This window comes from Rattus rattus, chromosome 11 (assembly GCF_011064425.1).
Source record: "Rattus rattus isolate New Zealand chromosome 11, Rrattus_CSIRO_v1, whole genome shotgun sequence".
Classification (NCBI taxonomy): Eukaryota; Metazoa; Chordata; class Mammalia; order Rodentia; family Muridae; genus Rattus; species Rattus rattus.
Genome location: NC_046164.1, coordinates 24496661 through 24568749, shown reverse-complemented (window position 1 = coordinate 24568749; position 72089 = coordinate 24496661). Strand labels below are relative to the sequence as shown.

The 72089-nt window shown below is 46.6% G+C and overlaps 1 protein-coding gene across 1 annotated transcript; it reads left to right on the top strand.

Moving 5' to 3' along the window:
• Positions 1 to 34165: 34165 nt before the first annotated feature.
• Bend4 (BEN domain containing 4) lies at positions 34166 to 64974 on the top strand. The gene is given in 8 exon segments (XM_032916796.1): positions 34166 to 34420; positions 34423 to 34668; positions 34671 to 34727; positions 34730 to 34912; positions 43963 to 44526; positions 56080 to 56168; positions 61543 to 61783; positions 63260 to 64974. Coding segments are annotated over 8 exon segments (1794 nt in total). The 5' UTR covers positions 34166 to 34224; the 3' UTR covers positions 63478 to 64974.
• The last annotated feature ends 7115 nt before the right edge of the window (positions 64975 to 72089 follow it).

Below are 72089 nucleotides of genomic sequence, written 5' to 3'. Positions count from 1 at the left end.
ACAGTAAAAAGATGAAGGTCACAAAGGTGGTGGTAGTCACTTCCTAGACACTGGCGTCGTCAGGTGCGGTGACATGTCTTAGTGTCTTAGGGTTTCCATTGCTATGAAGAGACATGACCAAGGTAACTCTTATAAAGGATGACGTTTAAATGGGACTGGCTTACAGTTCCTGCCATTATTGTCATGGCAGGAAGCATGGCAGCATCCAGGCAGCCATGGGGCTGGAGGAGCCTAACGTTCTACATTGTGATCCAAAGGCAGCAGAAGACTGCCATCCCAGACAGCTAGGAAAAAGATCTTTGCCACAATGGGCAGAGCCTGAGCATAGGTGAGGCCTCCAAAGCCCACCCCCCACAGTGATACACTTCCTCTGACAAGGCCACACAGCATAATGGTACCACTCCCTATGGGCCCAGCACATTCAAGCCACCACAGTCAGGGTGACTGTAAATGGCCGTTGGCTAAGGCCTCAAGTCTGAAGGGCAGGCCCCAGCACCTGGTCTTCCCCTACAGGTAGGTGCGACGGCTTTTCTCTGTAGGGGACTCGTTTTTATTTCCTCATGTTTCACATTCATAAGATGCCCTAGGAGATGAGACTATAGGATAAAGAGAGCACAGCTGGACCTGTCAGCCTGACTCTGGGTAAGACTGGCGCCAACAAAGTTGATGTGAGAACTTCCTTGACTACTTTTGCTTCCCACAAAGATGCCTCACTAGGGGTCTTCACGGTTCCGCATGGGATGTAGGCTGTCCAGGTAAGGCTCTATGGAGGGAGTGTTCCATCTGGAGAGACGAGAGGCAGAATGAGGAAGAGACTAGGAAATGCTACATTATGCCATCATTAGGCGCCATACTGTGTAATTCTCGGCAGGTTGTGCGTTGTACAAACCATATTCACAGTGTAGACAGCACGGACTTGGATATTTTTCCTGACAAGTTCCTGCAGATGACAGTTAACCATTTTGTTCAGATCTTCAATATGTTTCAATGAGCATCTAGCAGGCAGAAGTAAAATCACTTGCGGGAAAAAATGGATTTAAAATATCTATATCTGTATCTATATTTATATCTCTATATATGTCAATATATGTCACATAGGCCACTGGTAGTCCTCAGGGTCATGTTGTCATATGTTACCTTTTATAGCATCTCTTGCCACCAATACACGACCTCAGGCAATAAGAAATTCAGACGAAAAAGAAAAGCGTGGGGAGGTTTAGTAAGTACTCTGTGATAGGTTAAGCACACACTGGAATGACACCGAGACAAAATGTTTATCCAGATCACCCAGCTCCGTGATCCCCATGCTTCCCATGCTCCAAACACTGCCTCGCTAAGAGTCTTCAATGGAAGACGCTCCTATGTCCTCTGAGCTTCTACTGCAGCGTACACTCTCCTGGATGCCTTCACACAGGACAGCAGGTGGCTCTTTACCTTGTGCTCAGGATGAGGAAAGAGCCCCGGAGGGGTTCCCCAAGATCACACCGCTTAGGTAGCTAGCGTACTGTCTCTTTCCCCCTTCCTCACTCCACGAATCACCATTAATCCTCCTGGATTCTCATACCCAATTTTTCTAGGCATTAACACAAAACAGTCTCTCTCCTGTCTAGAACATTCTTTGTATACCTTTAGCACGATAATCATCAGAGATCGCTTACAAAGTCAATATGGTAGCCATCATGTGGGAATACATTGGTGTCCCCCAAAACGAATGAAGAACGAGAGTCAAGCGACAGCTTCCTCTCGTTGAATAAACTTCCGAGTTCTTCCTGTTGCCGTGTGTAGTGTTCATTTGGTTGAGTTATGAACTTCACCCTAAAGATTAATTCGGCCCGCTATAAAGAGCATAAGAATTAATATTCAGCCAAGATGTGAATCTTTCTTCATTTTCATTTTAGTGGAAATCAATTTGTTAAACGACTGTTGAATGCCATTTGTTACTTGCTCACTCCCACTTTGCTGCTCGAGTTGAGGTACTTGAAAACATCTGTGTGAACACTTTCCGTCAATACTCCCAGATTTATACCGCCGGCTTACCGTAACTGCTATCTCTGAGAGCATTATGAATTAAGCCCTGCAATGATACTAGATTTTATTGGTCTTACGCAACAGAGAAGAGATCAATTTTTTTTAAAAAACTCACAGTCAGAGTTGTCTCAAGAGTGGGATATAGAAATGACCTCTAGATAGAAACAGAGAACCACACCACCAGAACCCTGGGTGTGGCCTCGATCAGGACTCTCACTAACGATGACAAAGGCCTGGAGGAAATGAGGGAAGAGACGGCCCTCGGCTCCTCATTATTCAGGCCACAGAAGCAAACACAAGACAGAGCAGAGTAGCTCACACCAGGAGACCAAGACGCAAAGACAGACAGAAGAGAGGGGTCCAGAAGATAAGAACTTCTAGGACACCTCTCCCATCTCTGGTGACCTTCTTCCTACTGCTAGATTTGCCTCCTGAAGTTCCCAGGACATTCCACAATAGAATTACCAACCAGGATCCTCTGGCTTTGACCATAAGAGTCTATGGCAGATATTTCATATTCGAAAAAGGTCATAGCCCACCTAACATTACCATGTAGTTTAACTCATTTCTCACAACAGTCACTAGAAGAATACGCCACTGTCTCTAAACCAGATCCTGAACTAACTCTCCAGCCCACTCTGTCCCTCCTGCTTTGATCTCCCTGTCCCCCTTCCCCAGGACTGAAACAACAAAGTTCCATAAATGATTGCCTCAGAGTAGCTTGAACACAGAGATGCATTGTCTCTTGGTCCTGAGGGTTCAGGTTAAAAACAGGGTTCTGAAAAAAAGTCTTCTCCCTGAAGGCATCAGGGTAGTGTCTGGCCCAGGCCTCTTCTCTAGGTTCTGGTGGCTTTCTGGCAATCTTTGGTGATCCTTGGCTTATGGTTACATCATCCCAAGTTCTACCCCTGATTCACATGGTGTTCTCGCTGTTCGTACAAGCATACCTAAATTTCCCCTTTTTATAAGAACACTGATCACAATAGTCTATTTCCTACTCTCATAAGATATCCAAGATATGGTAACTTTACAAAGAAAGTGAGTTTCTTAGCTCACAATTCTGGCAGCTCAAAGGGCTTAGGCAGGTGTTGGTTGAACCCTGGTGAAGCCCTTCCTGGGTGCCTCACCTTCCTGGGTGCCTCACCAGGTACTGAAAGCAAGGTAAGAGCAAACAACGTGGAAGAGACCACACCACAAAACCAACCCAAGGAAACCACTCAGGGCTCAGGCTCACTCTCAAGAAGGCCTAGTGATCCTCTGACGAGCTCCATTCATCCATTTAAGGGCAGCTGCCTCAGCAGACCCCACCTCCTAAGTTCCCACACCTCCCGCACCTCCACAGCTGGAAGTAAACCGATGTCTCAATCCCACTTGGAAGGGAGAAGAAATACCACGATGGGAAGGGGGACGGGGGGAAGGGGAATATGATCAGGTATTGAGCAGCAGAACAGGACTGAAGCCCTGGGGGCCAGCAGAAAGAAGGGAAACAGACAACCTCAGGAGTAGGAGGTGGGGGGACCCTCTAGAATGTACCAGAGACCTGGGAGGTGAAAGACTCTCGGGACTCAAAGGGAGGGGCCTTGCATAAAGTGCCCTACAGTCGGGAGAAGGAACCCGTAGAGTCCACCCCCAGTTGAGGACCAGGACATCAAGTGGAGGGATGGGGTTGCCATCCCACAGTCAAAAACTCTGACCCAGAATTTTTCCTGTCTGAAAAAACTGCAGGGACAAAAATGAAGAAGAGCCTGAGGAAAAGGAGGTCCAGCAACAGGCCCAACTTGGGAGCCAGCTCAAGGGGAGGCCCCAGGGCCTGACACTATCACTAATGCTATACTGTGCTGACAGACAGGAGTCTATCTGGCAAAGCCTTCCTCTGAGAGGCCCAACAAGCAGCTGAAAGAGTCAGATGCTGACACTCACACCCAACAGATGGTCAGAAACCAGGGAGCCCTGTGGTTGAATTAGGGAAAGGCTGGAAGAAGGTGAGAAGGGCATCCCCATAGGAAGACCAGCAGCCTCAGCTAACCTGGATCCTGAGATTTCTCAGACACTGAGCCACCAGCCAGGCAGCAGACACCAGCTGACTGAGGCCTCTGACACATACACAGCTGACGACTGCCTGGTGTGGCCTCAGTGAGAGAAGACACACCTAACCCGGAGAGAATTGAGGCCCCAGGGGATGGGGAGGACAGGTGAGGTAGGGCTGGGGGTGGAGGGTGGGGGAGAGTTATTGGATGAGGAGCAGTCAGAGGGCAGACAGGGAGGGGTATAAAGACTGGACTGAAAAAAAGATTAAAGAACAAAAAATAATGAAAGGAAGGAAGGAAGAAACAAACTTTGGAGGCCACACTTGAGCTATATCCAAACCCTACCTCCCATCTTGTCAGATTTGAAACATTCCCTGTGACATCATGTAACTAAGTTACACTGACAAACTGTTTTCAAAGGTGGTCTCATTCTTCAGTCGAGCCCGTGATCCCTCAACATGTGCCTGTCCTGCCATCTCCCCTCTTCCAAATGAAACTCATGCATCAACAGTGCCTACCCAGACTCGCTCTTCCCTCTCAGAGTCGCAGGAAAGCAGGATTCTCTTGCTCTCCTTCTCAGTCTGTCCTTATTCCCTTTACCCTCTCTGGTGCGGGGCTTAAATCCAGAGCCCCGCGTGTGCTGCGCTAGGTGCCCTGCCAGGTAGGTATACCCCACGTTCCTCAGCCTGGCATCATATGTTCTCAGCAAGGTCCTCAACAATGATTACTTAGCACGTCGTCTTATCTTTCTATTTAGATTTTGCTAAATGTCTCCAAGCCTGTAGGAACTGAATCCATTCCTCCTTCAGAAGGGCTTCCTCCGGTGGTATCGGTTTTCATTGTCTTGAGCCTCCTCTCTGTTCCCAGGCTGTTCTGCATCCTCTCAGGCTGTCTGACTGGCTGGGCTTCTGTCCCATGTTACTGCTCTGCACTCGTCCACACTCACACCATCAGCCATCTTCCACACAGTGATATTCAGCTCCAGGAGTCTAATACACATCTCCATATAGTTATTGTTGCATATCTGTACCTGGATGGATAAATTAGTGATAATCTTGTTAGAAACATAAAGTGCCAGCCTAGGGAGCTAGGAATACAGCTAGGTAGAGCACCTAACATCTAATATAAAATCCAAATACTAGAATAAAACCCTCTTTCTCCTATGACCTTTACATTTAACAATGACCACCCCTGGGCTGGAGAGATGGCTCAATGGCTAAGAGCACTGACTGCTCTTCCAGAGGTCCTGAGTTCAATTCCCAGCACCCACATGGCGGCTCACAACCATCTGTAATGGGATCCGATGCCCTCTTCTGGTGTGTACTTATAATAAATCAATCAATCAATCAATCAATAAATCTGAGAGAGAGAGAGAGAGAGAGAGAGAGAGAGAGAGAGAGAGAGTCACTGGCTGGCTAATAAAGACTTAAAAAAAGAAAAAGAAGAGAATGGCCACCCCTGACTAAGAGTCTCTAGGCAGAAACTAGCAGTCACCACACCTTGTCAAGCCCCTGACCCTAAACAGAAAGACACACAAAAGTCTAACATATCTTCCAATAAATGGCTGGGAACAGGAAACAGGGAAGAAAGGAATGGAAGGCTTGGGAGGCTGGAAAGACAAGACAGCTTCATTAGAACCTGATTGTCCCACAGGCATGACCTGAGCTTGATCCCTAGAACTCACACCAAACGGATAAAAATGCTGCTCAGGGTGGTATGTGTTTAGCATCCCAGTGCTGAGGAGAAAAAGAAAAGCAGAAACCTGGGCTTGAGGATGAACAAAACAAACCTCATAGTCTAGTGAGCTCCAGACCAAAGTGAGAGAGACCCTGTCTCAATAAAGGAACAGCACCCAAGGTTGTCCTGGGTGCCACATGAATGCACGCGCGCGCGCGCGCACACACACACACACACACACACACACACACACACACACACACACACACACACCCCAACTGTAAAGATTTTTATTGGATTTTTGGATTTACTTTTTTGGCATAAACAACCCTCCCGATCTGCTTTCTTTCTCTGGCTGCCTCACTTTAAGCTACAAAGAAGAGATACATAGTTATTATAACAGCCAGCAGCCCCAAAGGTTGATCATTTAACTGAGTAACCATCCAAGGAAAGTTTGCTTCAAATCTGTAAAAAGAAAGAAAAGAAAGAAAGAAAGAAAGAAAGAAAGAAAGAAAGAAAGAAAGAAAGAAAGAAAGAAAGAAAGAAAGGAAGGAAGGAAGGAAGGAAGGAAGGAAGGAAGGAAGGAAGGAAGGAAGGAAGGAAGGAAGGAAGGAAGGAAGAAAGAAAGAAAGAGAACATCTTTATTGTTTTTAGTCGAATCTCCTCTTCAAAAAAAAGTGTAAAGCGAACATATGACAATTGCTGACGTGTAAGAGAACTTCCTAACAGTTAATGATAGAAATAAAGTTCATCTACAATCACCATAGTCAGGGAGAATGACTACAAATAACTTGTTTTGTTGGCTTGTTTTAAGAATTTGTGGTGGCTCGAATATGCATGGCCTACAGGGAGGGGCACTGTTAGGAGGTGTGGCCTTGTTGGAGGAAGTGCGTCACTCTGGGGGTGGGCTTTGGAGGTTTCCTCCTGTGCTTGGCTCCACCCATTTCGGGAGAGAGCTCCTCCTAGCAGCTTGAGGAGGACAGACTCTCCTGCTTGCCTTCAGATGAGGATGCAGAACTCTCAGTTTTCACATATACATGTTCATTTAGACAGTTTTATTGATATATAACCAAAATTATGATAGTCTTTGCTTACTTATAGGTTACGTATAATGAATAAATTCCTACAACATTAAGTGGCTTTGATTGCATAAGTGATATTACTGTACAAAGATTTTTTTCCTGCCTGCATCTCCAATTAGTTACTATGTAGAAATACTTTTGAGTCTCATCCCCAGGATCATGGTTTAAAAAGAAAAAGAAGAGCTTTATGTAAAACCGTAACCTAACACACGTTGGCTCCTCAGAGGCTGCTGCAAAGCTGCTAAGCACAACAAGACAAAGGAATGATGAGAGGTGTGTGGCTTAAATCCCTAGAGACAGTTCCCAAAAGAAAACCCCCCAGCAAACAAACCCCCCAGCTTTCCACTGGGATAGCATACACCTAACACAGGGAAGACTCCTTCCCACCCCTTTTATTTTTTCCAAGTAGTTAGAACGTCCTCACACACCCACGGCAGGAATGTGGAGGTCAGAGGGCAGGAGTTGGTTCTGTCCATCCATCACGTGGGTCCCGGGGATGGAACTCAGATCATCAGTCTTGGCAGCAAGCGCCTTTACCCACTGAGCCATCTCACTGGCTTGGCAGGTGCATTGCTGGGCTTGCTCTGTGCCTCATGCATTGTATGTTCAAAAAGATGTACAAAGAGGTAAAGTCTTCTGATCAGAAAATTTAGTGTTGTGAATGATGAAGTTTACTATAAGTCAACCCAAAAGGGTGTGTCAGAACGCCTGGTTCTGCGTAAGTTTTTCTGGTGGGAGGAAGGGAATGAAATGAAAAGCGACATTAGTAAACATTAAGGGTGTCATGGCCTCTTTCTTCAGACACAGGTGATTATCTGGGTGTACTACCTAGAGACTAGCAAATCAACTCTTTCTGAAGCATTAGACACGCTTAAGTAATGGTCTATGTTGGAAGGGCGTTTGCTTCATGACCTTGTGGTTTGAATCATTATCTGATGCCTGATTACTGCCCCAGCACTGCTTTAATGTTTGTCCTTTCAGTGTCTTTTAAACATCTGCTGGCCTTGGCTCCACTTAAAGAAACTGGTGTTTACTCCTTACCTTTTTCTCCGATTGAGGGAGGGTAACAGGGAGGGGGGAGAGACAGGAGGAGAGGTTGGGGAGAAGTGGGGTGAGTTTTCAGCAACTGAAGAATGTCAGACCCCCTGTGTTTGTTTTCTGCATTGGGACCTATGTACATTTATTCATAGCATATCTGGTCCTTCCCATTTATATGTAACCTTTAATCAAAATTATGTTTTACATTTTAAGATCCAAAGAACGTAGGCAAGATGCTATGTGTCCATAACTAGAGATAAATTTATTGGTTCAATGGTAAAGCTCTTGTCTAGCATGCGTAAGGCCCTGGGTTCAATCCCCAGCATCTGCCAAAAGAAAAGGGGCGTGTGTGGTGGTTTGATGAGATATGGTCCCCATAGACCCCTGTTTGAATGCTGGCCCATAGGGAGTGGCACTGTTAAGAGGTATGGTTTTGTTGGAGTGGGTGTGCCTTTGTTAGAGAACCCACGTGTTGCTGTGGGGGTGGGCATTGAGGTCTCCGGGCTCAAGTTCTGCCCAGTGTGGCACACAGTTTCCTCTGCTGCCTTCAGATCAAGACCTGGAGCTCTCAGCTCCTTCTCCAGCACCATGTCTGCCTGCACGCTGCCATGCTCCCACCGTGGCCATAATGGACTACACCCCTGAAACTGTAAGCCAGCCCCACCTAAATGTTTGTCTTTATAAGAGTTGCTATGGTCGTGTGGTCCTGGCGTCTCTTCACAGCAATCAACCCTAACTAAAACAGCATGTGAAGCTGCCTGCCACACAGACCCTCACTTCCACTGGTGTCATTCCTGGGAAAATGACCCTTCCCATCCCGGGAGCTGGCTCCCTACAGCAGCCACAGAATGGGGTGGAATTGGTCACCTCCAGGCTGAGCTCTGCCACTCCCTTACTTTGCAACACTATACAACTTTGTTCTCTTTGGAATGAGAGAAAACAAACCAAGCTTTGAGTCACTTGGGATTTAAGAAGTAGTGGAAACAGAAATATAACTCAGTGGTTAGCGTTTGTCTGGCCCTATCACCCTAAGTAAACTAAAAAATAAATAGATATAAATAAATACATACATAAATAAATAAATAAATAAATAAGATGAATGGAAGCAAAATGACGAAAACTCTAGCAGTGGGTGTCTGTGAATAAGTACAATCATCTGCTAAAGTGTTTCCATTGTTTTTCATGTGCGTGCATGTGTGTGTGTGTGTGTGTGCATGTGTGTATTTGTATGTGTATGAGCACACAAATACAAGTAGGTACACATGTATACGTGTGTGTTTAGGGTAAAGGCCTGGAGCTGTCCTCCTGTTTTCCTTCCTTCCTCTCCATCTCATTCACTAAGGCAGAGCCTCTCAGTGGAACCCGAAGCTCTCCAATATGGGTAGTGTGGCTAACCAGTTTGCTCTGGGGATCCTAGCTCAGCCTTCCCCGTGTTTGGATTCCAGTCAGCCCGCCATGCCCACCAAGCCCGCCATGCCCACCCAGCATTCTCCTGGGCTCTGGGGGTCCCAACTCTGGTCCCTGTGATTACGCAGCGAGCATTTTGCCTCCTAAGCATTTCCCCAATCTTTCTACTGAGGCCCCAAGTGTTAAAGGTGTCGTCTCTTTGTAAATAAATCACATTTGAAAACCTGAAGCTCCAATATTGTAGCTATTTAGTAAATGTCAAACAAGAATAAGGTGGTGCCTTTCCAGGGTAGATAAGAGTCATTTAGATTCTTGAAATTTTCTTATGCTAATGTTTAAAACATCCGTCATTAGACATTTCCCCGCCATCTTCTAGTACAATGCAAAGGAGAAGGAGCAAAAAGGACAAGTTCTATTTGCAACCTGTGGTATGTTTTTTTTTTTTTTTTTTAAAGATTTATTTATTTTATGTATATAAGTACACTGTCGCTGTCTTCAGACACACCAGAAGAGGGCATCAGATCTCACTTCAGATGGTTGTGAGCCACCATGTGGTTGCCGGGATTTGAACTCAGGACCTCAGGAAGAGCAGTCAGTGCTCTTAACCACTGAGCCATCTCTCCAGCCCCTGTGGTATGTTTTTAAGCCTCTACTCTGCATTCCTCCTGATACCAGGTCCTCTAGATGGACACACACACACACACACACACACACACAAACACACACACACACATACACACACACATATACACAGACACAGAGTCACACATTTACACACACATACACACACATACACATACACACACATACACACATACACACACATACACATACACAGACAAACAAACACAGAGAGACATGTATACACACACACACACACACACACACACACACACACACACACACACACACACATTTTGCTTTATTTCCTGTTTTGCTTTTGAAAAAGAACTCTGCTATGTATCCCAGTCAGGCCTTTACCTCACTATATAACTTATGTCAAACTCAAAATGCTCCTGCCTCAGTCTCCCAAACGCTGGGATGACAGTTGTATGTTACCATGTGTGGCCAACACTGCACCCTGTTAGATAAATTTCTACTGGCACACAATTGATAGCTTTATGAATTGCCCTCTGTAACTGCTATCCCTACCTTTCCCTGCTCTCTCAGCAGTGATGCGAAGAATTCTCTCCGTGATCCCCAATGTTACAGCTATGTTACAGCTAAAGTTGGAGATCTTCACAGTTCCCTAATAGAGCACAATCTATATTCATTTCTCATCGCTTTCTATTCATTTTTATAAACATCACATACAAGAGTAATTTTAATTAATTTTAAAGCAATGGGAATTAAAAAAAATCTATCCAGAGCCCATATGTGAAACAGACAAAAGTGAAGTTTCCCAGATTGAACGCAGGTAGGAAAGTGGTGACCCTGTCAGCAACGAGCATCACAGCCTAACAACCAGGGTCACCACCATCCCTGACAGCCTGAATAAAACATGTATCACAGGCTGTCACGTTTTAGTAAAGGCATTCCAAACATCTACCTCACTACATCAAAACTCAGTTTCCATGGGCTGGAGAGATGGGTCAGTGGTTAAGAGCACTTGCTGCTCCTTAAAAGGACCAGGGTTCAGTTCCCAGCACATACCCAGCAGCTAACAAGGGTCTGTACTCCAGCTCCCACGCATCTGACTCCCTATTCTGGTCTCCAACAGCACAGAACATACATACAGGCAGAGCATGCATAAAATAAAAAAATTAAAGTAAAAATCTCAACATTCTTACTAGTACTGATGGGCCATTCCACAGTGAACATGACAGTCCTTTGCAGTCCTCGAAGTACACAAATATCTACTCCTTTGTTCCCTTACAAAGCCACATTGCTTCCTCTCTCTGTCTCTCTCTCTCTGTCTCTCTCTCTCTGTCTCTCTCTCTGTGTCTCTCTCTGTCTCTCTCTCTCTGTCTCTCTCTCTGTCTGTCTCTCTGTCTGTCTCTCTGTCTGTCTCTGTCTCTCTCTCTCTCTCTCTCTGAATACACTATCTCTGACACACCAGAAGGGGAAACTGCATCCAGTTACATCTGTTTGTGAGCCACCAGGTGGTTTCTCGGAATTGAACTCATGACCTCTGGAAGAGCAGACAATGCTCTTAGCCCCTGAGCCATCTCTCCAGCCCCTTCCCATACTTTCTTCCAAGTCTCAACTAAAAGTGTTACTTCGTCACAGCCGTCTTGGCTGCCCTGTGCAAACCTAGATGCTTCCATCTCCCTTATTCTCTATCCAGCACGTCTGGTTGGGTTTTGTTTGTCTGTCAACGACACAAGCTAGAGTCATCTGAGAAGTCCCACAGTTGAAATGATGCCTCCATGGGACTGGCCTGCATGCAAGCCTGGGGCGCATTTTCTTCATTAGTGACTGATGTGAGGGGGGCCACACCCACGGTGGGAGGGACCATCCCTGGGCAGGGGTCCTGGGTTATGTATGAAAGCCGGCTGAGAAAGCCAGTAAGCAGTATTCCTCTTAGGCAGCATTCCTCTAAGGCATCTGCCTCAGTTCCTGCCCTGACTTCCCTCAGCGATGGAGAGGATGTGGAATTATAAGTGAACCACACCCTTCACCCCCGAGTTGCTTTTCATCGTTGTGTCTTATCCCAGCAACAGAAAGCTAAGGCCATCCACTCCCAGTTTTCCTTCTCAGCAGTCACTAAGACGGCACGTCTTTCCATGGGTACTTATTGCCTGTGCCTCCCAATCCTATGGGATAGGAAATGAACTTTAGTTTTCCACCAACTCCCAATACAGAACCCGCAGAGTAAGTGCTCATTAAATACATGTGGGAGACTGAGTAGCAAGGAAGATGCCTCCACAGTGGAAGGACATATGCTTAGCTTACTCAGGGCTCTCAGTTCAGACCCCAGCCACAAGACAAACCAAACTTAAAACAATAACAAAACAATAAAAAAAACCCTCCTAAAAAGGTTCAAATACCCATCCCTATGAAGCTGCACGCCCAGGTCTAACAGACAGTCCTCCGTATGGAAATCTAGTTCCATTATTCTTAAACATTTTCTCTTCCACCTTCACTTCTGGATTTCTCTTCCGTAAACATTTAGTGGCTTTCTGTGGGCCGGCCTGGTGCATCACAGCATGAAGCTGGTCCACTTTGAAAACATACCTAGGTGTTTCCTCTCATTTGTGGTTCCTAGATTTTAAACAGATATGGGCCGCAAGTCTTGAAAGCAGAATCGAAAGTACCTAGGGTACAAAGGAGGCTAAAGAGGAGGGGGAGGGGCACAGGAGAGGAGAAGGGAGATACGCTGAGCACACAATACCCACTTACACTATTTTTTAAAACTTTTTATTGATTCTCTGTGAGTTTCACATCATGCGCCCCAATCCCATTCATCTCCCCATCCCTTCATATCCGTCCTTGCAACCTCCTTCCTCAAAGAAAATAATAAAACAAAACATGTGGAAGCCACAACGTGTGACCGTGTGAGCTCAGTAAAGCCTTCTGCGCATGCACACATCTTCACCTGCGAATGTTCTTTGCAATGAGTCATTGGTCTGCTTTGAGGCCTCTGGCTTCTGCCACACCATCAATACTAGATCCTCTCGGACAGTCTGTTGTTGCCGTGTGTCCTGGAGAAGCTGCAGCTTTGGACCTACAGGACCACCCCTTTCATGTGCTCCAGCAGCTCATAGTTGAGGTAGATGCTGGGGTGGGCCATCTTAAAGCCCTGAGTCTGGGCCAGCCAGCCAGTTCTCTTGTACCTTTACCACCAGGGCCAGCTCTCCCCCTCTGCCCAGGCCAAGGGCAGGACTGTTTCTCCTGTGCTCATGCCCTCAGGCTGGCTCATCTGCGACTTTGCTATAGGGCCAGCTCTACTGTGCTGCCCAGGTGACACACAGGGTCCACTCTCCCAAGTGTTGCAGCCAGCAAGGGGTGGGGCCAGCTTTGCATAGCCTCTGGACATTAATATGGTCCCAGGCAGCAACGTGATCTTCATGGTTATATGAGCCATGGGCATTGACTCAGACCCCGCTGCTGCCTGTCCGTGGACACAGACATGGCCCTCGGGTGGCAGCACAGGCTACTCATATTAGCTGCTCTTCTCCGCTCTCATGTCTCCAGTTCTGCCTCTCTTCATAGTCCTCAAATTGTCGGCTTCTTTCTTTCCCATCTCTCCACACACTTGCCCATCATTGTGGCTCCCACTTCAGGCAGGCCACATGACAGGCAGGCCTCTGGGTGTCTCCTTACATCAGTTTTTAATTTAGAAAAATACCTTAAAAATATGAAACACTCGAGCAAAGGACTATAGCTAGCAAATGTGTTAAATAAAACAAAAGACAGAGGCACCACAGGGCTTTTGTCTATAATTAAAGGTGTAGACTCTTAGATTCAAGCTTAGCCTTGCCTACATAGCACAGCAAGACCCTGTCACAAAACAAACAAATGATGGATGGATGGATGGATGGATGGATGGATGGATGGATGGATGGATAGATAGGCAGACAGACAGAAGATAGGCAGCAGACAGGTAGACAGCAGACAGATGAGATACTACTTAGATACATAGAGAGATCAGAAACCCAAGTCACTCAACTAAAGAATCTTGCCATTTTCTTAACACAAGTACTGTCAGAGCAGGAAACAGGTCCTAAGAAATGTGTCCCAAGTCACCAGAAACGAGATGGGTTTCTGGACTTCACTGAGATTAATGCTTGAAATGAAGCTTCTGCTGGAACTCTTTTACTCACAGTTAGCATGTGAGTGGTTCTCTGCCTGGAGCACTCTTCTCTGGATGGCTACTCCTCAGCCTCTGTTGTCAGTCCCGCAGAGACGCTGTCTCTGCCTCCTTTCTCACAGCCCAGGAGCCTTCCACTGTGCCTACCCCACGCAGCCTCAGGAAGCCTGGACTTTGCTCTATTACTCCTATTCCCTCTAGAACCGCTGTCCCTTCATCTGCTCAATAGCTTTGTCCCCTCCTAGACAGTAAGCAAGCGCCAGGCGGGTAGGAGCCACGCTTTGTGTCTCATGGTTATCTTCTCGTCCTCTAGCATGCAGTAAATGTTCAAACTGCACAACAAAGAAGCCAATGAGAAAACATGTGAACCATGTGCTGACACCACCCTAAGCATTGTGTGTGTGTGTGTGTGTGTGTGTGTGTGTGTGTGTGTGTGTGTGTGTGTGCGCGCGCGCGCGCGCATAGGGAGGGTGTCTTCCTCTGTCACTCTCTGCCTTACTCTCCTGACCCAGAGTCTACATTGCATCGGAAGCTTGCCAGTGGGCTAGCTGGCCAACAAACTCTTGGGATCCATTCCTCAACGCTGAGGTTATAGGCACATACATTCATGACCAGATTTTTATGTCAGTGCTGGGGATTCAAACTTAGGTGCCCTATGCTTGCAAAGCAAGCACTCTTAATGAGCCATCACCCCAACTCCCCACCATGGCTATTCACAAAAGACCTAGTTGGTTGAGGTAACAATTTCCCCTACACAAGATAAAACAGTGACTCTTTGGAACAAGGCGTGGGTCATGTTCCCATCCCAGCATCCCTCATCCAATCATTCAGATCCCAAGCTGCATGGGTCAGGAAGCCAATGGAGCTTGGGCCAAACTGCTCTTGAGATTTCTGAAAATTCCATAGGAATAACAGAAATCATGCCAACTGTCATCCCAAAATTTCAACTAGATGGCAAACAAACAAAAGACAAAAACTTAAGAAATAAAGATCAAACCCAAGCGATGTTCGTCAGCGCCCAGAGGCACTGCCCTCTCCCTACATGCTACTTCTTCCTGGCACGAGGAGCGTCCCAGCCTTGGGAGAATACGGACATAGAACCTGGGGCAATCTCTGGTTTATGTATGACCACAGAGGTGGGCGCTCTTTGTCACAGATCTCAGCCAACAAGAGCCAAAGCAGAAGACAAGCGTGGGCAGCGCAGGGAGCATTTCTTACAGCTGGCACAGCAACGGCAAGATTCACCCTGGAGGCCGCCAAGAAACATCTGCTAGGGATGCTGTGGGGCCAGTAAGATGCGGATCTGCACGTCTTCTGCGGTGACTTCGCTTCTGTCTGTGAGATAGTGATCAGAAACTCCTAGACAATGACACCATACTTAACTCCAAGAAAGAGAACAGGAAGTTCAGAATACAATGAGGGTGGAGTGACAGAATCTGGACAGCTACAACAACAACAACAACAACAACAACAACAGAAACCTCTTGGAGACAGAGATCACGTGAGAGTTGCCACCAAGGGCTGCAAGAGTCAAGAAAGAGCAAGAATGGAGAGGTGAATTCTGAGACAGCAGGCAGCAGCAGGTCTGACTGACAGTGGCCAGCAATACCACAGGTTTGGAAGCTTTCCCAATCCTTGTTTAATTTCCTGGGGAAAAGTCTCTCCACCGAAATGCATATTTAAGTCCCCAGTGACAATGAAGACTCAAACAGACTTTAAGTTGTAGCCACTTTACATAGGGACATCTATTCCATTAGTGAGCAGACATCTGTATTTATATAGGAAGGATTCTCTGGTCATGGTCATTTGAACCTTGAGGAAATTGCTTCTGATTCATCCATCTGACAAATATTTATCAATTAAAGCACCATCCCATGTGCTTGGGCTACTGCAGTGAGCAAAACCCTGTGCTTTTCTGAAGTTTTCATGCTAGGAAGAACAGGCAGAGAATTTACAAGGATTATAAGAAAGCAATGAAATCCGGGAGGAGATCTTGGCAGTTGGGAGGCCTCCCTGAGCAGGTGACACTATGATCCTCTCCTCAGGGCAAGCTTACAGGAGACTCTAACCACAAGGACTTAACAGAGGTGGAGAAGGGAGTGGTGTGGCTGAAGGGAGTGGTGGGGATCAACAGGCGAGTCCCAGGCAGAGGGAACAGAAAGTGAGGGACAAGTATTCTGGGACATTTCCAGAAACAGACACAATGCTGTGGAGGGAGCATGATAGGACAGAGGGTGAGATCAAGGACAGACGTGTCCTTGTGCTGTGTAGGCTGTGGCCTGAACAAGAAAGTCATATGACAGCCATAAAGTGAAGATTAATTAAGACTTCCAAAATGAGAGCAGGCTGTAGAGGTACTCGCTTTTAATCCAAGTGCTTGGGAGGCAGAGGCAGGAGGATTGCTATAAGTTCGAGACCAGCTTGGTCTGTATAGTGAGCTCCAGGGCAGCCAGTGCAACATAGTGAGCCCCCGTCTCCAAACAAGTAAAGCAAAACAAAACAGAACAAGGCTGCCACAATGTCCCTACACACCCACCAACCCAGCTTGAGCATTCCCACTGAGGTTTTCACAGCCGAGCTGGAAGGTCATTTTTCCAAAATGCACACATGGCATCTCTGTCAATTAAAGAGATGGCCAAGACAGCACCGGTTGAAAATGAGGTGTCCCTTCCCAATGCCAGGTTGTACATGGATCTTAAGAACTACAGATTCTGGACCATATTCAGAACTCAGTTGTAGTCCAGTCAGAAGTTTTGGGAGGCACAGCGGGAACATGAGGAGAGAAGAAATAAAGAAGAGGGCAAGAAGAGGGCTAATGACTCCTAAGACTGAGTTGTCAGGAAGGAAAGCAGATATCACTTCCCAGGCTAAAGCACACCCTGACTGACAGGGATAAGTAAGGCCAGCTTGAGCTATAAAACAAGGCCTTCTCTTAAAAAAAAAAAAAAAAAAAAAGTCCTGGTAAACCTCCACGAAGTTATAAACTACCAACACCAGAAGTGTCTGCAGAGAAGATAAAAGAAGAAACAAGAAAGACAGTCTCCATGAATGAGGAGACTCAAAGGGTGCATGGGAGATGCACAGGGGTCTGGGTTGGGATGGCTGCTGCTGGCTTCCTGGGCTGGTGTTCTGATGAGGCAAAGCAATGTAAATAAAATGTTCCATACTGCCTCCTCACTCAAAAAGGCTAGTCCCCTGCCCATACCTCTAAACTGCCCCCCCATCATTTCTAGAAAGAAAAGAGGAAAATTAGGGGAAGAGGGAGAGGCTTTAGACAAGCTGTAGGATAGAATTCCATATTTGCTAAGCATGTAGACACATGAACTTAAAAAAAAAAAAAAGGCAGCAAGATGAATGTAAGTCCAAGTGTTGATGGTCACAGTTTGTGGAGAGTGGTATTATGGGTAACAGTTTTGTTTTTAATTTTATGTTTCTGTTTTGCCTTTCCACAATGACCTTGAACTACTCAAGTTTTCTTTCAAAGTCAGGGAAGTGTAACATTGTAGAGAGAGGTTTCTAAGACCAACCGTTCTCTTTTCAGAAAGTCCCTGTGAAGCTGCTTCCTGCTCCGGAATACACGTGGGAGCCGCTCCAGGGTCACTGGTCAGGCCTGCAAGCTGCCATGGGTTTGGGAATCTATAGCAAGCCAGCACCGTGATTCAAACCCTACGTGAAGTGGTTTGAGCACAGCGCAGTCTTTGGGGATCAGAATGTATCTTCTAATCTCCTTAACAAAACGCTCTAAGTCCTCTGTTGTTCCATCATAAACTGCCAATAAAACCATGTCAAATCTGCCCACCTATCTAGCAGGCTGTGGATTCATGTTTTCCTCCTCTGGGAAACCCTGACGAATACAACTGGGTGTTCACTTATCACCAAGTACCAATTCAATTACGGAAGCAGTGGGTCCCTCCACACGGTGGTTCTGTGGTAAAGAAGCCTAACCAGCCTGCTTTTCACTCAGCCTCATGCTCATCTCCCAGGACAATTCACCTTCCCTGGCAGCTGAAAAGCCCATGGTATACAATATGGTTTCAAATGACGTGAAACCTTTTATCAGTCCAGGCCTCCTTTAGACAGCATCTCACCGAGCACCGATTGTTGCTAGACAGACTCATGGAATTCCCTGGCAACAGAACATAAATAAAGAAGAGAGCCCTGGGAAAGGGGCAATGGGCCACTATGGGGTGGGGGTTGGGGGCAGTTCAGAGCTCAAAGGAGACCAGCATTTTCTTGCTACCTCATAGACCCTGGCACCTGACAGAAGAGCAACGTGACAAATATGCAGAGTGCCGTCTCTCACCATAGGAATTACCAAAGAAGCTAAAAACAGCAACACGAGCTGCATAATCTCTAACCTCAGGGGACAGGGAAACAGAAGCGCTGTGTCAATCTCATTTCCTTGTTAGGCGCATTATCATAAGTGGGGGCCTCTCCTGAACACCACACTTCGCTACTGTTTACTGGGCTTGGGCTTCTGAAATATTGAATTCCATAGCAATTTTATTTTTCGCTTTTGATCTTTACTGTTTTACTCATTTATCCATAAACATGAGCTACTGAACCAATCTTAAATTAAAGAGCCAAAGTTGAAGCCCCAGGCCATCCAGATAGGACTAAACCAGCATCCCCAAAAGGACCTCACTGTGGACCTGAGGGATGGTAAGTCTCCATTACCTGCTTTCATTATCTTGTTCCTCCAGTTTAGGGAGGGAAACTTAGGCAATGTATGTGTTTTCCTGGGAGGGGACAGCAGAGTTCTCCTGAGGTCAGTTTTGTAAATCCTCAGCTCTTGTCAAAACATTATCCTACAGGACGCTTCTGTGAAGGGGACTCATTGGAACTACGCTGCAAAGCAGTACTTTTTAGTCACTTGACTAATTTTAAAAGTAGTTCATTCAACCAATTTTGGCAACTGAACTATTTTCTGAATTCCAGAATAGTAAAAACTTGGGAGCTAGACAGGGACAAAATAGGAGACCCGGAAGTCTCGGTGTAGAGAAGAGAGGCAAAGCAAGACGGAGGTGGATCTTGGGTGGCCTCACCCGCTCTCCCTGTGCTACCCCTTGGGCAGAGGGTCGGAGCAACAGGTGTTAATGGACTGCTCATCCCATATGAATCTGGAGGGATCGTTCCGGTTCCATGTGAAAAATGGACACAGTGCCATGCCTAACTCACCGTGGGTTAATAAACCCACCCGGGATTTCACACACGGGGTGGAATGAGAATCTGGATCCAGGGACCTGTTTCAAAGTTTGCGCACTTCTTGTCGCCTGTGGAAGGGCCAGCAGCACGCGCTGACTGCCAGAAGCCCTACGTTGCACACCTAGGACTCCATCTGAATCTGTCAGTAAAGAGCAGGGGAGGGTTGGGCGGAGGGGAGGGAAGAGCTAATCTTTATCAAATGCTCTCTGTGTCGAGCACTGATCAAGTACCTCAGAACAATGCTGCCAAGTGGACACTAGTATTGTCCCCTTCACACAGACGTAAAAAGCAGCTCACACAAGAACACGAACCTGATAAGTGAACAGTCAATGTGGCTCTTAACCTGTCTGGCAGCGAGAGCTTAGCACGCTCCATGGCCTGTCCCACTGGACTTTACTCCACAACCCCTACTTGTAAATGGGACGCCAGTGGGATGAGGGCGGGGCAGGTGCTCTCAACTTTATAGAAAAGCAAAGCCGTATTGGAATGCTGATTTGTGAATTCCAGAGCACTTGTGCTAGCATCAACTCTGAAAGACCTGTGCCCTCATAAGTTCAAGGCCCGGCTCTCCAAGAAAGAGGTAATACCCATTTCTTCATCTTCTGCATCCACAAATGACTTTCCCTGAAGAGCATGGACACCCAAGTGGGGTGAAAACTAGGTTCTTTCATTAAAGGAGAGGGAACCTAAGAAAAGCCATCGTCTTACATGTTCTGGTGAAGGCATACCTGGGTAACAGAGCCAGAGTGTGGAGAGCACGCCTGTGTGCACTAGTGTATCTATGTCTGGATTGATCCCTCTGAACTTCTCCAATCAGAAGGAAAGATAGAGAGAAAGCGTACCCTGAAATTGTCTGGCTCTCACTTTTGATATTCATGGTCCTTGTCCTTTGGTTTTGCCTTACACTTTCACAGAAGGTCATCTAACTTGACTTAGGAAAAATTTTTACCACCCCCAGAAGTGGTTTTTATTCAAGTCTGAAAAGAGAAGCATTTCATTTCTTTTCTCTGGAAGATACAAAAGAAAGCAAGGACTTTTGTCTCCCTAGCATCCCTGGTTGAGGGGCTCCTATGTCCCCACGAGCAGTTCCAGGGCTGTCCTGGGGACCCTAGCAACTCCATGGAATGACTTCAGTCAATAGTGAAAGGGTTCAGGGCTGCACGGGGCAGCTACATTTCTGTTGAGACTCATGGCTGCTGCAAATTGAGGGGTGAGAATAAGATGAAGAGAACAAAATTCTGCAATCGGTGTCTCTAATCCCAAGGATAATGCCTTCCTCCCCTTCCCTCCTTCTCTCCTTCCCTTCCTTCCCTCCCTCTCTTCCTTCCCTCCTTCCTTCTTTCCTTCCTTCCTTCCTTCCTTCCTTCCACAGCAACCATGGACATGGAAGAATTCCCTCTGCCCTAAATCTAGTTTGGCTTGGATTTCAGTCCCTTGCAACCAAAAGTAATACTATAAAGGGCTGAAAGTTTACATTGCTGCCTTGCCCTCCCAGGAAGGCTCCTACCCGTGCCTGATGTATTCCCCTCCTTTAGAAAGGTCTATGTCTCTTTTAGACCCAATAAACCAGTTGCTCAGAGCCTCAGTCCTCTGGGTTGGATTCATTTCTTTCTTTTGGGCTTTGCCCCTACATAGATGTGAAGAAAATGTGATGGCTCTCTAATTGAAGTAACTTTGTCCCCAGAGGTGTGTATTAGTCACAAATGAGAATGTGCATCCTTGTCTTCCTACTGAACAGCCTATACCATGCTGTGTACAGTGGCTCTGAAAATAACTGTGCAGTCAGGCCTGGTTGCTCACCTCTATCATCACAGCACTCAGAAGGCTGAGGCAGGAGGCTGGCCTCAAGTCTGAGGCTACCCAATGAATACCAGGACAGACATAGATAGACATCCACGAACTGAAGAGTTTTGTTTTTAAAACAGGTCTCATTCTGTAGCCCAAGCTAGTCTCAAACTCACAGCAACCCACCCTTGTTTACAAATTGTTGTGATTATAGGCATCAGCCACGATAGTTAGCTTCCTAGACAGTTATTTTAAGTTACCAATGCCAAGGTCTCATCCCAGAGGTTTTCATCTAGAAGAGAAATGTGATTATCAGGATCTCCAAAATTCTCTCCCAGACAGTTAGACTGGTGATTCACTGTGCTCAAGTGTGTCTTTAGTGATTTTTCTGAAAGCCAAAACCTGAATAAGTTTGCTGCCCATGATCTCTGATAGTGGGGCCACAGAAAAGAGGGGATCATCCTTAGCATCCCACGGGATTCTTAGCAAAGTACAGAGTATGAAGGTATCTGTTTGTAGTGGCCACACGCCTGGCCTCGTGTTCTGTGAGCTACTGAGAACCCAAAGCTGTGCACACATGGCATGTGCCTTCGTCATCCACGCACATAGATTAAGTGATAAAGACTCTGAGAGGCTTAAAAGTCAAGACTTGACCTTGCGACATGATTCATTCTGCTAAATAGCAAAGACCGTATAACCTAGTCCATGGGATTATGCCAGGACTAGTGTAAGAAAATACTATAAGTGGAGTGACTTAAACCTGGACTCAAAGAAAAGTTTACAGGGGGAAATCCTGAGTAAAGGTAAAGGTGAAAACTAGGTAGGAATCCCAGCGACTGCCAGCAACCAACCAGCAGGAGGGAGGAAAGAAGCAAACAGATTCTCACAAGGAACCAGTTCTGCTGACATTGTGTGGGTTGACCACTGGGTATCTTGCCTATTTGATCAGGCTGAGAGTAAAGATGAGTAAAGCTCACCTCTGGCTGTGTCTGCAATGTTTCCAGAGAAGACTGGATGACCCAGGGAATGGATTTATTCTTTGGTGAGTTATTGGCAGGTGTGGGAGGATGGGAGAGAGAGCCAGTTGTATGAAGTCAGTCAATGTGGGGTATTCTAGAGGGTCTGATTTTGCTCTTGTGTCTTCCTGTATTGCGTCTTTCCCACGGTCAGCATGAAGTTACAGCTCTCTCTCCTCATACATGCTCCACATGCTCCAACAGCCATGATGCTCTGCTCGAGCAAACAGGATCAAGCAATCACGGACAAAACCCTCTAAGACCATGAAACCAAACAAGCCCTTCCTCCTTTTAAAGCGTTTTGATCAAGCATTATGTTCAGAATAAGGATACAAGTAAATAAGATGGATAGGATCTTCCTATGCTCTCCAGGCTGGCCTTGATCTCTTGGTCTCTAGTGAGCCTCCTGCTTCAGCCATTTTGGATGACTAGACTACAGGTCCAATACAGCACTCAGCTTGGCCTTTGGACTTGTAAGCTCCTGAGCCCTAAGAAAATACATCTTGCTCAAGACTTTGTTTATCATACTTTGCTCCAGCAGCCTTAGGAAGCTCCCTAATAAAACAAGCAGCTAAGTCCTGGTTGTCAGTCACTTCTGACGCCACAGTGGTAAGGAGAATCTCCCAGAAGGTCGAGTGACACCAAACAGTAAATCACTATTAAATTTTTATTGTTTTTAGTGTGTGAAGACAACTTGCAGTAGCTGGTTCCTTCCTTCTGCCACATAGGACCTAGAGGTTGAACCCGGGTCATTAGGTTTAGTATCGAGTGTCTCCACCCACTGAACAATTCCACTGCCCAGTAAGCCATTATGAATGTTCATGAAATCCATGAAGTTAACAACCGCTGCCTTACAAAGACAGAAGAAGAAATTTAAAATGACAATAAAAGAGCTCCTATTCCCCAGCCCAGAAGACATCTAGCAACCTGGATAGTGGGAAAATTAGTTAGAAAAGAATAATTTTTTTTTTGCACTAAAAACATTTTTCTACTTGTTTCCAAAGCCAACTGGACTGTTGAGAGCAAATTTGTTGACAAGCTATGAACTACCCCGGGCAACCAGACAAACCCAGTTGCTTTTGGGGCTGAGGGGCTAATGGCACTGATTAATTTAGACATTCTGTGGATTGTTACAAAGCCTAAAGTTGCCAATATCTAGGACTGTATTTCACAGGCTCACTTCAGGAACCTCTCTATGGAAGGCCACACTTCTGTGCTACTGTGAGATTAAACCTTGGCTTAAACACTAAGACACAGTAGCACCTGGTCTTCCTGTTACAATATAGTCCACAGGCTGGGAGACTGAGGCAGCCTGGAAACTGATCTTGCCACAGTAACCTAAGACCTGGATCACACACATTTTGTCTCCCTGCGATCTATCTTCTTTCCTTTTTTCTTTCCTGCCTGGGCTTCGAAGTCCCACTCTGTTTTCTTAAATACCTCAAACATTTACTATTTCTGTCCCTGGTAATTTCTGCTCTCTGGAGGTGATTTTTCCTCAGGCACTGAAGGGAAGTGAAGAGTAAGGAACTAAATGGCTAAATTTGCAAAACTTCAAAAGGGTCACCAGCTACTTTGGTTAAATTGGAGAATTTTTAGTTAAACTTTCTCAATGAGCTGTGGGTATGGGGAAATCTCTTCAACTCTTTTGTTTCTCTCTTTGCTTCAAGGGAAATGCTACTCACATTGTAATATTGGAAGTGTTCATGGATGAAACCATCCATCATCGAGACCCAATTAGGCAATGGTACTCAGTGCTGACACCTCCGAATCTGATAAGAAATAGATACTCTGCACACAGCAGACAACCTCTGGGGCCATGTGGACTAGCATGCAACAGCAGAGTCCAGCAAAATGGATGGACACGTAGACTGGAACGGGTGGGAGGGAGGTTGAGGGGGTTGCTAATAACATCTCAGAAGCATGCGTGACTACTCTGTACCATAGAATCTCTAGTCCTTGTGGGCACCTCAGGCTAGGTTTCTTTATGATGCCCTGTAGTAAGACTGTCTCAAAACACACACACACACACACACACACACACACACACACACACACACACACACACACACACTCACTCAGCTTCCTTCTCCCCTCCATTGTATTCCCCACTTGGGGTCTCTTACTATTTATAAGAGTTCTCATGAATTGAATACTATTGGTGTAAAGAAACGGTAATTCATTTTTTTCCAATGATTGCCTTTACGCACTCCTTAAAAGGGTATCACTTTTCCAAACAGGTTCTACAGACAGACCCTCCTTTACAGAAAGGGAAGAAAACTGTCATGGACTTCATTTGGAAGAGAGAATGACAAGAAGATTGAGCCTCCCCTGTAATCCTAACATCAACAGGTAGGAAACGAAAATGAGGAAATTTAAGTTCAAAACGAAGACCGTCTCCTCTCTGCTCAGAGCTGACTAAGATAGTACATGTGCTTCCTGAAATACTCTACCTGTGTCCTCTTCCCTCTAGCATGACTGCTGCCTCTCTGTCCCATGTAATCTTAGCACTTCCTCCAATTGCTTCCACAGCTCTTAAAGTCATTCCTCACCCAGCAGGTTCACGGGACCTCTACCATGTGCTAGACGCTATTCTACACACTGACTCAGCAGACCTGTAAGGGAGTTATAATGTCACCACGATGGCACTTCATAGTATGACAGACAGTGACAGTGCTAGATAGAGAGGTGTGTGTGTGTGTGTGTGTGTGTGTGTGTGTGTGTGTGTGTGTGTGTGTAGGACAGGACAGGGACAGGGTTACAGTTGTAAGCAGGGAGCCTAATGAAGGCCTCTTGAGACAGGAATACCCCAGGAAAGCCTACAAGAGATATGGAGAAACGCTGTGTATACACTCCAGGGAAAAGCACTTCAGCTAAAATACCTTTGACCTGTTCAAAAAGGCCAGTGAGGTTGCAGCGGAGGGAGGAGCCCGTTCTGAGAGGCAAAGGGTAGCTAACAGAGGGGGAAGACAACAAAGAGGAGATTGAAAGCTGATTTTGTAGGTGCCCACGCGTGCGTGCGTGCGTGCATGCATGCGTGCGTGCGAGCGTGCATGCGTCTATGTATGGTTGTTTTTGTTTTGTTTTTAGGCAGGGTCTCACTACAGCGGTTTGCTATGTAGCTCTGACTGTCCTAGAAGTCACTATGTACATGAAGTTGACCTTGAACTCACAGAGATCTGCCTGCTTCTGCCTCCCAAATGCTGGGATTAAAGGCATACATCACCACACCCACCCAGAAGAAGCACAATTCTATTTCAAAAGGATCACACACTTGCTGGTTTGAAAGCTGCCTCTCTACTGCCAAACAAATCCTGTTTTTAAAAAGGAAAAAAAAAAAGGAAAGGAAGAAGGAAGGAAGGAAGGAAGGAAAAGAAAAAAGAAAAATGTAAGAAGAATCCTTAAGACACGGTAAAGCACACCAACAACCCATGCTTAGCCACTTGGTCCCAGAAAATAAGAATTAACATGCAGAAGTAGCTCAGGTTTCTATACCCTTTAATCCCTTTTAATCCCAGCATGCAGGAGCCAGAGGCAGGCAGATCTCTGAGTCTGAGGCCAACCTGGTCTACAGAGTGAATTCCAGGACAGCATAAATTCCAGGGCTACATAAAAAAAAAAAACAAAAAACAAAAAAAAAAAACAAAAAAAAAAAAAACAAAAAAAAAAAACAAAAAAACCCCAAAAACCAAAAAACAACAACAAAAAAAAAAACCCAAAAAAACAAAAAAACTTAGCTCCACACAAAAAACCTGCACAGCATTGGTCAGAGCGCCCGTACATACACAGTCACCCCAGACTGTTCACAGTTGTAATGTCCCCCAAAAAAGGACTGGCTAGAAGCATATAGCGTAGCCATACCGAGGGCTACTATGCAGTCATGAAAAGGAACAAACTAATGACACATGCAACAAACATAGGTGGGTCTCAACGGCACCGAGTTACGTGGGAAATCCCGAAAGGGTTTCTAGGTCTTGCGATGGGCATGTATAGACAGCACAAGGAGAACTCCGTGTAAAACTAGATACATCCTATACCATCTTTCCAACCTCCTGTGAATCGAAAATAAACTTTACAATAGTTCCTTTGTTCTTTTAAAAAGCAGTGCAGAGGGGTTGGGGATTTAGCTCAGTGGTAGAGCGCTTGCCTAGGAAGCGCAAGGTCCTGGGTTCGGTCCCCAGCTCCGAAAAAAAGAACCAAAAAAAAAAAAAAAAAGCAGTGCAGAAAAAAACACTGGGTTTCATCAGACACTGTCGTGCCTGATGACCCTCGGTTTGGAGTTACCTGCCGATGCTCTCTCATTGTCTTCCACTGGTTGTACTTTTGTTGTTTTATTTTCAAGCTCAGATAAGTACTAGACATCCATGTATCCTTTCTGGGAAAGACTCCCTTCCTCCTTAGCCCACTTCCTGTGGAAAATGAATCTATACATTTGTTCGTTAACCTTCCTTTCCTCTCTCGATACTAATATGTGATTTCCTTTGAAACCATGAGGCTATCAGGTAAGCCAAATAAAGTCCCTAGCACAGTCGCTTTTCTGAAAATGGTCTTCTGTTGTTTTGTTTGGTTTCTTTGTATATGTAGCCCTGACTGTCCTGGAACTCAGAGATCCCTCTGCCTCTGCTTCCCAAGGGCTGGGTTACTAAGCGTGCGTTACCCCTGCTTGGCTGAGAATTAGATTTAAGAACATAAACCCAGTGACGTCGCTTCACAGCTTCCGCCCCTCCTGAGTCCGCACTGCGGTCAGAACGCCGCAGAATGTTCTCTGACATTCTTTGGCAAGCCTGGCCCTGCTCAGCCTCCACCTCTCACCCTTCCTTCTGCCATTTGCCTGACACGCCTAACCTCTTGCCTTTCTCTGTGCTCTTCAAATCACCCCACCTAATGGCTGTCCTCCCAGTTCTCAAGGTCATCCTCAGCCTGTAGCAGGTTTGAGGCTTCCTGAGCAATGTGGAAGGAAAAGAGGATGGATAAGAAAAGAACACCCTTTATCCACTTTTCTCAATAATTACAGCTCTCAAAAATTTGACAGTTGGGGACTAATGCATTATCTTCTCCTCATTCCCTCGATGAACCCTGGAATGCTTCACCATTGTATCCCTCGGTGCCCATAAAGACACCAAGCACACAGTAGACACACAATAAATATTTTTTGACTAATATCCAGGTGAATGGATGACGTATTTGGAGGCAGTGAGACCTCCATTGCTGGTATTTAAATATGGTTTGTACAACCATGTAGCCCGAGTTGTTAAAAACCACAGACGTGGGTTCGGTCAGATTGCAGTTTTTCCTCTAGGGCTCCTTGTCTGTGAGTCTATAGCCGCCACGCCCTTTCACCATGCGATAAATAAAGCAAAGGCCTATGTCCCAGCCACTTCCTATGGGATGACAGTACGCACGCTTCTGTGCCTGCTGCAGTATCATCACGGCATTAAAATGTTGAAGCTAATCAGACATTTAATTTCAAAGTGGAAGGTCATTATCTTGTCACAAAATTTTATTCCAATTACTTTTTTTTCCCTATTATACGAAATGAATTAAAAGTAGCACAAAACATTGGGAGATCAAACAGTCAATCAGAAGCTCATTAAATATCATTGAAATTGGTGCAATAAAAAACATTTCCCATGGCTGAGTTATTATTTAAAAGCTATATTCTGGGTGGCTCAAGGAATTGACAGGCTGCCAATCATAAACTCACCCTGTCCCATATATAGCCCCCTGGCTTTCAAAGGTTCACTCTCTCTTATTTTTGACATAAGAGTAAATATCTAAAAAGATACAAAGCAGGAGTGTAATTACCATCCGATCAGTCTCCGTAAGGCCCCCAAGAGCAGATAATGGTGAACTCACCATCCTATGATTCAGACCACGCAGCAGAACAAGAAGTTTACTGAACGTTACTTATGACTGTTAAGGGCTTAGCTCTGTTACGTTTGTGCCAAAGAGTTGCAAAGCAAAACTCGGCATTCAAGGGGAAAAGAAAATAGCTTATTCAAAGGCAAAGACAGTGACCATGGGCTAGGACACAGATTCCGGCTTCTCCGAACATCATGTTCCACTGGAGAAGAGGCTTTGTTCACAGCCACAGAACAAAGGAGGTGATAAACAGACACATTTCAAGATCACTGCTAGACAACTGCAGAGAAGCTACTGCACGGCAGAAAGGACGTCTTCCCCACAGGTCAAGATGTCAGAATTTTCTTAGCTTTTGAGTTGGCGGCAGCCACGGCTCCCCTAAGGTCAGTGACTCACTGTGAGATCTTAGCCGGGTCACAAGAATGTTAGGACAGATACAGGGTTGGAAGTAAAGGACTATTAAAGGGCCTAAGAAACCCAAAGTAAGTTTGGTCCTGAGTGTCTGTCCATCAATCCACACAGTGTTCTGGTCAGCCAAGGTCAGGCAGTTTGGGAGATCTTTAATAGATGCTGCCTCTCCAGGGAGCTTTGCTCCACACATCCCACACAGTTCTGGGTTCAGTATAGCCCAGGAGGGAGGAGTGATAGTCACAGTTTAAAGGGCTATGCTGCTCCACGCTTGGGAGTGAGTGCCCATGTTATGTTCTAAGGAATGGGTAACCAGGATTGTTTCCTTTCCCTCGTTCTCTTATTAATTACTGAGGACTGAACTCAGGAGGACCTGAGCATGCTGGGTAAGCACTCCACTACCGAGCTATATTACTGGCCATTTTTTTTTTTAATTCTATCTTGAGCAGGGTCTTCCTAAGCTGTCCAGACTGGCCTTGAAGTCATGATTCTCTTATATCTGCGCCCTAAGCATTTGGATGACAGGGGCTCTCATCGAAGAAAACCGTTCTCTGGGATGCAGGCTGAGAAGCTGCCTGTGTGTGGACATGGAAGGTGACCGCTTTACATTTCTAATACATTTCTTCTGGGAGACCTTTTCTAGAAAGCAAAGCTAAGCCTCTGTCTTAGTTCATTTCTGGGATGCTGTGACAGAGTTCCAGAGAGGACCGTTTATAGACACTAGACATTTGCTAGGCTCATCGTTCTGGAGACTTGGAAGTCCAAGGATGCAGGTCATATTTGGTAAAAACAAACAAACAAACAAAAAACCCCAAAACAAAAAACAAAAAAAACAACCACCCTGTTTTATAACATATCAGACAGCGTGTGGGTGAGGGAGTCCTGGAAGCTTCCAGCCTGCATACTCCACATTCATCCATTCATGGCGGGAGGGGCAACCCCCAGAACCTAACAACCACCTCCCATTGGGCCCTAGCTCTCAACACTGTCACACTGTGGATTGTTTCCACTACATAATACTGGGAGACATGCTCAAATCATTAGTGTTCTGCCCCCATCCTTAAATACACATTATTTCCCCATACGAATTACAAGTGTCCATCTCAAAAATCCCACAAAGTCTAAATTCATCCCAGTGCCAGGTCGCAAGTCCAAAGTCCAAGGGTGGCATCTAAATCAGGTACTTTAATTCATCCTCAGCCTAATCCTCGACAACGTGGGAGCCAGTGAACTCAGACACGTTGTTGGCCTCCAAATCACAACCATGAGCTGGGAAGGGTGGGTAAGGTCTGGAACCCCAGCACGCCGTAATCCCAGTGCTTCGGAGGCTGAGGCAGGGGAATTACTTCAAATTCTTGTCTGGACTCTGCTACACAGTGACTTCTAAGGCACTCTAGGTTACAGTGAGACCTTAGCTCAAAACCACAAATATATGGTGCTGAGATGAGCATTTTAAGTCCAAACCCAACAGGGTGAACATTTAAACCTCAGGACTCTAGAATAACCACTTGCCACCTCCTAGAGGCCCTAAAGCAGTGGCTCTCAACCTGTGGTTCACAACCCTCTTGGGGCTGTCAAACAACCTTTCATAGGGGTCACATTATGTCTACATTATGATTACATTAGGCAACATTACAATTATGAAGAATAGTTGGGGTGGGGGGCTCACCATAACATGAGGAACTGTATTAAAGGGTCGTAGCATTGAGAACCACAGCCCTAACGGGTTTGGGCCCTATAAGTATTAGGTGCACACTCTCCACCCTCTGCTGGGATGGGCTTATTGAGCTTTCCCAGGATGGGGCTGGACACTAGTGGCTGGACTGTTTGGAGGACATGCCTTCTCTAAACGCTGACCTAGTTGGAATGTTCTGTAATAACCTGGGTCCTCTGACACATCTCTGCCTGACTCTCCAAACTGTCTAACACATCTGTGAAAATTGGCCCCATAGCTTGTAAACTGAGTTGGCCCACGCCAACACTTCCAAAGCTTACCATCTCTGCCCTTCTGAGCTAACCTCATCTAGCTTGAGGCACACCTGGAGAAGCCAGGGAGTGCTGCACCGGAATGCAGAAGCCGTCCACGGTGCCAGTGGCTCTGGTCAGCGAATGCCTTTCTGGAAACCTTGCTTTCAAAGTCCTGGCTTGTCTCAAAGATCTCAGAAACATGGTTAATTATCCTGAAGACTAGATTCAGACAGAGCAATGGGGCCTGAAAATCTCTTGAGCAAAAGGGTTCCTCTAGGCTATACCTGGAGTATTCTCTCTGGGGCGTGCTTTCTCACTCTTACCACGCCATGTTGAAAATCTCTCCATCTTCCTGCTCTGTACCCACTTCAATCATGAATTTCATTCTAAATCATCTCTCTCATCTCTCAGGTGAAAGAAGCCACGAAGCCTTCTGTAGGCTTCGCAACTGCCTAGATATTTATTCTGCCAGACATCGTAGTACTTCATTGTTCTTTATATACAAGTTTTGCCTTCCTCACACTCCTAAGTCAGAGTTCTGTAGAATGAAGATGGTCTTTACCCCAGCTCACTTCATCCTCATTCCCCTCAGAGACTCATCAGAAGGCCCGTCCTTCCTTCTCTCCACCCTCCTTTTTCAATAGGGTCTGGGTACGAGTTACAGTAGGTCAGGCCACTTGATTCTGCCTCCTAAGTGGGTGCCGGACTGGGAGGATAGTGCTGGGATTACAGGCGGGACCCACCAAACCTTACTTTCCTACCACGGCTCAAAACTGCTCAACTAAAGGGAAAACATTCCACACTTTTCCTATAGTTCTGAGTCCCAAACATTCAATTTATCAACTGGTTGCTAGCTCCACTTCTTTACCTACCCCGTTGACTTTATTTAGCTCTTGTCTGCAGCTCTTGGGTTCAAGGTGTATGTTAGGACTGAGCCATACCGCAACAAGAAATGGGATTTCCAATTCCCAATTTGTGGGGGACACAACATGATCAAACATCCTGCAACAGTCTTTACTAGAATCACCATTGAGAGTATTAATAAAGCAACCTACGCTTTTTCAAGTTTATTCTTCCAAATTCTTCCATACTTTACTAACTAGGCATTTCTACACTTGATCTTAGCCAAAAGGCCGAGAAGCGATACTAACTAGGCATTTCTATACCGTAAAAAAAATGTTGCAACAATCCCTACACAAAGTGTGTTCTTTTGCTGCTATGACAGGATACCCCGAATTAGGCAATTTATAAATAATGGGAGTTAGGTGGCTTTTGCTTGGATGGTTGTTTTGTTTTAATTTTGTTTCCTTCTGCCTTTTGGAAGGCTGAGACATCCAGGGATGCTGGACCTCAGCATCTGCTGAGAGCCTTTAGAGCCTTCTGGTAACATGTACCATACAGGGCAGAGGCATCGCCCACATGCGCACCAAGAATTCAAACTCACAACCCCAAGCTCTTTCATAACAGGCATTAACACAAGCTCAAGGACACAGCCCATATGTCCTAAATGTCTACCCATCTCCCAATATTGTTGTACTGGGGACTACATTTCCAACACCTGCATTTAGAGATCACAATTGCAGCAACTCATTTAAGTATTCACTTCTGTAGAAACAGCTATTTCGGGGTATAACATAGAGAGGTGGTCCCTTTAGTCAATCAAACATAGAGAAAGCAGCGTTCCCAGTCTCTCAAGGTGTTTGAATGGCAAATATGACATACATGTAAAATATATACATAAGGGCTGGAGGGGCGGCTGAGTGGTTAAGAGTGCTTGCTGTTGAACCAGAGGCCTTGGGTTCGATTCCCAGCCTCCACACGGCGGCTCACATCTGTGCTAGGTCCTCCAGCACCAGGCATCCGTGCAGTGCACAGATACATGCTCAGGTGGTATACTCGTACAAACGAAATCAATAAATCTAAGAGAAAGCTCTCCCCCAGGATCAGGAAATCGTTTTCTCACCAAAGGACTGAAGGTCTTCTAAGCCCCATCACCACCACCACGACCACCCTAATTTCTTTTCAAAAAGCAGGGAGTTTCTGGCAAATGATCAGGGAGTAAAGTGGGAGGGAAAGATTTCGATACAAAAATTCAGAACTGCTCTCTAGACAGGAAAGTGTGGGGAGGCTTGTTACCATTTATGTCCTCGTATATCATTCAGTTTCAGCTGTCTCCCATCTCGGAAGCCGCTCCCCCACTTTTCACTAAGAAACATCTCCCGGGCATCCCATTCTCCCTGTCTTTCACCCCCATTTCATTATATCTTAACTGTCCCTTGCTTGTTCATCTCCCTTTCTTCCCGGTGATCCACGTGTCCTCATTTAGCAGTTTTCAGAAGCCAGGGAGAAGAAACGTTGCAAATAATGTTAAATATGATTAATATCTTGAATTCCTTGAAATATGACATGCATGAGTTACAATGAAACCTCTTTTATTTCCCCATGAAATGCTTTTGCATAATGAGAAAGAAAATGTCCTCTATGCCCTAATCAGCCCTGACAGTTCCCGGACTCCCAAATACTTTTATTTATGGTGTTATTTATTTCATCTCTAATAAATGGAGGAGGGGCACGGCACTATCTGGGGAGCTTGCTGAGGAGAGGAAGACAGTCCAGAGAGGGTGAACTGCAGAGGAATTCTTAAGAGATCTGGAAAATGAGAGGTCGAAGACCTGGCCCCCTGAAGAAAATGGGTCACTTTTCCAAGACTAAAGGAGAGCTCTGAATAAAAAAAGTAACTGTAGATCGGAGAGATGAGAGTCATCAATCAAGGACCTGGATAATGATGGACCAGGTTGAAATCCAGTCTTGGGAGGTAGGGGTGCTGGGACTGGGGTAGGCCTAAATGAAGGATGCTTCCTCTGAGATTGGAAGGAGTGACTGTCAAGAGGCCAGAACCCTTCCTCGGATCTGAAGACCCTTACGCATCCCCGGCAAACTACTGAGGTCTTCCTCATTCAAACAAGTACTGAGACCTTGTGTGCCCCTAAATCCTTAGCCTGGTGGTGCCAGGTAGTATGAGCAACGCAGGAAGTGAGATCCTAGGCCACTTTGGTATGGCGATAATACTGTTCAAGGCAGTCACCATCCCAGAGGGAAGCTCGAGGCCATTTTTTTCCTTCTAATTGCACCATCTACCAGCTATTTTAAATTCATGCAACCGTGCAACTCACTCACAAACTCCTCTGCGTGAATTTGCATAATTCCCATTAGTCTTTCAGAGCCTCAGTTTTCAAATCTGTAGAATGGAGAGAAATGATGGCGCGCTCTCTCTCTCTCTCTCTCTCTCTCTCTCTCTCTCTCTCTCTCTCTCTCTCTCTCTCTCTCTCTCTCTCTCTCTCAGCTCCCTATGGAGAACAAGTCGAACAGTATGGAAGCTCTAGGCCCTGACCGCTTTCTTGTTCAGCCGCCAGACCTGGGACAGCAGGACCCTAAGGCAGGACAAACCTCCCAGAGGCCTGTGCCAAGTCCTTCAAGTTGTTCTTTTTCGGAAGGTGGGGGGTGTAGCTTCCTTCTAGAAGAACTTGCTGTCCCACCCTTGCACTCGGGCGACCCCGCCCTAACTTCTAGGTACCACCCCCTTCGTGCACTCCGAGAGTTGGGAGGTCACGCAGGAGGGCGCCGGGAACTCCTTTCCAAACCTCGGACCCTGCCGGCAACCGCGGCCGCCTCACGTCCACAGCGGAGAGAGCCGGGACCCCACCTTTTCCACCTGTCCCCACCGGGACGCCCTCCAGGTTCCGTTCCCCCCACCGGGTCCCCTCGGGCCGCGGGCTCCCCTCCCCCCACGACCCTGTCCGAGGCGCCGATCGCGCGGGCCGCCCGGGCCCAGGCCCCGCCTCGCCCCCATCATCATTAGCAGATATTACCCTAAACACTTGCTCCTTACCTCCTTTCTCCCTCCAGGCATTGGCGAGGCGGGCTGTCAATCAGCGCTGGGCGGCAGCCCCCCGCGCGGGGGCTCGGAGATGCCAGGCTCGGCGACAGGCAGCGGCGGCGGCGGCGGCGGCCACGGCGGCCACGGCGCAGACACACGCCTTCCCGCCGGCGCGCGCCGGGGTAGAGCAGGCGGCCGGGCGGCCGAGCCACCTCCGGAGCCGCGCGCGGGCGGGCAGGGCCTCAGACTCGGCATGGAGCCCGAGATGCAGGCGGCGGAGGAGGGCCCAGCGCGCCCCGCATCTACAAGCAGCGCGGCCCCTACAGCGTCCTCAAGACGTTCCCCAGCCGGCGGCCGGCGCTGGCCAAAGCGCTACGACAGACCCTCTCTGCTGAGCTGTCGCCCGCGCGGCCGTCCCCGCTGCCGCCGCCGCCGCCGCCGCCGCCGCCCTTCGCCTCGCTCGCCGCCGTGCCCATCAGCAGCAGCGAGCCGCCGCCGTTCCCGACGCAGCCGTCCTACCCGGCCGGGTCAGGCCGGGCCCCGCCGCCGCCGCCGCCTCCTCGTCGTCGCCGTCCTGCACACCCGCCGCGCCCCCGGCCACCCGAGGACTCCGGCGCCACCGCCGCCGCCGCCGCCGCCGCCGCCCCTGCCCCTCGCGGCCCCCGCCGCCTCGTCGTCGTCGTCCTTCGCCGCCGTCGTCAGGTACGGCCCTGGCCCGGCGAGCGGCGCGGGCAGCAGCGGCGCGGGTAGCGACGGCGCCAGCCTAGAGCTCAGTGCAGGTACAGACTCCGGGCCGCAACTTTGCGGAGCTCCCGCGGTGGTGTGGGGTGGCGTGGGAATCGGGGGGTCCGGGAAGGTGGTGCACGCGGTCCCCGAGGGCCTCGGGAGCGTGCTGCGCTCGGGTAGTAGTAACTTCTGGAAGATTCCCGGAGCCGCGGTGGCCAGGGCTTCCGACGGCGCGCGCGCCTTAACAGGTGGCTGCGTGGTGCGGGCCCCTGGCTAGCAGCCGAGCGGGCGGCGGGAGGGATTGCGGAGACAGCAGGCCCTGGGCGGGGAGCTGAGGAGGGGACGGGCCCGGGACAGCGGGCCCAGGCCACTCCGAGGAGACGCCCATTTTATTCCCCTGCTACTTCACTTTTTCCCCACGCCACACTTCCCTTTCCCGCCCACCGCCTGCTTGTCTTCGCGGTGGATCTTTGCCTCAAGGGGGGCCTGCCCTTTGAAGATCGCCGCCCCAACTGGGCAGTCCTGGGCCGCTTGGGCTCCTCCTGGGGTCTCTGGGTTTCTTGTTCTCAGTGCGCTCCCGTGTCCATGGCGCACGGCCCCCTAGCTTTATCCGTGGTTCTGCTGCTCTGGGTTGCGGCGTGGTGAGTGAAGGTTTTTGGTTTGGGCAAGGGGTCGCTCCATCGGAGCATCCACAGAACAGAGTTAAAATCCCCATCCACCCTGTCTGTGAGACCCTGGTTTCTCTGTCAGTGAGTCTCCAGGGGATCACCAGCCCAGAGGTCGAGATTTTATCTCCTCTAGGGCACGTGAGTGAGCACTGAGCAAGGCCTGCACGCAGTCCCTGCTCCTGAGGGAAGGACACACAGCTACGCTTATGGGCTCATCAGAACTAAAGTCCCTGCTCAGGCCTTTCAGTGCACTTAAGAGCCTCCCAGAGTCAGATTGTCAGCGAATCTGAGACTTTGCGTTGGGGTTTTTTTTTTTTTCCTGGTGACAATAGATGGGCATTGTCTCTGAAGGAGTTATAGACGCCTATGCTAAGAGCTCTGCCGTTTGTCAATATTTTGGCATGTGAAGGATTGGTTTGGAGAAAGAAAATCTAATTGCAGGTTCTAGTGAAGACTTGTTTCTGTCGTATCCCCAGTGATTTGGAGATGTTAGACATTCCGAGTTGGAGTTCTTACGTCAGCTTCCTTACTATTTCTGAAGTGATTTTTTTTTGGCCCCCATTGCCTTTGCCCCTCATATCCCTCTGTGTGTGTGTGTGTGTGTGTGTGTGTGTGTGTGTGTGTGTGTGTGTGTGTGTGTGTTATTCATTGTTAGGCTCTCCTCTGTTTTCATGTTCCATTGGCTTTTGGTTTTGGAACAGGGCCTTGCTGTATCTCAGACTGGCTTGGAACTCATTTGGGGCTCTCCTGCTACTTCTTGACTGTGCCCATTACCCCTGTTTTGCGAGTTTTTTTTTGGTTGGTTTTTTTTTTCTTTTTTCTTTTTTTCAGAGCTGGGGACCGAACCCAGGGCCTTGCGCTTGCTAGGCAAGCGCTCTACCACTGAGCTAAATCCCCAACCCCATTTTTGCGAGTTTTTTATGTTGCTTTTCAGCAGTGTGAATCCTTTTCCCATATTTTTGCACTCTTGTATAATGTTGGTCCTTTAGCTGCCCGGTTCAGCCCTTGATCAAGCACTTCTTTCAAGCCATCGCCGTTCAGTCTTTGACTTCCTCCAGCACACTCTAGTCTACCCCTCCTTACCATTTGCATCCATAGATTGCTCTTTCCCAGTGGTCACTAGGTTATTTCTCTCAGCCTTGGTTGCTCTTGTTCTGGAAGTTTCTCTGTCGTCTTTCCTTCATTTGGAATTTTTTGGGTTTGTTTTCTCCTCCCCTCGGTACTTTTTTTCTAGTGTCCTGTTTTAGTTTGTCTCTGTCATAAGTTAGAAGCCATTGTCACTGAATCTAAGGATGGGAAGGAACCTTGTTTTTTCCTTCAAACTTGTTACCAGTTTTCTCAATGCTGTCCTGGTCAGGGCTTTTCTTGTGTGTGTATAGGGCAAGGGGAGTGGGGTTCTTTTATTTATTTATTTATTTTAGTTGTTGGATTTTGTCTGTTAATGAGGTCTTCAGGGTAAGGCCAACAGGATGGGAGTGTAGGGCTAGATGATGCCTGCCTGGTGGTGTTGGAAAGATGGGAATTGGATAGTAGGTTTCTTCTATGTGTCACGGAATGTTCTGGGTGCAGAGGGGGAAGCTATAGAATTAAGGTAATATTACTCACTAATGGACAGACCATCTCTCAACAGGCACAACCATGTGAGTAGCCATCAGAGGGACAGCCACATAAAGAGCTGATTGGTTCTTTGAGGAGCTGATGGTGCCACTTTGAGCCAATGAGCTTGTGTGCTCACCAGGGCCTTTTGACCGCGTGGGGGCGGGGCAGGTGGGGCCCTGCCTGTTGCCTTCTCTCTCAGCAGAGTAATTGTGCTGCGTGTTCAGGCCCCCTGGTCAGCCGAGAATAGTCAAACAGCATTGTGGTAGATGAGCTCGGCACAGAGAGATGACTGCCTGTCCAGGGTAAATATCTGAAAGGATGAAAGGGCCGGAGTGAGTCTTGTTTACCGTTAAATGCTGCAAGCCGTCGGGAGAAGAAATATGCGATTAAAAATAGATTTTTTCAACATTCTTATAAAAAATCTCACGAAGAGTATAATTTTCCTTAAAAGGGGTAATACGCCATGGTTTTTTAAAAGCATATTTTCCCTCCGTGGGAGGCTTAGAGTTAAAACCCACGTAGATCTTGATACGCGGCCTAAATTTGGCATCAGGAAATGGGAAATTGCATCTTTAAGCAGAGTACAATCAAAAATGAATTACAATAAATCCTATATAATTGCATAGGTCATTCTCTTTAATGAGATTTTATTAACCTGACTGTCAAGCTTTTGAGTCAGGCAGATATTTTATCTTCTTCAACTGATAAAAGTGTCAGCCATAAACCACCATATAAATATTCATAAATCTACACATCTGTGGCAGCCTATCAGCATCATTCTTTTGGACATTAAAAGCATTCTAATTACTTTCTGTCTAGCAGAGCTGAAATGCTGCCTGTTATAGTTTGCGCTTGGCAGGCATGATTGCTTTTGTTTGCCGTCACGAATAGCAGCATCCTACTTTATATACCGGTGGTCCAGAAAATATTCAGGGATTGACTGAGCAGGATGAATATTACCAAGCACCACCTGCTTCTGATAGCACCGAGTATATTAACTCATCTGTTAATTTCTGACACATCATTGATTTATTTATTTAGAAAAATCGCATTCTGTTTTGCTGTGTTGATGTTTGCCATTATGGGGGAAATTGGTTGGCTTTTTTTTTTTTAAAGGCATCCTTCGTCGATTTAAGACGATGTTGCTGTTTTCCAGGACAATCTGATTTTCTGACTTCTGTCTCCTGGACCATTCCATGAAGCCCTCTTAGAAAGAGGTTGACGTTTTAAGGGGGTCCTCTGATTTGAACTAGTTGGAAGTCCTTTGGTGGATGTGGAATAGGTCACTAAAATTTTTTTGCTTCTGCGTTTTTAATATTAATGTATTTTACCCTTGGCTGAGCTAAAAATCAAAAGGTTACCACTAATCTTCAGCACTATGATCTCCCTTGCAGAGGCGGAATTCTCTGAGGGATCGGCTGTGATGGGCACGTTCTGTGCACAGCTTTCCCTACAAAGAAGGCCGTTAGAGTAGAGAAGAGGCAGTGGTGATAGCCTGGTCCCATCCTCCTCACAGGCACTTATCAGATTTAGGATGGATTAAAACCACAAGTGCAGAAGAATCTCAAGAAATGGAAATCTTAATTAAAAAAAATAATCATGAGTTTGGGCTTTAGAATGAGGGTGGGCATAGTTCACAGCTGCTGTTATCTCCCAGCAGGCTGCGCTGTGAAGCGTACTAAGTGGTCATCCAGAGGGCTCTGGGATTGTGATTTATTAACATGGTGGGATAGACAGCCTTTAAAAGTCTGTTTGTAGACTGTTGACTTTATATTTCCTGACTGTTAGGCACTCTATGGCAAGAGATTTAAAAAAAAAAAAAAAAGAAACAGTTAAGAAAAACAGTTAAGCATGAACCCATGTTCATGCTTTGCTCAGTTAGGACTCCAGGGTCAGCGCTCATCTGGTTGGATTCATAGGGAGCAGAACTTTCCTCCCTTTCTTAGTGGTAAGGGACTGCACAGTTCCTGCATTTCTGGCTGTAGATCTTCCAGAACTTGAAGTATTGCTGATTGAGGTGCATATGAAATAAGAGGCTCCCCTCCCCCAAGTGCAATGCTAATATTTTTATCACACTTCTCTGTATGTTGGTGTTAAAATACACTGCCCAGATATGTCAAGGTTTTGAAAAGAGGGAAAATTCGACCTTAACAGTTTACAGTTGCGATTTTTCTGTAGATTGGTTCTGAGAGCAGATTCATAATCTTTGAAAAATCTGTCTTTTTAAATCTGCAGGCAAAAACTAGTCTGTGATCATCACCATTCTCTGGTTTTCTGAGTGCACTTTAATAGATTACCTTCATAATGTATATTACATAATGATTTTTCTCAGCATGTTATGAGTTTATCCTTCAATTAAGAAAACAAATCATGCTTGTCCCTAAGTCAGATTTCCCCCCTAAAAATCTATGCTGTAATGTGACTCATCAGCATGAGTAAGACTGCTCAGTGTTTTGTGGGACACTGAACAAGTGTGTTTGGGCAGCTCTTTCTAGGAGGTTCTGTTTTAGCCGTTCTTTCTGTATTCATCCCTTTTGTCAAGGTTATGGTAAAGGGGTAGGAGCTGTAAATCAATTGGAGCCATGATGATTAAAATGCAAACAGTAGATACAACGTAAGGTCTTGTGTGGGATTATAGGATTAAACTGAATGAAAACCGCTCTTGTGGTAGAGGTGAGCATCCCCAATCAATACCACCCTTTGATTTTACTAATAAAAGAACAAAAACAAGGAAGTAAAATGGCGAGAGTGGAACACCTCTCCCCTTGGGAAGTTCAGCTCTTCTCTTCCTAGGCCAATACAGAGACATCACCCAGGGATCTGTAGGACTTTGAACAAAGGCCCAGAGTGGGACTCTGCACCTTCATCAATGACCAAGTTTGAGTTCAGGGTTTTGAGCTGAGCCATGATGCTCTCTGCCAACCCTGTTTTATCTTCACTGAGATGGTCCACACCCCTGAGCTATGGCACCCTGGTGTATATATTTGGCTGGGTATTTCAAGTGAGAGGGGACCATCCTTCAGAGAGGGCTATGGAAAGATTCCTAGGTCTTGACCTTGTCACAGGAGATTGGAGTAGTATTGTCCCCAAATCGGGACGTAGTCTGGAGAGGTGGGTCGATGAGTAAACTGTTCGCCTTGCAAGGTGTAAAGCCAAATGCTGCAGCACAAGCCTGAACCCCAGCACCCCTATATAGCAGGATAGGAGATGGAAATGAAGAGTCCCTGGTTGTTGCTGAGGAAGGCTGGTTTACGCAGCGATGACAGTGTTCCAACAAGGTAGAAGGTGCTGACACCTGAGGTTGTCCTCTGACCTTGACAGGTGATATGGTACTCGTCCCTCCCCACACAGGTTTTTTTTTAAGATGAGAAAGTAAGGAAATGTGTCAAGAAGAAAGCAATCCTGGAACTTGAGCCTCTCAAAGGTGGTCTTGTTTTCACCCCCTATCTTTGTTGAATAAATCTGAAAACACTGTTGAAACAAAAAGTTCTGTGTTGCAGGGGTATTGGGGGGGAGTGGAGGCCAGAGGTCACCATTGGGTGACTTCCTCAATTGCCCCCTCCTGTTCTTTATGTTTTGCGAATTCATAGGAATAATAATAGAAACAGAACATATGACCACATCTAGCCTCATTCCTCCCTGCCAGCTCCTCCCTGTCTCCTGACCCATGTGTGCATCTTCCAACCCAGTGTCTTCTTTTCCGTAATAACCCACTGAGGCCAGTGAGCACTGTCCATGTATGCATGGGGGTGTGGCGATGCACTGGAGCACGGGTGCCCCCAAAGCATCCTCCATGAGCTGTCAACTGACAGTAGCTCTGACGTTAAGGATGGGGCCTGTTCAGACAGTCACCCCATTTTTCTTGAGACAGGGTCCCTCACTGAACCTGGAGCTGGCGGTTAGCTATACTGGCTAGCCAGCAAGCTCCACATATCTTCCTGTCTCTGCATCTCCATTGCTGGGATTATAGGCATTTGTTTCCACCACCCCCGTCCCTTTATATAAGTGCTTGGAATGGAACTCAGATCCTGGTGTTTCTACAGCAGGCTGTTCACCTAGGAGCTATCTCTCCAGCCTTTACCTTGTTTTTAGACAAGGTCTCACTGATTAGGCTAGGCTAGCAGGCTGGCTGGCAGCCAGAGAGCCCAGGGTAACCCTTCTCTCTTAGTCTCCCAGCGATGGCATTGCAAACATGGACCCACATCCATCTCTTCTATATGGGTGCTGAAGATGGAGCCAGGATCCGTGTGTCTCTGTGTGTGTGTGTGTGGTGTGTGTGTGTGTGTGTGTGTGTGTGTGTGTGTGTGTGTGTGTGTGTGTGTGTGTCCCCTTTACCAATTGATCTGTCTCCCCATCCCTCAGTGGGTGATATTTGAGACCCCATAATCACCCAAGTCTTCCATCCCAGTACAGTCTGTAGTCCTCTCCTGGACAGTGAGTTTGTGTTCAGAGTTCCCCAGAATGGTAGCATTGTTCAGACTTGGGGAATGGATATTTCAGTATATTGGGAGCACTGCTGGGATTTCTTTATGTCTTCCAATTAAGTAGTTGAACCAGGCACTTGGATCCCGAAGGACACTTAGATCCCTCTTCCCTAATACCTATGTCATGAAAAAGCACACACACAAAAACAAAATCAAAAACAAAAAAATAATAAGCATTGAGTTTTAGACAGAAGTTCAATGCCTGTCTCTGCCTTGTGTCATTGTCCCCCAACCCACCACCACCACCACCACCACCCCCACCACCACCACCACCACCATGTTTTCTGAGAAGGGGCCTCACTGTGCTGGCCAAGCTGGTCTCCAGCTCCTGGGTTTAAATGATCTCCTGTTTGGTCTTCTGCATAGCTGGGTTGAGTCTTGTGTAGCACAGCTCACGGACAGTGCAGACTGCTAGACTTGTGGTTTCATTCATCACACGTGCTGAGTTTTCTAGAGGATTTTACTGCATCTGTCATCTCTACCCCAAGGAAGACCTCATCTCACTGTTCTTTACTTAAAAGAGATCAAACAAAAGTATCTAGCCAGTGTTTTCAGAGAAAGCCAGTAGCTAGCTACATTTTGTCATAAATTAAGAGTTTCTGGCACCTGTGTTCTGCAATGTTTTGTCTGTTACCATGAATCTCTTAAAGGGAAGAAGAAATGGGAGGCAGCCCCCGCTGAACAGGCCCTGACAAGTGTCACTCTGTACTAGTGAGATCTGTTTCTACGTAGTGAGTGGGAGGAGAGGCCACGGCTTTTGGTCATATTTAAGATGACTTTGCACAACACTGATGCCTTCAGAATTTGGGAGTATAAAAGTATCCTTTCTACGCTGTTAGTCGTCCTCTCTTAGGCTCACTGCCTCAGTCTGTTGTCTAGGCCCAGTCCTGGAAGCCTCTAGCTTCCCTACAATCTAATCCGGGTCGAGAATGTTCTCAGCCTGAGACTTGCTGCTGCATAAGCTCACCCTTTCTTGTTCTTTCTCATCTCTGGTTGGCTGGTTCAACTCAGCCGTTCTGGCTCAAAGCTCTCTACGGTAATTCCATGTGGTTTCTCTAGGCTTCTGTATTGCCCTGCTTGGTCCCAAACTAACTCCAGCCATGTGTTCTGATCTGGCCCCTTTTCCTTCCCTTGCTCATTCTGCCTTCCCCTGTGTCTAGCTTGTTCACTCTTCCCTCCTGTCTCTGTACTATCCCAGAAAAACGCCTCCATTGCTCTTTTTCTCTCTGCGCTCTTTTGAGAGTTGGGCAGATCCTATTCTGCCAGATCTTTTCTCTGATTCATTACTTTGTCTGCAACTCAATTAGACATCACTCTCAAACATGGCTGCTTCCTTCTATGGACTCAATTTACCTTCACTGTTTGGGATTAAAGATGTGTACTAAGGGTGTGTCTGTATTGCAGCCAGAGGGATTAAAAGTGTATGCTAGGGGTTGGGGATTTAGCTCCGTGGTAGAGCGCTTGCTAGCAAGCGCAAGACCCTGGGTTCAGTCCCCAGCTCCGAAGAAAAAGAAAAGTGTGTGCTAAGGCTGATGTTTTTTTTTTCAGTAAACAACACAATCTCAGGGTTCATGGTATGATCAAACATCCTGCAAATGGGAGAGTTTTTCCCCTTGTCTTTGTAGCAAGTTGATCGTCCGCACATCCCTACCTCTCTACCTCTTTACTTTCCAGTGCTTGACAGTGTACTTAGAGTTCAGGTTCACCCGTGCCTTTTCGCCTTCTAGGAGTCTTGACAGTCCAGTGCAAATGGCTCTGAGAAGAGAAACAACCCATTTTCAGATAGAGCTGCTGCATCTCTATCTGGCCTTGACAAGGATTCCAGATTAGGAAGGCTGTTGAGCCCTCCCAGGTGTTGGTGACAGTTTTGTTTCGTGCTCATCCTTTGCCTATAGAGCCCTCTCTGTTACCTTAGACTTCTAGTGAGCTCTTCACAAGGACTTATCTCTCTGCTCCAGTTTGCATCTGGGAGCTGCATGGTCGTGGCAGGGATTGTATCAGCTGATGAATAGCAAGGGCAAGAGGGCACTCCAGAAATAGCAGTAATGATTGCAGTGAGGCCTCCTATCAATGAGGAATTGAGTCTGCAGTGGCTGGCTCGATTCATTAGAGTAAGGATATTAATGAAGCCAAAGGTGTGAGTTCAGACCCGTGCAGGCCAGAGAGTGTCTTCATAGGGTTCCCAGGTTTTTCCCAGAATAAGGAACTAGTCACAGAACAACAGGGAGCTGTGTGTCATTTCTGGGGTGGCTTCACTGGGCCTTCTGTATTGTAAGGTTAAACTGAAGTGGAGACCCTTGCTTCTTCCATGCCTGGCTGTTGGTCACTGATGTCTCTCTCATTTCATTCCAGAGAGCCGGATGATCCTGGATGCCTTTGCCCAGCAGTGCAGTCGTGTTCTTAGTCTCTTAAATTGTGGAGGAAAACTTCTGGACTCCAGCCACTCTCAGTCCATGATTTCTTGCGTCAAGCAGGAAGGCTCTAGTTATAACGAAAGACAAGACCAGTGCCACATCGTAAAAGGGGTCCAAAGTCAGACCTCTGACAACATAGACATAGAAATGCAATATATGCAAAGAAAACAACAGACTTCTGCCTTTCTGAGAGTGTTCACTGACTCTCTCCAAAATTATCTGCTCTCGGGGAACTTCCCCACTCCGAACACCTCATCGGTCAGTGAGTATGGCCACCTGGCTGATATGGACCCTCTCTCAGCCTCCCCGGTGCACACGTTAGGTGGCTGGACCTCCCCGGCAACGTCTGAGTCCCACGGTCACCCGTCCTCCTCCACGCTGCCGGAGGAGGAGGAGGAGGAAGAGGAAGGCTACTGCCCTCGGTGCCAGGAGCTGGAGCAGGAGGTTATCTCACTGCAACAAGAAAATGAAGAACTCAGAAGAAAATTGGAGAGCATCCCAGGTATGTGCTCATCCTGCATGAAGCCAGTGGCACCTCCGATCTGTGCTGGTCTCAAATCTGCCTCTGTGCCGACATGGCTGCGGCTTAGTGATGGTGGGGGGCCAGGATGTAGAAATGTGAAAAAGCGGGATGTGTAAGATGTCCTTGGCTTGCCCTGTCCAGGCAGGAATTCCAGGACAAGAACTAACTTGTCTGTTTTAATTTCATGTTCTTGGGTTAAGCCCTGAAGCCCACAGCCCTCATGGAGGATGTCTCTGTTGGTGTATGAGTACTTCCTGTGTGGAATACCTTACATTGCTGTGCATTAACTGTTAGGAGTCTGAGAGCCCTTTACACATGGCCTGTATTTAAATATGGCATCTTCATCCCCAGGTACAAATGCAAACAAAGCCGTCTTTGCATTAGCAGGATTCAGTACTGACCAAAGAGCATGGTCTATTATTCTGTTACCCTTTCCCTGGCCTCCTTTCTAAATTTCAGCATGAGATCACTTCAGCATGCAGTTCCCCCCCCCCCACAAAGTTAATTTATACATTGCAAACTAGTAGATCAGAGATAAACCATTAATTAAGCTGACCCTAAACTATTTGGCCCCTGGTATGATGAAGTCCTCTTAGACATACTCCATTTTCAGAGTATTAGAGTTGGAATTTTTTTAGGGTAAGACCTGAGGTTTTGTTATTAGTGCTTTTCCCTCTGATATTAACAAAGTACTTGGGGCCGCAGAGATAGCTCAGCAGTTAAGAGCTCTGGCTGCTCTTCAAGGGGACCTAGGTTCAATTCCCAGCATCCACAAGGCAGCCTACAACTGTCTGTAACTCCAGTTCTATGGGATCTGACACCCTCACAGGCGACACCAATGCACATGAAATATAAATCATTTAACAACTTTGAAAAAAAGAAAAGTACTAGTTTCACTTGTATCTTTGAGTTCGTTCCTCTGTGTGTGGGACTTAACGTTGACACCAGAATTATTCTCTACAACAAGATCTCTGAGCTGTTTTAATCATGTGGCCCCCTCAAAGATTATGATAAAGTCAGGGCCACAGCCCCACAATCTACACATCTATGGTTAACTATATACTCCAATAGCTATATTCATATGTTCAAAATATTAAAGTTTCTGAATTTTTACAACTGATAAAGTATATAAATAGAGATTATATCTTCTGTCCAGGCCTGGTGTGCGTGGATGAGTGTGCCAGTGTGCCGTTTAAATGGTGGCTCATCCAGAAATAAAGAGATGGTGAAGAAAGTCTCTGTTTGTTAGGACATAGGATATAAAACCAGAAATAGCTCTTATGGTTTGCCCAACCAGAGCCAGGTTAGGTGGCCCATGTTTGTAGGACCAGAACTTGGGATGTGGAGCCAAGAGGATCAGGAGTTCAAGGTTATCCTCTGCTACAGGAATTTGAAGCCAGCATAAGTTATGTGAAACACCCCACCCCCTTCTCGCTCGCACTCGCTCTCTCTCTCTCTGCGCTCTCTCTCTCTCTCTCTCTCTCTCTCTCTCTCTTTCTCTCTCTCCCTCCCCCACCTCTCTCTCTCTCTCATACACACACACACACACACACACACACACACACACACACACACACACACTTGCCAAATTAAAAATTAAGCTGTTTTCCATCCTTCATTAGACTTCTCCAAATGGAGCTGAAATTTGGCTCAGAACATTATAGAATCTGGCTCAGTGTGTTGTCTTGGAAGGAGAGACAAGAGAAGTAAATCCGGGGTCAGGGCAGTCAGGATGTTCTTCCAAGCCAGGCTGTCTTGCCTACAGGAAACATCTTGGGAGAACCCATGGGGCTGTGTGGAACCACGCTGTTCCTTGTCTCCCCCAGTCAGGGAAAGGTGGTCGCAGCTAACACCGATTTTACACCTCTGCCTGCCCGGCCCGCAGCTAGGCTCCACTCACTCCTAGGTTTACCTCCAGATTGGTCTTACTCTTAGTCCTCCTTTATCTTAGGGGGCAGAAAATACTGTCATGGGTGGCTGCAGACACCAATGCCAGCCACTCACAGTGCGTCCCCATAGGCATGGCCATGTGCAGCCAGGCCAGGTGCTGCTGTCCACATAGGTTCAGAACACCAGGCTCCTTCCTGCTGGCTTAATAGCTGCTGGAAGCCTCCCTCCTGGGCCTCATCCTGGGTTAAACATTCCAGAGTATGGGAAGAGGTGACACAGATGTCAGAATATGACTGATTCTTAGTAATTCGTGGCAGTATTCTTGTTATATCTTAAATTTGGGGTTCAGCCAGGCCACGTGCTAGTGTCCAGGATAACTCATTGGTGGCCTGCCACTAGTCATTGTCTGGACATCCCAGAAAGGTGAAAAGTGATACAGTTTCTTGAGCTCTCTTGATGATTAGATATCAATGACACTGGTTGAAAAGAGTCTAACGGTCACTAGAGTTACTGTGGATAACCCAGCTTTATGAGGAACTTCCCTGGACCTTGAACCAATACCATTTTACACAGAACTGTAATTACATTAACTAAGTGTAGAGAGCTGGGATTGGTGGCACATATCAGTCCTACACTGAGACAGAAGCAGGAGGGTCAGGCATTCTAGGGTATCTTCAACTGCATAGCAAGTTGAGGCATTCGTGGGCCGCGTGAGTCCCTATCCTCATGTCTGTGGAAGCCTAGCAATACACATGAAGCATCAGGCTATGAATTATGCACAGATAAAAATTTGTAGCCTGAAAAACACCCAAGCTGATTGGTGGTTACCTGTTGAATGTGATCGATACGGAGGGAAAGAGATTGAAAGGGGAGGTGCTGTCCTCTTGCCTTCCTCCTGGTCTCCTTTGGATGAACAACACATTAGGGAATCTTTCAAAGTCCATTCTTGGCTTTAAGTGACTATATTTTAGGGAAAATATGCCCCTAGACACGCACTTGAAGAAAAGTACAGTGATAGGCTGGTTACACGTGTGTTTTCTAGCAGTAACTCTGTATTTGTTCTTAGAGACACTGCGTTCCCATAGGAAGACCTGGGGCTGTTTTGTAGAGTCTACTCCATTCCATAGTCAGTCTGTGGCAGCTAGACACCCAGGACTGGTAGTCGCAAAGGAGAAGGGAGCATACGGAAGTCAGCGGTGGAGTAAGGAAGATTGGGATCAATTGACCAGTTGTAACCCAAGGTTCTCCTGGAGCTACTGTCAGGAGCACAGGGGGCTTCATTTGCTTCCCTGAAGAGTCTTTGTACCTGGAGCAGAAGTGAAGTAAAGAGGGTGAGCTTGTCAGCCCACAAGGAAAAATGCTTCACTTGGGTGGTCATAGGGTGAGGGAAGGTGTTAGATCTAACTCAATAGGTTGGGGAGGGCCTTCCCCCAGGGTTATATACTGCTGGTGTGGACAGCCAGAAGCTGTAGGAGACGTCATTTCAGATGGAGACAACTCACCCTGAGGAACCCACATTGGCACTTTTTCCTTTTGTGTCAAATCATCACGCTAGACATGTGGAAGTTTGTCCAATTTTTTTTTAATTTTTTGGTAAGAAGGAAGCTACGTGGGCTGGAGAGACGGCTCAGTGGTTAAGAACACTGGCTGCTCTTCCAGAGATTCCAAGTTTGCAGCCACATGGTGGCTCGCATCCATCTGTAATGGGAGCTGATTAAGCCTTCTTCTGTTAGGTAAGTATACGTGCAAATAGAGCGCTCACATACATAAACTACAGAGATAAAGCTTTAAAACAAGCTACAGTGAAGGAGTACGTGAGCTATGTGGATCAGGAGTATGAAGTGCTGGGAGGTTATGAGGAAGCCGTGCTGGGGCAATTTCTCAATGGAGAGGAGGTCAGGTGAGAGGTGCGTCTAGTGAACTCATAGTCACTGTAATTAAGCACGCTCATGGGGATGGATACAAAAATCCCATATTAATATTTCATGCCAAGGAGTGCAAGCCATACCCTCACCTATGCACCTCTTAGAAGAAATATCCGAGAAATCTCAGATGTCTATTACAATTATTTTTAATACAAAGTCCATAGATACTAAAATAAGGAAAGCTATGGGAGAGGTGTTTGTTTGGGTTTTACTTTTTATTTTTTCCTGGTTTTCAGGCTGGCTGCTGGTTCACTGTGTAGCCAGTAATAGCCTTGAACTCCTCCTCCTGCCCCTGGTATACTGGGGAGTGGTTACTAGGCTGTCTGCTCCTCTACCCAATGTACATGGTACTGGAGAATAAACCCTTCATGCATGCTAACCAAGCACTGCATCCCTGAGCTTGGAAAGCTGTCTTCAAGATTACAATGTATACCAATTACAATTACTTTAAATTTGTAAGTACCAAATATATAGGAGATAATTTTTAAATTAACGTATTTACTGAGACAGGGTCTTACTGTGTAGTCCTGGCTGGTCTGAAATTTGTTGTGTAGACCAGGCTGGCCTTGAACTCACAGAGATCTGCCTGTTTCTGCCTGAGAAAGGGATTAAAGGTATGTGCTATCATACCTGGCCTTATGTTTTCATTCTCTGCATATTTGATTTTTTTTTAAGATTCCACACATAAGATAGATCAGATAGGGGCTGGGAAGACTCTGCAGTGCAGAGCTCTTGCTGCTCTTGCAGAGGACCCAGGTTCCCTTCCTAGCACGCACATGGCAGTTCACAAATGTAACCCCTCTGTCAGGGGAATCTGACGCTCCGGCCTGCTTGAGCACCAGGAGCACATATGATACACATACATGAAGGCAAACACTTACAAAGTAAAAATTTAAAAAAAGAAAATACATCAGACAGTGTTGTCCTGTCCCCTCAGTTCACTCACGCCGTGGCAGACAGGAAGCTCTTTTTGAGAGCTGAATAATACTCCACTGAGCACGACCCTTCACTTGTTTTGCTGTTGGGGGAAGTCATGTCTTTCCATGTCACAGTAAACACCGTGCAGGTTTCTTCACACAGTGGTAATTTTGTAAATTTTTTTAAGACTAACTTATTTTATGTATGTGAGTACACTGCAGCTGTCTTCACACACACCAGAAGAGGGCATCAGATCTCATTACAGATGGTTGTGAGCCACCATGTGGGTGCTGGGAATCCAACTCAGGACTCTGGAAGAGCAGTCAGTGCTCTTAACCCCTGAGCCAGCTCTCCAGCTCTACAAGGTGGTCATTTTATTTCCTTTGAACATATTCCAAGGAGGAGATTCCAGGCCATGCAGTCGCGCTGTGCTGTGCTTGAGAAACCTCTGTAACCTTTTCATGAGGTCTTCATTCTCACCAACTGTGGGCACCAGGGCATGGAAAGTGGCTTTGACTTTTATTTCCCTTGTTACTGACTTCTGAATGTGTGTACCCCTGTGCTAGCTCTTGCCTGTGTTGTGTGGAGGGGGTGGGGCAGGGAACGAGATGGAGAGGATCTCCTGCTGGCCTGTAGCTCACACTTAGGCCAGGCTGGGGACACTTAGACAAGCCCCAGGGAACTGACTTTCTTCATCACACCAGCCATTTACATGGTGCTGGGTCTGGAGCCAGGTCCTAATGTTTTTAAGAAAAACATTTATTGACTGAGCCAACTTTCTCTGGTAGGAATTTTATACTTTCTGGTCTCGTGTTTAGGTCTTCTCTGTAGTTTTTACTAGTTAAAGTCTAAGAATTGGTGGTTGAGTTTTGTGAATGGTATAAGTTTTCAGACTAATTTTTTTTTTCTTTTTTTCGGAGCTGGGGACCAAACCCAGGTCCTTGCGCTTGCTAGGCAAGCACTCTACTGCTGAGCTAAATCCCCAACCCCCAGACTAATTTTTTTTTTGTTGTTGTTCTTTTTTTCGGAGCTGGGGACAGAACCCAGGGCCTTGTGCTTCCTAGGTAAGCACTCTACCACTGAGCTAAATCCCCAGCCCGACTAATTTTTTTTTTAACGTTCAGTTTCGAGTGCTGGAGAGGTTGCTCAGGGGTTAGACCATTTGGTGCTCTTGTCCACATCAGCTATTTCATTTTGTCTTACGGACAAGGAAATGGACACCTAATGGATGGGAGAGCAGCTGTAGATGGAGAGTTATGTAATCCAAGCCTTCTGACTTGGGTTCAAGCTGTAACCCTCCACCTGAGGTCAGTTCTTATTGTCAGGGTGGTTGCACTGTGTGAGTTGGCAAACCTGTACAAGGTGGCAGTCCTTGTACCAAGCTCAGGCCGTGCTAGAGCCTCCTGTGCAGTGCCTTCAGCTCGTGAGTATGTGACCTTGCCTGTATCGTGCTCTGGGCACTTCAGCACCACAGTGGAGAGCCAGTTCAATAGTGAAATCCCAAACAGAAATATAAGGGACAACCCTAAATAGACCATGACTGGGACACTTGTTTCCAGCCTAAGAACTGAAACAAGGCGGTCACAGCTGGGACATTTGTCAGGCGACTCAAATTCCAAAGTGCTCTGCACAAGTCTGCAAATGGCTTGCAAAAGTTCCAGTTTGGGGAGTTCCAAGCATACCTTAGCAGGCACGCAGACTTGCAAATACAGAATCCAGGGGAGTCCTGACTCACAGTGACAGATGAGGGACTAACCCCTGGGGTCCCATCGTGTCATTATCTAAGGCCAGACAGGTAAATAGGTACCTAACCAGTACCTATTTACTAGTGTGGACCAGTGTGGGCTGGAGGGACTTTGTACAACAGAAGCCCCTGAGAGTAGCTGCAGCTGGAACTTGTGTTCCTTGCCATTGGTCGCTGTGACTGGGGCAGTAATTGGACTATTCTGAGCCTTCCTCAAAATAAAGTTAACAGCATTATAGGAATATTGAAGTGTTAAATTCAGCAAATGTCACCAGGAGGAACACCAGTATCACCATTGTTCCTGAGGCTGGAGACTCTGCTTGGCAGTTAAGAGTGCTTGTTTCTCTTCCATAGGACCCAGGTTCAGTTCCCCAAACATCTATAAGTCCAATTCCAGGGGGCCCAGTATCTTCTGACCTCCACAGGCACCAGGCACAGACATGGTGCACACACACATATGCAAGCAGAACACTCATACACATAAAATAAACCTTAAAAGACGAAAGAGAGGAAAATTGTTACTGCTGTATGTAGGGCATGTCCGTAATCCAAATACCAAGAAGGGTGGGGCAGGACAGAGTCCAAGACCCTCTTGGGATACATAGCGAGACCCTATCTTAACCAAGAAAGGACCTAAAGAGAGCACAACTGTCGTGTGCCCAGCAATACAGAGGCTTGAAGGATCCCCCAAATTATAAGCAGTGTTGGACTTCAGAAAGGGGTCACGGAGCCTCAGATTTGGGTTCCCTTGTCACAGAAAAGTCTTCTGGGGTCCTGTTTGTTTGACTACCTTTATAGCTGAAGGTGACCTTGAACTCCAAACCTCCTGCCTGCTTCTCACAAGAGCTGAGATTCCAGGACACGTACAACTGTGCTTGGCTCTCTACTTGAACACCTTTGCAGACTCAACCCTCAGTGCCTACAGTACACCAAGGGTCCAACCTCACTGGACAGTTGTGACTTCTGGATAAGCAGACACTTGTCCTAACCCCTGTTCTTTCCACTCCCAAAACATGTTGCCCTCTACTTGAGAAACTCCTGTGCATTCTTCAGTGTTCAGTTCAGGCAAGGTCCTCTTCATGGAGAGATTCTCCTAAATGTCCCTGCACTCACCTGGCATACTTACGTTAAAGTCGATTTCAGGCCTGTGCTCACCTGGAGTATGTCCTTATCTCCTGATGCCCTGATAAGGGGAAGGCTCGCATATGGTGCTTGAGGGCAGAAACAAAGCCTTGTCTCAGTTTCCGCTGAAAGAAGGCATTTTCTTCACCTGAGCTCCAACCATGTGACTGTACGAGACTGATACTTAATGCTGATCATTTGATTTAAGTTGTTTCTATTCAGGAACTTATTTTATGTTGGAGAGACAATACGATTAGGCTACTTGAAGATTATTAAACACAACAGATAGCTGGGATTGTCAGTAATAAAAAAATTCAACATTCCTATAAAATGATTGAGTGATACTTTGAGGGGTTTGAAGTCTTTGAATAGCGAGGTAGATAAAGTAGTGCTTGAGGAGTAGAGGTAAACTGACTTTAGCTGGGTGTGGTAGTATCAGTCTGTAGTCCAGTCATTCTGGAGACTGAGGATGGTGAGCTCCAGACCAGCCTGGGCTACATGGCCAACAAATTTTAAGTACACTTAAAATTATTAGCTGGAGGCCACCCACCCTTAATATGTATGAGAAAACCACAACTGCAACAGTTTCTTTGGAAGAAGAGCCATGTGTGGGAGCTCAGACCACACAGGGAATGTCAGAGTCAGCTCATAGCCAGCAGTTACCGTGGAACAGTGTCCGTGGAACAGTTACCGTAGAAATGCTAGCCTGAAGGTGGCTGTTTTCCCTACTGAGATAAAGCAGCCTTAGAGACTGGGGGGAGCAGGGCTCTCTTTGCTATTGTCCCAGATCTTCCCGTTTCTACTTCCTTCCTCAGATTATGTGATGAGCAGTATGGTGCCATGTTGTTCCTTAGAGGGAAGAAGGCTAGGCTAGCAACATCGGTATGGGGCCAGACACTAGATATATCTTGGATTCTTTTGTGATCCTCTTTTCTTTCCTCCATGTTTTTTTTTTAAGATTTATTTATTTATTTTATGTATATGAGTACACTGTAGCTGTCTTCAGACACACCAGAAGAGGGCATCAGATCCCATTACAGATGGTTGTGAGCCACCATGTGGTTGCTGGGATTTGAACTCAGGACCTCTGGAAGAGCAGTCAGTGCTCTTAACCTCTGAGCCATCTCTCCAGCCCCCCTCCATGTTTTTTTTTTAAGATTTATTTATTTTATGTATATGAGTTCACTGTCACTCTCTTCAGACACACCAGAAGAAGGCATCAGATCCCATTACTGATGGTTGTCAGCCATCATGTAGTTGCTGGGAATTGAACTCAGAACCTCTAGAAGAACAGCCAGTGCTCTTAACCGCTGAGCCATCTCTCCAGCCCCTTTCTCGGTGGGTTTATGGGACAAGATGTTACCTTGAACTTGTAGAGGTCCTTTCCTCATTTCCCAAGCTCTGGCATTACAGACGTGTACCACCACACACAGTCTCTCCTTTCAGCAGAAGGGTCTCTATTTCTCTTCCTCCTTTGTTTTCTCACTGAAGCAGCAGAATAAGCAAGGGAACAAAGGAAACCCACGCAGTGGGTCACAGGTTCTTCACCAGCCAGAGTAAAGGTTTGCTTAAATTCTCACTGTGCCCAAGAATACGGTTCTGTATCAGGCCTCTAGAGGAAGCTCGCTCTCTCTTGTCGAGGCCGTAGGAACATGGCAACCAGAAATGAACAGAACCTTGCAGGATGCACTGCTCCTATCCGCAAGGAACATGCTCCTTGCTGGTGGTTTTCCAGTACTTTCTGGCTGCAGCCTTCATTGCTCACGGGCTAGCCTAATGGTGCAAATGGGACAGATTTATTCCTGTGTCAGTTCACCGGTCTCCATTTTCAAGATTGACTACGGGTTTGTTGTTGTTGTTTGTTTTGTTTCCCACAGAAAACATCCATTCTACAACTTCCCTGTGTAAGTCTAGGCAAGTGACCACAAATGTGCTAGTCCAGAGTTACTCTGCACAACCCTATAGGGAATGTCTGGCAGACTGTGTCTCGGGAGATGACAGGGGAGACTTGGAGGGTGGGAGAGGGTGGGAGGAGGGAAAGTTCAAAGGTCATTTCAGAGTTTTAAGTTTAAAAAAATGATTGTATTTATGTTTGTGCACATGCAGGTTCCTATAGAGACCAGAGGAGGGCACTGGGTGTAGAATTAACAGCAGTTGTAAGCTGTTCCAAACCTGGGTCCTCTGCAAAAGCAATAAGTGCCCTTAGTCAGAGCTACCTCTCCAGCCGCCTACCTTAGTCTCTTCGTTAGTTAAGTTAATTGTGAGCACACTCCTAGTCTCCAGGGCCTTCAGCTTTGTCTACAATGTCAGCACACAGGACCCACTTACCTGTGAGCTCGCGACACTGGAAGATGTACGTTCAGTGCCCTCCTCTCCCAGCACAAGTCAGCTGGCCTGGTTAGCGCTTGCTTCCCGTGCAGCCTAAATGGATGCCTGCGGGATGACAGGGAGTGAGCTTCCAGCCCGCCATGGCTGTATAACCAACACTGGCAAGGGACAACTACTTCGGTGGTCTTTAGACAGCTTTCAGTGGCTGTTAAGTTATGCCCACTATAAACAGATTTCAAAGCACACACTAAGTGTATCTCTTACCTAAATACTTGGGACCAGAGCTGTTTTACCATTTTCTTCACTTTGGATTCAAGGATATTTACATATACATAATGAGATGTCTTGGGGTGAGGCTTAAGTCTAAACGTGCCATATATGCATGTTTCAGATATACATTTTACATATATAGTATAATTCAATTAAGTTTACTTTTATGAAAAATGTAATAAGCCTGTGCTTTAATTTCAACCACCATATGAGGTCAGGTGTGGAATTTCCCACTTGTGACATCATGTTGACTCTAGAGAACTTTAGATTTGAGGGCAGTTTGGACTTGAAATAAAAGATGGTCACCTTGCGCTGCTTTTCATGAGAGCAATAATGGGAGGAAAATGATAGCCGCCAATAATCCACAGCTGAGCTACGTCACTATGGCTGACACCGGCTTCTTTGCTCTCCTCTCAATACACACATCAACAGCATTAAACTGATAATGAATTTCCTATTTTATAATCTGCCTTGTAAGTATTTCTGGCTCAAATTTAAAATTCCACAATCTCAAAGCAAAGTATGGGTCAACCAGTCAATGAGAATTTATCATTTTTACTGCAGTTCCCATACCAAATCCGGGCTTGCGCCATGCACTTGTCACAGGACATGCCCATTTCTTTCCCACCTTTGTTGCCTTAGGTAAAAAGAAAAAAGATTTGGTATATAGCCCAGGCTGGTATATAGCCCAGGCTGGCCTGGACCTCACCATCCTTGAGCCTCAGTCTCCCCAGAGCTGGCGTCCGCCACCATGAGGGACTCTTTTGCTCTTCTGCCATGACTACTCAAAGCCAGAGGCATATTCCCAGCACTGCATCAACAAAGTGGGTTGAAATTTTAGTTGGTTGATGAAATTAGGGGCACCAGACATTTTCCCCAAATACTTTGTCTTTTGGTTTGAACAGTCCTGTAGACAAGGCTGGCCTCAAACTCAGATCCACCTGCCTCTGCCTCCCAAACGCTGGGATCAAAGATGTGTGCCACCACTATTCAGCTACGTTTTTAATTAAAATTTTTCATATAACATATATTGATCATTTTCCCTCCCCTAACTCCTCCCAGAGCCTCAAGTGTGTGCTCCCAGTCTCCCAGGAAAACAAAAAAACAAATAAAAATCAGAATAAGCAAGCAAAAGGCCAATAAGACAAAAACAAAACGGGACAGAAAATCCATTAAAAAAAGACATGGAGTTTGTGTTGTGTTGGCAGTACTCCTGGGCATGGGGCCTGCCCTGGAGTGTAGTTGATAGACCCAGTGACACTCCACTGGGGAAACTGATTTCCCCTTTCCCAGCAGGCATCAATGGCAAGTAACTCTTGGTTTTCCTCCTCACAGTGCCCTGCCAGACCGTCCTAGATTACCTAAAGACAGTGCTGCTGCACCACAACCAGCTCCTGCCGCAGCCCGCCGAGCAGCCCACCGAGGTAGGAGTGGGCCTTCGGGAAGAGGGATGCAGGCTTGCAGGCAGAATGTGCCTGCTCAGGCACGGCCTGCTGACTGGGAGCTCTGTGGGCCTGTTACCGTGGGCAGTGTTCTGTGGAGAAGAATCAATCACATGCAGACTTAACTTACAAACATCCATCTGCCCTCAGAAAGGAAGGAGAAACTACAGCGTAAATTGCATAGGCAAATCTTCCCTGTCCTTTGGTGCAGGGAAGATAGGGATGCAGATAAGGTTCAGCATGCCTCAGCTAGAGCCCCGTGCTGGGTGTCTAACACCGACAGTGTCCCAGACACTGTGACACAGTGCTCTCATCCTTTGAGCTATAGTAGAAGTCTCCCATCCTCTAGGGCAGTCATCTCTTGATGGTAGGGATGGCAGACGACATTTTCCTTTAAAGAATTATTTATTTATGTATAGTGTAGCTGTATATTGTACACTGTAGCTGTCTCCAAACACACCAGAAGAGGGCATCAGATGCCACTATAGATGGAGCCACCATGTGGTTGCTGGGAATTGAACTCGACTTCTGGAAGAACAGTTGAGCCATCTCTCCAGCCCAATAGACGACATTTTTAAAGATATTCAGAGCTCGGTCTTGAGTATGCTACTGCCCCACGGTTTGAAGACTTTAGAACGTGACTTTGAGTGTCCCTCAGTTATTGTGCTTCCTTATTAATCCATCACAGTGAGCTCCTAAAGCACCCTCAGGCAGCACGCCCATGCCACACGACCCTTAAACTCTGCTGACCCCCTTAGCATTCTGGCGCCTCTTGGAGAAGGTTCTCCTTCGTGCTTTTTAAGTGATTGAACGTGTAAGATTGGGCTGTCTGCACACTCTCCACTCTGTTTTCATTGCCTTTCCCCCTCATAGCATCACTACCCTCAGTGCTCCCAAATGATGTCAGGAACCAAACCCCACTCCAGCCCCTCCCCACCTGACCTCCCCAGCACCTTTCCTCCCTTTCTGGCCTGATCCCTCATGCTCTTTCCTCATGGTCTTCGTGTCGGTCGGTGCTGCCTCATGGCTCCCTGTCCTCCATGCTTATGACCTTTTCATCCACCCACCCTGAGTTACTTCCCTCTTGCTGTCCGCTGTCTCTCAGTTGATTTAGGCTGCTTGCTCTTCCTCCTCCTGCTCCTCCATCGCCCCTCCCCTTCCTCCTTTTTCTCCTTCTCATCTTCCTCTTCCTCCTCCCTCTTCCTCTTCCCCTTCCTACTTCTCCCCCTTCTCTGCCACGTGAAGGCTAAAAGGTCCGCAGAGCTCGGTTTCCTATCACTGTTCATTGCTAGGACACCCAACCTGCCCTTGACTTCCTTCTGTAAAGACTTCACCAAACCCAGGCAAAAGCTCCTGTTACTTGTCTCCTTCCTGGTCACCCTTAGCACTTTTTAACCTCTCTCCACTTTGCATAATGCAAAGTTTTCTTTGCAAATTAAAGATTAAGTAAGCCTAAATTAAATTCCATAGTTGAAGATCACAGTTGCTAACTTTGCATTCTGTGGTTTATACAAAAGTGAAATGAGTACTTCCTCCAGGACATGACTGAAAACCTGTGCTCATTATAGCACATTGTGAGTTAAAATTAGAATTGGCCAACTTGTAAGTCTGTGCCTATGACTTCCATTTGGCTACTAGTCTTTGAAGACAGTGAGGGTTGTTACAGTGTTTCTCAACAATAGGCTAGGGTTAGAACCCGTTGGTGGCTAACTGACGTGTGTAATCAGCACCCCCAAAATAGAGATGGAGAGGAAGGCTCAGCTGGTGAGGTGTAGGTGCCTGCCTTACAAGCATGGGGCCTCGCTTGGATACCCGGACGCCCACAAGGAAAGCAAGTATGGTTCATGGTGGCATTCAACTGTAACCCAGCACTGGAAGGCAGGGACAGACGTGCTAACCTCTAGTCAGCCTACCCAGTCTGGGTGCTCCGGGTTCAGTGAGGGACTCCGTCTCAAAGGTACGGTGGAAAGTCTAGGCATAGTGGTGGTGTATGCCTTTAAGCCTTCGATCCCAGCACTCAGGAGGCAGAGGCAGGAGGATCTCTGTGACTTAGAGGATAGCCTGGTCTACATAGTGAGTTCCAGGACAACCATGGCAACAAAGTGAGACCCTGTCTCTAAGAAAAATAATTAAGGTGGAGAGTCAGTTAAAGAAAACCCTACCATGGAGCCCTGTCCTCCACGTGCAGACTGCACTCAGGCCCCCACACAGAGACATAGGCTGGGGACTGCCTGTTTTCCTTGGATGGGTCTATTTAAACTTTATTGCCTGCCATCATTATTATCATGCAGTTTTTATTGTCATTTCAGGCACCTGAAATTTTTTCTCATTTTTATTATTTATCACATTTCTTTTAGCTACGCTAAAACAGTATTATAACACCCATCTGTAACCCACAGGGCATTCTGAGTTGTGTTTGGGGCTATAAATTACTGGTTCTCTTTCTTCTGTTTCTTGATGAAAATTCCCTCCAAATGTTAATTCTACTTTTTATAAGACCCGTGTTTTATGTTGAGCTGCTGTGGTTTGGAATTGTGCAGGACTTTCCTACGATTTTTCTCAGAGATTTGAAAAAGAACCTGTCCTATGGGTTGCCAGCTCCCTAGTCACAAACACCCTCCTCTTGAAATAGTTTATCGGCATAGCTCAGTATTAACGGATGGGTGAGAAACTCAGCCTTTCACCCCATCCCCCAAGTTGGGGTTGTGGCTCGTGGAAAGGATACAACCTTGGTAAAATGGAGCCATAACCTTTCCTTGCAGGTAAGCACCCAACCCTGCATTATTAGATCATTGTTACTGTTATTATTATCATTTAGTATTGGGAAAATAAGCGGTTCCGGAAGCAGCTGGCATTTTTCCTCTGAGGCTGGAATGAGTGTGTTCACAGGGTGTAAGAGAACAGATTTCTTTTAACCTTCATTTTTAGTTTTCATGTGTGGATGCTTTGCCTGCATATACGTGTGTGCACTGTGTTCATACAGTGCCCTCGGAGGCCAAGGAGGCCCATGGGACAGGATTTGTCCATAGGTGGGAGACGGACGTACACCTTAACCAGAACTCATCGTTTGAAACTGTGCTTGCTTTGTCAACACTTTGAGACAGGATCTCACTCTGTACTCATAATTGTCCAGTATCTCCCAATACAGCTGAAACTACCCTTGAACTCCAAGCAGATCCCCTGCCTCAGACTCTGGAGTGCTGGGTTGCAGATGTGAGCCCTTGTGTTTGGTGAATATGGTATTTTGGTCCTATTTTGACAGTAAAGAGCTGAAGTCGATTACCCTTCCCCAGGCTGGACCCATGGCCCAGCTTTATAATTAATTGAATGTTGGGTTGTTTGGTTGGTTGGGGTTTTGTTGTTGTTTTTTCTTTTGTTTGTTTGTTTTGTTTTGTTTTGTTTTTGTTAATGGGTATTTTGTTTGCCTGTATATATGTGGATGGTTTGTTTACCTGGTTACGGGGCCCTGGGACTAGAATTACAAATGGTTCTGAGCTGTCATGTGAATTCAACCCAGGCCCTCTGGAAAAGCAATCTGTGCTCCTAACATATGAGCCGTCTTTCCAGCACAGCCCCCTCCGCCATCCTAGACTTTGTAATTGTACTACCTTGGGCGAATGCCTCAGGCTCCCCATTAATTGTTCAGGTAATAGTACAGCTGGTTGGTATTAAAGGGCTCCTGCAAAAATGCTATAGAATGAGTCCTTCTGGCTCATTCCTTGCAGTCCACCCACATAAGGCTCCACCCACTGCCTGGGTTGATGGGTCCATCCACTGGAGATCCACTGAGTCCCTCCCTTCCTCCATGTGCATGACAAACACTGCAATATTTTCCCTTCTGCATCTACCGTACAGCTCACCACCACTTCACTTAGGAGCCATGTGCTCTACCCCAGGCTAGCCGCTTTGCCGGCCGACCTGGCTTCCTGGCTCCTTCCTCCACGTGCTGCTCAGGACTAAACACACACTGCACTCTTAGCACCTCCCTCTTAAGGGCAGCTGGGCTGAAAGGACCTGTGGAGCCTGGGCTCCTGCTGATGTCTTCTCACACATGTGCACAAGATTGCAGAGCCAAGGGCTTCGTAAGCCACCGTCTGTTGGCTACATACAGCCAGTGTGGGAAGGTTCCCTGTTTTGAACTTTACTCCAAAAAAGTTCAGGTAGCTTTCTCAAGTTAGGAAGACATAGAACCCAGTTCTATGTTTAAACCCAGACTGTCTCTAAATTCAGTACACCACCCATAACCTCAGCTCCCTTCCTTAAAGGAAACCAAGTCGCATTGTCACCTTCAGGAAAGTGTGGGTGCAAAGGGATGAGTGTCTGTGTGCTGTTCAGTCGCTGGTGGCTCCCTGGTCAAATCCAGTCCCCACTGTCCTGTTGCTCTCCTAAGAACACCTTCTCCATGGCTAACTAAGCAAGCACTTTCTCAAATAAAACCCTGTCAGACCCAAACAGTGCCAGATTTATAACCTGTAATAAATTTTCAGAGTTGTAAAACTGAATGAGTTTCTCTCTCTCTCTTTTTTTTTATTTTGTACACCTTAATTACTGGGGAAGTACATTAAAACTGAGATCATGGGTTAATTAATTTGTCCTGGACTATAGAATTTTATGGACAGTCAGAACTGAAGTAATGGATACGTGGGTGCAGTTGACTAAACATGGCTTATAAACTACAGAGGTCCCCTAATTAGCCCTCTGCCGCTGTTTAGCTGGGGGGTTTTACAGCAGTCATAAACTAGGAAGGTGAGAAGTAAGAGCATTTTGGGGGTTGACACAGCGGCTTTGCAGAAGATACCATTTGAGAAGAGCTGTTTTGCTTTTTTTAGTTTTCTCCTTTTAAACCCACTCTTTTCATGCTTTCACTGTAACACAATGACAGCCATGTGTTAGGTGCCTTAAACACAAGCCGTGCCTATTAAAATAGACCGCTGGCGCCATTCCTCTAAGAGCGGAACTGCCAGCCAGAGAGGATGGAGAGACCTGTTTGATCACACTCTTCAAAGTCATCCTTGCATATTTAATAGATTGAAAGAGAAAGTTACAGGTTACATTTAAATAGTGTTCCCTGTTATTGGATCTTGACACATTTTAACCTACCTGTTAAAATGCGAGTTATAAATAGCTCCTCTTTTAAAGGTGTTCATTATACCTCATTGGCTCTTGTTATAGAAAATGCAAATGTAATTTGAAAAGTGCCTGTTCTGAGTGTGAGCAATTACGCTGCTCCTCAGTGCCCGGTTCATTGTCAGCGTAGCCACTTGGTTAAAAAGCATGTTTGCCTTTGAAATGGAGATGGCTTTGGCTTCTGGCTGGCTGGCTCGACAGGTAATGAGAAAATATTTTTCTGTTTCAGGGAAGCAAGCAGCTGTTGAACAGCTATCCTGTGTACATAACGAGCAAACAGTGGGACGAGGCTGTGAACTCTTCCAAGAAGGACGGGAGGCGGCTTCTGCGCTACCTCATCAGATTCGTCTTCACCACCGACGAGCTTAAGTACTCATGCGGCCTTGGGAAAAGGAAAAGGTCAGTGCAGTCAGGAGAGACAGGTCCCGAAAGACGCCCTCTGGATCCAGTTAAAGTCACGTGCCTCCGAGGTACTGCATCCTTCCCCTCAGTGTCACCATCCGTGATCCCATTTCACTGCATTGGCTGTGGCTTCCCACACAAGTGTTCAGCCGTTACCGTATTTTTTTTTTTTAATTTTTGCACCGAGACCTTGTAAGCTTCATGTGGCCCATCTACTTGGTATTGAGAAACTCTGTAAACGATTCTTTGCTTTAGCCTCGTTCTTGAGTAATGTCCAAAGGCATCGCATAGCACCTCATGTTTCACGCTTTCAGTTCAGATTTTCTTTGCTGCCAGAGAAGGCCACATTCAGCAAAACTGGAGCATAGGGAGATACACAGAGAGAATATGTGCTGTTCATCCTGCTTCCATGGGCCTCCATCCAGCTTGCTTGTTAGAAATACTTACAAAGCCTACTTGAAGTAGGCTTCATCTGTAAAACCTTTTCAGCTTAAAAAAAGGGGCTGCTATGTTCAAAGCTGAACTTCTGCTTTGATAACACAATTCGCTGATATTTTAGGTAATTTCTTTGGTCAGTTGCAGGTCAGGCAGAGGTTGGGGAACTAGCAGGTGATGGAGCAGCTTCCAGTGAACACAGACACGAGGCCACCAGAGCGCTGCCCTGGAACGTAAAGCAGCAGGCACAGCAGCAGGCCCTGCAGAGTTCAGGACCAACGTCACTAACCAGAGCGACATGTTTATTTAGTTTGGATAGTGAGAAAGTCCCAGTTTATTTAATATAAGTGTATTTGTATTGGTTTGACGATTAGAAGGCTTGTCTCTACTCAGCCTAGGATGTGGCCTTCCCCTAGACACTTGAACTCTGTAAGCCCTGCTGCCTGAAGAGTGCATGTCCTGGGATCCGTTAGCTCACCCACCAATTGCAGTTGAACAGAGATTGAAGGGTGCGTGCATGACTCAACCATCCCAAATGACTCCAGTGCAGTGACCAGAGCTGGGGAAGCTCACTGCCACGGGGATGCATGCATTCACTAGAATAGCGCCGTAAAGCAGTCCAATGATGCAGCATGACCAGGCTTACAGAAATTTCTAGAATCTATCTTATTTAGCTAATTAGCCACAGTGCTTCTTATTCCCCAACATCATCATAGGTGGTAGAGTTGCTCACCAAGATGCACAGGCGTGGGCTTCTTATTTGTGTAATAAACACTAGAGCAGCCATATCCCTCCTGGGGAGATGATTCTCAGTAGGTAGAATGCAAGCCTGAGGTCTGAGTTCAGGTGACTGAGGAAAGACACTTCAGGCAGACACTTTCTTTTCTACAGCAAGCATTCCCTAGAGTGTAGGTGGCTTTGGTCTTGCACATGAGAACACCGGTGTGGGGTAGATTGGATGTAGTGAGTGGCGATGTCATTGCATTGCTCTGGACCTCCATGTGACTTTTCTGATCGTGCCTCTGTTGTAGGTTAAGCTGCCTTCCTATCGTCTGTCAAAAAACCAGCTGTTTTTTCTCTCTTTTTTACTGTTGTTTCTATTCCCACAGAATTCATTAGGATGCACTGTACCTCAAACCCTGATTGGTGGATGCCCTCGGAGGAGCAGATAAACAAAGTGTTCAGCGATGCCGTAGGTCACGCCCGACAAGGGCGGGCAGTGGGGACTTTCCTGCACAACGGTGGCTCGTTTTACGAAGGGATGGATCACCAGGCTTCCCAAGATGAGGTCTTCAACAAGAGCTCTCAGGATGGGTCTGGGGACTAGCGGACAGAACCTAGCAGTGGTGTTTTGGTTTTTTGTGTAAGAGCTCCAGTTGTGAATGTCCATCCCCTTGTCTCTTAGAGTCCAAAGCATGGTATTCCGTCATACTTTACACATTCTTGACCCACTGCCACAGTTCCCAAATACGAATCCACTTTAGGATTCTGGGGGGAAATGAGCGGCTGCAGTAGATTGGGGTGTGTTCTATCACAGAGGAGAATGTACAGTTAACATGAAGTCATTACTAGCTGGTCATTGAGAGTGACTCCAGCCCCAGATCTTCAGGGAAGCCTGGCCTCCTGAGCAGAGCTGGTCTCCAGGGAAGGTTCAGTTGGTGTTCCTGCACATGGGGGAAGGGAAGACAAACAACGCAGATTTTCTTTAATTCAAGTAAGCTGTCTTTCGTTTTCCTAAGACTTGGTTTTAGAGTTCTCAGCAAAGACACAAGCTAGGTGAGACTGTAAGCTTCCATCTGTTTTAAACTCTTACGATAAGCCAGGACAGAGGCCATGTCTGTAGAGGGTGCTTGATGGAAGTCAGCTACTTTTCTGTTATCTTACAGGCAAAACTCACTGTGTCAATCAGAAAGGCAATCTCACTGCTGTGGTTTACAAGCAGAGATTCTCTTTCCATCTTTAGGAAACATCCAAAGATTCAGACCCATTTTCAAATGCCTCATTTCATAAGTTCTAACACACAGCTTCCATAGCCTTACATCATGCTTTGTTGACACAGTGCCAGGGTGGCGGGTTCACTGAGAACCTCTACGAGCTAGCTGTTTGGTAAGATCAAACACAGGGCATGAATGACAGCATCTGCTGTTGATAAAGGGTCGGGTATTGTAGACACGTAGCTTCAGTGCCGTTCTGACAACTATGCAATGGCTCATGGGTGATTTCTCTGAAATTTGAGGCCTTTTCTGGGCTGAGTGAAGGTTTAGAATATATACAACTTCTGTTCCCCACTGTCATGGATGAAAACGCCCCAACCAGCTGTGCCTCTCCTTTTCCCACAATCCCTCTGTGGTCTAAGTTCTGAGTTACTGCTCTGCTTCCCTGCTTAATTTGCGGCATCCATGTGAGATGTCACACATGTTAGTGATGTCTAGTAAAGGCTACAGAGGTGGTGCTGGAATTGTTCCTGTTGAAGGTTAAACTTTTGGACATGAGGAGAAGGCTGGTTTAATTTTTTGTAATCCCTCCCTCCCCCGTTGGCTTTGTTAAAGGAATCAAGATTACTGTGTTCTTTGTGGAACCAAAAGCTAAATGGGCAGCATTTATGAAAATTATGAATGCCATCTACAAACACAGCAAAGAGCTTTGAAATGGGATAGAGATTCAGACTGAGTATCCATTTAGAAAAGGTCTGTATGGGAGGCCAGTTTTGTCAGAGTAAATCAGACATCCTTTATATTCAGTATTTAGCATCAGATTTTGAACAAATCGGCCGAACAGTTTAGAAGTAAAAGAAATTAAACGAGTAAATGAGATGTCATTTGCATGGACCAGTGTCTTTGACTGTCCAAGAGAAAGGGATGTTGTTGTTTTCTTAACTAGGAAAGCTGTCTCCAGATAGCATCCAGGACAGCATATTGATAGCTTCTTGCTGGCCTGGGGCACTCACTACCGTCTTGTTTAAAATCCTCATCTGCAGCACTGAAGACGTCTCTCATTGCTGTTTATCCGCACGGCTGAGCCCCGTTCCTCTCTTTGGTGGTTTATTTACTGCCTGCTCAACCTCATTGAGTTTGGTCAGTAAGTTTGAACAAGCTTTCTTTGGTTGTCCTGTAGTCTTTAAACGATCCATCGAGTTTTCTCTTCCACAAGTTTGCGACTCTGCCTAAGTATGGAAAGTTGGCAGGAGCAAGGCTCATGGCCCTGGAGCTTCAGAGCCTCCATGTGAGGAATCAGGAAGACCCCATGGAGTGATTCCTCCTCCACCTCTTTAAAGGCTCTGATCTCAACACCAGCTCGGGGTAGCATCGTGCCCTAGGATAAGCCCTTGTCAGTGAAGCTTCTAATTGTCATCTGCATAGGCTGGTACTAGTTTTAGTTGAGCCTGTGCTGTGCTGTTCAGCCTACATCACCTTCCATATCAAATGTAGCTTTAAGGAAGAGGGTATCTAAATCATTTGTGGGTACCATACGGCTGCACCTCTCAAGCCCACTGTCAGGTCAGGGTCAGCAGCTGGAAGAGTTGATCCTTGATAGAGGGTTGCATACATCGCTTTAAATCTTCCACTTCACTTGTTGAGGTTTTCTGGTCACGTGATACAATCGTCCTGATTCTGCTTTTGCAGTTTTCACTTCTGGTCTCCTTAACTTCAGGGTTTTCCCAGGTACGGGCTTACCGATTGATTTGGTTAAACTCCCCAGCGCCGTTGACCTGTGAGTAGGAACAAGACTTTCTTTCCTACTTACATAAAGAAGGGAACAGCGTGTAGACAAGTTACCGGCAATGATATACTCCACCAGGGGCTTTTGCCGCTTGCCCAGATGTGCAAACGGCAACATCTGCTCCCTCTACTGCAAGGTCTAGATAAGAAGTGCAGAGCACTCCTGATGGGCTGTTGTCAATTCCATCTGGTGACACGCTTGTCATAAACTCCACAGTGACAAGCACTGTTGTGGGAGCACTGTTCAATAGGATATTGAAAACGGTATTTCTTAGTGTGTGATCCAAGGTCTGGGAAGTCTGACCTAGGAGATCTCCAGTGTCAAGAAACCTTAGGTGGAGCCTGTCATCGCCCCACCTGCCATTACGTCATCAGTCTTGCACTGGGCCGCAGTTCCTCTTGCTGCTGGGTATGTTGACCCTGTACAGCCGTAGTGTTTAGCAACTGCTTTTAAAGGATACAGACTTGCAGGTTGTACCTCTTTCCAGGAAGTTCGAGGGAACCTTCTGTGCATCCATCTTGGAGCATTTTGGGCACCAACTCTTTGAGCCTTTGACTTCCCACAAGTATGGGGCAGGGGCAGAAACCTGGCTGCTGTTTCTGCCACTTGAAAGGACATCTGTGTCAGGCTTGCCACTGCATCTGCTCCTGAGGCACCTGCTTCTCTCAGGTCGGGTGAGCATCTGCTCTGTCAGCACTTTCCCACAGTGGACATGATACTGGCTGTTGTCCTCAGCATCCTAGCCAGTCCTCACAGGTAATGACAGGAGGACCTGTACTCCTCAGCCCAGTCAGGTGTTCATTTTTCCTGCCTGTTTATGTGATTTCTGCTGTTTTCTTCAGCTCAGTTCACCCCGATACCAGCAGTCGAACATTGAGGTTTGCTTCAGCATCCTGCTGGCTCTTTGCCTTTGTGGATATCCAGTTAAGGCTGGGCTGCTACTCAAGTCAGCCTGTGAAAGGTGTCACTTCTGAGAACTCACGTTCAAACTGGCTACCCTGATTTCTGCACATGCCTTTGGCTTGCTCTTGGAGGTCTGAAGATGTTGTCTGTCATTATTCTGGCAGTAAGACACATGGCTTCCACAAGGCAAAACCTAGTCCTCTGTCAACTTTTAGAATTACCCGAGCCACTCAGTGTTGGTTGGAAGTAGACTTGAGTTAAAAATATCTCAGGATGGATGCAACTGTACCTTGTCCTTGGTGAGGAAACCGTGATTGCCAGGCTGGCGTAACTAAATGGCTTTTTCATCAGTGATTAGGTCGGTCCAGAGTCCCAGCATCAGAGGCTCCATAGTTAACAGTGACGCTTTCATGGCATATCCTTCATTTTCCAAATTAAAATGCTTTCCCTCTCACGGGGATTTAACTCCCCAGGCACAGATCTTGCCAAGAGAATGATGAGCCTGGAATGAGCCCTCAGGGGATCAGGACCAGGAACCTGTGGAGGGGAGCAGTGTTTAGATAAGGCCCCATTTCTCACCAGCCCATTTGTGGGTGTTCAGCCTCTTGTGGTAGCAAGAAAAGTGTAGCTGTTTCTACAAGTCCTTAACCCTGTTCCTCATCTGTCACAGCATTTAGGAGACTGTCACCATGTATGTGTTTCATAAGGTTTCCCCAAGGCAGAGCAGAGAAGTAAGAGGGCTGATCTCTTGGTGAGGTGTTGAGGGGTGTGTGTCCCTGCTAGACGCTGCGGTTTATGTAGACTGTCCCTTACCCTTCAGTGATCAGCATCAAGGCGAGGCCTTTGTCAGGATGATAGGGAGACACAGCATCAGGTGTCACTCTACACGGCATCAGGTGATCGGCACTGACGGCAATAGGACTGTGGTTTCCATCCAGTCCAATAGTGATTCTTGAATTACTTGCTGTTTCCACAAAATCTGCACAATAACTCAGACTTAGGAATCTGCAGGTGTGTGGTTCTACATATCCCTGCCATCTAATGACTTGTGCCTCTCATGCAACTCTGAGAAAGTGGATGGCATGCACTCCGTGGGAAGATGTGAGTTATGTCTGGACCCCAAACATCGCCCTCATTTGAGTTCTGTGTTTTGTGTTACAGGGGTCAACCATTATTCAGTATGTGCTCTAGCCTAACCCTGACATCCACTGACTACCTCCTGAGTTTCTGTATAAACCAGTTACATGTTTTAGTTTAAAGGTCATTTTTGGTGACTTAGAAAGAATTTTAAATGTATCATTTCCTCAGCTAGTGCTGTATCATCTCACAGTACAGGTCTGTGTTAATTTGTGACAGCTTTCACGTGTGGGTTTGTAGAAGTGTAATAGAGAGTGGCTTTGCACATACGGTGTGAGTCTTGCTGCTGTGTGCTTAATGTGGCGACACTTGCCAAAGCTGCTTGGCAAACACGTCAAAAGGGATGCTTGAGTCACAACTCAAATGCAAATGTGTCGCAACAGGAGTGTGTGTCACTATGATGTATTTTTGTAAACACAGTGATGGCTTCTTTCAGTCATATAAGTACTGGATAAAAATAACCACTGGAGGGAAATGTCACTTAACTGATGGCAAAGCTACTCATACTGTCAGCCAGGGGCGTGTGTGCGTGCGTGTGTAACGGAGAGGGAAGAATTGACATCAGCAATATGATACCCCATCAAGTTAGAGGCCACTTGCACTCCCCATAGTATATGGATTTTAGGAAATATTGAGAGAACTGGAATTCTCACACTAAATTACTGGCCTTGTCAGTTTGACTACTGAAGGCAGTGGATTACCAAAAATTTTGCTTCTAAGCCTCCATAGCTGTCAGTAAGGGCTGTGTCTTGTTGAATCATCTGTTCCCCAAATTGCAATGAAAGTGATATGCTAGTGAGACAGACTCACAAACCTGGGTCGCTCTGAACATGGCAGCAGTACAGGCAGCCAGATGCGCCTCAGCCTGCTGTAGGAGATCACTCCCATAGCAATAGTGACTACACCACCTAAGTGTGACTCCTGACTCCTGACTCCCCCTGCTAGTTGCTTCCTCTCCTCTGCTTGGACCTCACAGCTGCCCTAAGAGCTGTTCCTGACAGGGCGCTCACCTGAGCCTTCTCAGCTCAGTAAGCAGAATGGCCTCTTCTATCTGTGCCCGTCAGGCATAGTTCTCAAAGTCTACCAACACTTTGGAGTGAATGTTATTTGATTTTCTGATGCTATCAAGGGAAGGTTGGCGTTATATCACTAAATATGCAGGTGCTTAAATAACAAGCTTGTAAAACCCAGGCCTCCAGGAATCTCAGGGGCTGGCATGAGGTGTGGCCTGAGTGACATCCTGTGAGGGAGACCAGAAACCCTTAAAGGAAGTGGGCACATCAGGAGTCTAGTTCCCTCCCACTTTTCTAGATTCCCTGTACAAAGATGCAGGAACAAGGGAAGACTTTGAATCTCGAGATTAGATCATCTTACGTGACACCTGGTGATAGCCCTGGCTATTGGCCAGTGTTCCCCCTCTGTGTGGCTGATTTTGCAGCCTCTGGTGACACTTCCAGTTCCATGGGACATGAGGTTTTAGTTGACGATGTCACTGTGAGAACTGTAGAGGAGACTGTAAAGACTGTAGTGACCTGTTGGGTTTGCCCCTGTGGTTGAAAATTGAACATCCTTCAAAAGCATGCCAAGCTCACGATGAGCCTGGCTTGTGCCTCGGGAGCAAGGCCTGCCGGAAGCAGGCGGAGACTCAGTCACTGACCAGCCTGCCCCTGCCCTGGCTAAGCCTTGCTTGCCCTCATGTTGCTCCTGTGCAGAACGGCAGGTAGCAGCTAACACTGGGGCCAGTTGCCTTTACTCTATTTTCTATGATGAATACTTGTGGAGAAACTGTGACAAATCCATTGATCCTGATATTTTTATTGTTGGAGTCTTGTGGCTTCTCGGAATAATTTCTATTTGATTGTACTGTGTAGAGTTCATACACACTAGGGATATGTTAAAGAAGCTAAAATGCATAGTATAATATAGAATAGCAAAAAAAATTTTGTGAACAATTTATATAGAAGAGTGAGTTGTTTTTTAAGTGTTAGGCCATTTCTTTTAGGAACCTAAAACATTATAAGAGTTTTTTAAACATTCAATATTTTTAATTATGAGAGACATTTGTTACTAGAGCTGATTATTTCGGGTGTTCTAATTGGAATATTGATTTTCTTACCTCATATACCTCTAGAATGCCACTTGTTCTGTTGGGGGTAAAATTGCACAATAAATGTCAAGTTATCTGTTAAATGTTTTAGCTTGACTATTTTCTTTGTGTGTACGTGTGTGTGCATGTTCACATGTGGGCTACATGTGTATACATTGTGGGGTCCAAGTTGATATCAACATTTCCTGTGTTTCTACCATATTATTTTGAGGCAGGGTCTCACAGTCAATCCCAGAACACACTGATGAAGCTAGTCATGCTGACTGGGGAATCCCTTGTCCCTGCCATTCAGACCCAGAATCACAGGCAGCCACCACCTTGGTGAGTCTAAATCCCCTCAGGTTGATAGTAACCATCACACAGCCCAAGAAAAATCATAATAGGTAGACGGTGGTGAGGGGTGAAGCAGTGCAAATACTTCTGTCATGAGATAAATGTGACGGTCTTTACTTGGACTGTGACGTCACTAGGGGCCAGAGTGCAGACAGCACAGCATTACATGGGTGAAGCTTGACAGTACAGCAAGTGAACAAAGTGGACACACACACATACACACAACAAAACAACAGCTATTCTACAGCTCCACTTGTGTGAAATAACCAGGAGAGTCACAGCCGCAGTCAGGCACCGCTTAAAGTGCTTCTCAGCACAGTTGAGCTGACTACGGAGCCCAGTGTAAGTGGTTATAGCTCATACAGTACGTTAATCCAGAGCCTGATATGCCTGCGAAGTGGCATACTTAGTCCTTAGCAAACCGTAGTGTAAGTCAATGGCTGCGTAACGTCAAAGAGAAAATGATAAGGATCTATCAACCATGAGAAAAATCCATGTTCCACTGGGCAACTTGTTTTCCAGTGTGAAGTCCTGAGAAGGGGGAATTGGTCATAAAAGGCTGTGACTGTCAAAGACAGTTTGACCAACATTTACTGTTTCATCACTGTCAGTTAAAGCATCTTTCCTTACGAATTGGTGTCTACCAAATGCTGGCTGGGTCGCTTCTCTTCCTTTCCCTCTCCATTTTAAGATGTGTTCGTCAGAATTCACCCAAGCAGTCTTAGTGAGACCATGACTGGTGGTCAGCCAGCAGCTGCAAAGAACACCCGAGACTTCAGTGATGGAGGAAAACGGGGGGCCTGAAAGTCCTCAAAACTCGTTACCCAGGCAGAGATGGGAGGGCGCTGACTGCCGGAAGGGACAAGGCCAGCAGCAGGACTGAAATTATAGAGGGTTCCCTGCTAGGAAATATGATCTCCATGACATCTGAGGGACACGGCAAGGAAGGAGCCAGGTCGGGGATCACGTTGCAACCTCCCTTTCCCATCCCACAGGAGATATGAGACAGACGGGAGGTTTCTCTAATTGAGCACAGTGGAACCTCACAGTGAACAATCCACTGTGTCCCCCCAGGCCCCTCCCCCAACACAGCGAGGCAGAGGAGAGAGATCTGGGGGGTGAGGACAGTGCCTGAAAGCTTTCTGTTTACTTCATTGAGGTCCTGAGAGCCACTTGGTCCTCAGTCATTTGAACAGTTGACAGTTGTGGATCATTAGGTAAGTGCTATGGTCATTCCTTCATTCAGTCTTTGCAGCCCATGGGGAAGCTCTAGTGTGCCCGCTCTGTGGCTAAGGACGCTGGAGGAACTCCAGTGTGCAGATGTAGGAGGCTGACTCCACATCCATGCTTTTGTCCCCTCAGCCCTCAAAGACTTGAGCTGGAGAGATGGCTCAGAGGTTGAGAACACTGACTGCTCTTCCAAAGGTCCTGAGTTCAATTCCCAGCAACCACGTGGTGGCCCACAACCATCTGCAATGGGGTCTGATACCCTCTTCTAGCCTGCATGTGCACATGCAGACAGAGCACTGTGCTTAATAAACAAATCTTAGAAGAGACTTTCAAGGTGAGGATGTGATCATGAGACGAAACAATACCTTCCTATCTCCCCAGCTCTGACTGACCCAACAGAAATGCATCTTTCTCTGTGACCCCAAGGCTGAGGCTAACAATCCCAGGCACGCATATGAATATTGATGAGTTTGATGTTCATGGGCAGCCTTACGTTCATACCCAGAGGC